Consider the following 72,089-nt stretch of genomic DNA (forward strand, 5'->3'; position numbering starts at 1 on the left):
ACATTCACAAAAATTAATTATTTAACATATTATTCTGATAAGTGCCATTCTGAGGTTTTACTTTTGATATGCTGGGTATATGTTAATCATTTTACTTAACCCTTATGGTGCTCATAGTCATAGGCCCGTTTGCTGAGTCATGTCGACCATAAAGTGTGTGAATATTAGGTCAGTAGATGAGTCTAACATGTTGGTCAAAAGAAGGTGAAGAAACGGTATTTTAATGGAATTGTTAGGTGCATTTATTAGGAAACATATTAAATTGGGCTGTCTCTAAGGATTATTTTGTTAAATGAGCAATCTACTGATCATTTTAGTTTATGTAATAAAGATAGACTTAAACTTTAAATCTTTAAAAACAGACAAACAGCTGTAACAATGAGGAAATAATAATTGGTTTAAATAAAACATCAAAAGCGAGTAATCATATGGTCTCATTGAACATTAGTTAAAATACATAAAGAAATATACATCTATATAATATGTATCACTACAATGCCTACAGGGGGCGCAAGCGGCCCAGTGATTGCGACAGGTTGCATCTTTAGAAATATATTGATGTAATATTTTGTTCCAATATTTGTTATACATGTTTTCAACAGCGCACCTTTCATCCCTAGATGAACTTTATAATTAACCCAAATTTATCATATACCTTAGAATATGCAGAGTTGAGTTTGTTTACTGAGTTGCAGAGAGATAGATGCAATAGTGAAACACAATGCACATTATTGGAAACAAACAGATAACGGTACAATTCATAAGGAAATGATGCAAGCTTTTTCAAATGTTTAGCAACAAACTATGCTGACATTTTCACCTCGACAAGAAATATCCAAACGTTGTATTTACAATATAAAAATGTATGTAGACGCTAAATTTTTCCATGACCTTAAATATGGGACTTAAATAGAATAAACACAATTAATTATTTCAATAAAATGTTGAAAACTTCTGAAACCATTCACATTTAGAATACAGCTCATATTTTTCCACTTTATTGTGTCTCTTTTCCAGTGCAATTGTTTATTTAGTTTTAGTCCTGTTGCCTATTTTTGTAATTGTTGTCATTTCAAGCCACTGTTTGTACTCCTTGCTCATTTTCAGGAATAAAGTACAATAGTAATGATAAATTGACATTGCTTTATGTTGCTGTGAGAAGTCTATATTTTCAATTCATCATCACTAAACGACTTTTTGGGTTTCATAGTTTCATAGTACATTTTGATTGTAATCCAACATTTCATTTGAAGACTTATAAAAAAAGGCAATGTTGTCAAACATTTAATAATATTTCAATGTGAATAAAAAAAATACCAGAACAAGTTAAAAAACAACATCATCATCATGAAGAACCCATCAGGCTAGCCCAAAATGTGGGGACTGCACAATGCCCAAAATCATATATTTGCTGAAGCATGTACTGGGAGCCTCAGAATCCGTGCACATGTGTTTGCCTCTGGATAAACTCTTTTCACTCCGTTTACTGGGTCGTGTAGAAATGCCAGTGTAGGCACTGAATCAAACCCAAGTGGAGGAATTCTATCTGTGCCTGTGGCAAACATCAACAAATCGTCCAATGGCACTCTGACTTCTTCTTCTACTACAGAATCTCCGCCTACAATGTCAAAAAAAAGTGAATTTGTAATAAACTAAAGTCTAAGCAGAACTGAACAAGCATTCATTTCTTGTAATTGTTCTACTTTTTGTAGAACTGTTAACTGAAATTAACAAAAAGCTACATTGTGATTATAGTAGCAATTTTTGACCCGCCCTCCTTTGTAACTGTTGCTATGTCCGACAAACAATGCCGCTCTCACACTACACGTTCTCACAATACATCACAGAACAAAGAGGAAACTAACACGCCAACAGACAATACAGAGCAGGGTCCTGTTTCAGACATGTGAACCAATCTTTACTTAAAGCACAAAAAAAAAGAACGTATTTTATTTCAACCGTGGAAAAACATCAACACACAATGATTCAAGTTTAAGCACTGAAATCAATGTTCTCTCCTGCCTGATTTGTTTGTCGGACAGAAAAGCGGATTCGGGGTTATGATCAGTCAGATCTCGTGTCAATCAAGCTGTCTGCAAAGGGTCAATTATATTTAATAAAACAATGTGAGGAAAAGATGCATTGTGATCCATCAAGAATCATTTTTGTAAATGAATTAGTGCCCTCTGAATTGAAATCAAATCACAGCATGAGGCAATAGAAGATTAACACCTCTGGTGCAAAGTATTTATTTTTTATTCGTTATGGTGGTCATAAAACGAAGACATTAGTAGTTAAAGCATGCATACCCTCTATGTCGATTAGCCAGTCTCTCCACTGGCCAGCAGCACGCTCCTCCTCCAAACGACGTGAACTCCCTCGCTCTGAGAAACAGACCTTAAAGAGGTCTGTGATTTGCTGAGCTGTCAGTGGAGCAGGGGGGCCTCCAATAAACAAGTTCCATAGGGTAGTGTCTTTTTGTAGTGCTTTTAGCACCCCCAATGTTTCCAGTCCCTCCTGCAATCTAATAAAGACATTAGCAAAATCAGATTTGAGTAAATTGTTAATTTACCTAGCCGTGTATAACTACAGATCAACTGTTTGTGGCAATTACATCTTCAAATGTATTTGCCAAACTTATGAAAACAGTAGGGGCTTTTTCACCACATAGTTGTAGGCACTCTGTTCTAGGACCCTGCCAATGGGGTTATTCCTAGAGAACCAATTTCTTCCTCGGGCCATTTTCCTGGTTGCATTCGCATCAGCAGCAGGAACATTTACAGGGCATTTACAAGTCTTTGTGGCATTTACTGTACAAACGGCCACAAACGATGAATGTAGGATGCTGTGATTATGGAGATGGAATTTAAATGCACATTTTATGTAATTGAAAGAGCATGAAAATCTGACTAAATCTCTCAGGGTATCTGCAGGAATTTTTAGCTCAAATTTATATATTAATATTATGGCAGTCAGTTTAACGCGTTAACTTATTTAGTATAGAAATAAAATTAAATAATGCCATTAAAGTACTTAATTAAACGCACTGACCCCACCGGGCCACTGTCCTGCAGAGTTTAGCTCCAACCCTAATCAAACACACCTGAACCAGCTAATCAAGGTCTTCAAGATCACTAGAAAGCTGCAGGCAGGTGTGTTTGATTAGGGTTGGAGCTAAACTCTGCAGGACAGTGGCCTTCCAGGACCAAAGTTGCCCATCCCTGCTCTACATCATCTTAAATTTCATACAGCTGACTGTTGAGTAATATGATGCAGGGGAACAACTCCATACATGCAGTTACGCCTTAAAATTCAAGATGTTGGTGCAAAAATGCCCCAGTATGTGTTTGTGTCTCATATTTACCATTCTATCATACGCAAGCTATATCACACGTGCAGTGAGAGCAGTATCACATGACTGCTGTTTGTCCCGAATATCACGAGTTTAAGGTGATTTTACACTGTACTTATTGTAGTAAATGAGTTGATAGTGTGTTACATTTTAAACGGTTTTTGCTCAGTTTCCAGAGAACATAAATTACCTTTAAAGTCCCAGTAGAATTGCTTTGCGTCTCCGAGCAACAGTGTTTATTTTCTGATTGAATCTGCGTTTTTAACAAATCATGTGAATCAATGATTTAAAGATCCACTCATAAAGAGAGCCTTTTACTTCATTCCTGATGTGATGAATGAATGAATCGGCTGTTTGAATGAACTGAATGAGTCAAACTTACTACCGCCTGCTGGCAGAATTTGTTTATTATTTAGAGTATCATTTAATTAATTAATGCTTATATCATTAAAAAAATCATAATTTCATTTAATTAATTAATAATAAAAACCATTATGACAACTTACAGTGTTATCATTGAGGCTGAGAAAAGAACACAGTGCTGCAGACAATAGCTGACTGCTCAACTCCGGACCAAGAGGCCCACTTTCCTGCATTCTGTGTCATCTGTGTTTCCTTCTCTGTGTGTTTTTGATCAGAAGTTACAATGTTATTATTCATGTATTATAACCAACTAGAAAAACTATAATTTACTTTGTCAGATTTTCATCCCAATGAAACTTTTCTTTGTCGCTTTGTATTCTGAGTAAATTTCATCTTTACAATTTCATTTTCCAGCAATATAAAGTCCCTATTTACTTCAAGAATGTCAAATCTTTTGAACTCAAAGGCTTCAATAGTATATAACATCTGAGACTGCTGTAAGGAACCTTTCAATTTTTATTACAAAATGTTATAGGCTGTATAACACCACAACACCACGAAACTAAATATATTTCCTTAATAATGTGCGCTCCATGTCATTAAATGTTGACTACAGCGTCCTAGTAAAAAAAGAACACCATTAATATTAGTAACGTTGTTTGAGGTACTACACCAAGCCAAAAAAATAAAAGTTATCTAAAATGAAATAAACTTATAATTATTCACTATTAACACTTGTTAGGAAATAAGTAAAAGCAATAGTCTTTAGCAAATACATCTACTATTGCAAACTTTAAAGTTCATTTGAAGCGACGTCTTGTAAGGCAACGTACCTAGTTCAGACGTACTTAGTACAAGTATATTTTTGATAAATTTCTTACATACGCCACCGTCACGCCGCCGCCTATCATTGGTTTCGACAGTGATGTCGCCGCGGGTCTGTCGTCTGCCCTCCCTATCAATCCCCATTCAGAAATCGACACGGACTGACGGCGACAGAAGGGTAGACTGCTCCTTCTCCTTCAAATGCTAAGTCATCGATGTGGCAGCAATCACACTTCATAGTTCTTAACCACATTCCTGGAGGACCCCCAACACTGCACATTGTGCATGTCTCCTTTGTCTGACGCACCCATTTTAAGTCTGTGAGTCTATACTCTAATGAACAGATGACCTGAATCAGGTGTGTCTGATTAAGGAGACATGCTAAATGTGCAGTGATGGGTGTCCGCCAAGAATCTGGTTGAGAACCACTAGATAATGGGTAGGATTTTAGTGAGATGTTGTAACATCCGTTCCTGGGTTTATTTCAGGATAATTCCAGGCCTCATTCTGCATGGGCCTGTCATAAGATGGTTTCAGCGATAGCAGCATCCATAGCAACCATTATATTTAAAGTTTAGAAAATAAATTGTAGTCTTAAGTGCATGCCAAAGTTTCCACAAGTTTCACTATACTGCTCTGATTTAAACCATCTTTCAGTATCCATTTTGCCAAAAACATCCTAGTGACAAACACCTGTGTTCTCTTCCTGCCAAGGCCAGATCATGCTCTCTGCCGCCTTGTTAGAGAGTCTATGTACAACTGTGTTTGTGTCTACGGGGGCCCCATCAGGTTGTTCGTTGTACCTCTGGATCTCTTCGATTAAGCGCTTCTTTTCTTGAGCAATCTTCTGACTTATTTTCTGCCGCCTTTTGTTGCGATCAGTAATGAGCAGAACAATTTTACAATAGAGCTGCCATGGCATTTCATGAACAGAACCAATATAACTTCCTTCTGCATCATTTACTAATACATACCATTCAGTCTATAAAGGTAGTGCATTTTCTGACAAATGCTCACAAAGAGCGCTTCAATGGAGATTTGAGATTTTGAGAGTGTGTTTATAGCAATCCATATTCTTTATTAAAGTCACTGATGGGGGATTATGTCCCCTATCCACACATCAAAACTGGTGACCTCATGACCTTTAATTTAGCTCCACCAATAGGCCAAACTTTCAATCATGCAAAAACAGTTCCCTCTAAAATGACACAACACGAAGTAACACGTGGTGCTCTTGCGGATTAAGAAAAAAAGAAAGTGAAATCCTTAGGTTCATAGCTGCTCATTGGAAATAGAAACTAGACTTAACCAATATACTTCTCCAAGAATGAGAACCAACATATGCCTTTTGAAAATATCAGAATTACAATCCGGGTATGGATGAATGCTGCAAACATAGAGCCCTGGACATTGAGTCCTACTGACACATTTCATACCTCAAATTATATTTTTCCGTTTTGGGCTGATTTGCATGAACATGCACCAATCATTCTGCTTTCATTGCTAAAAGGTTCACTTTAAGTCAAAATACTAATTGAAGACTAATGACCTGCAAAAAGTGCCCATCCCTACACCATGATTTAACATTAAGCTACAACAACATGCATCGCAACCAAATTACTCCCACAGTCTTTGTATAAAACAACATTGTCCTTACCGCTACTGGCCCACTGCTTAACATCAACAAGCCATTGTTTGAGCATGTCATCACTGCAATGCAACTGGTCCTGCATCTTCTTTAGGCTCTCCGTTACATTCAAGGTCTTTTCTACTGTCTGCAAAACAGCAACACAAAATGCTGTTATTTCATAAAACAATCTTTTACAATAACCAAAAAAAGTACATGTTCCTGCCTGATTTAACCCATTTAATCAATAGTGACCATAAAAAAGTTTTTCATTTATAAAGCTCTACAAACCGTACCGACTGATGTTTTAGTGCATTTCCTGCACAAATAAATGGTCTCAATTAGATATGTGCAGTTTCACATGATTAGTGCAAATTGTCACATGACCAGAGCAGTTTATTTCCAGTTTGCACCTTGAGCAGAAGATGGATGCATCAAAGCTCCAAAACGAAAGGCTAATAAAGTATGTTAAAGATTTTTGGTACACAATATCTTTAGGGTGTCTAGTATTAATATATGCATTTGCATATATTTAGTTTTGTCGAGTGTGGTCATAGAGTGAGTAAACCTGTTGACGGTCACAATAGTGACCGCTGGGATAACGGTGAACTTTATTTTACATTATAATTCAATGACAGTTGCTAGTGAAAATGACAAGAAAATGTTGCAATGACAAAATATTGCACTAAATTAAAAATTCAAATGTTAGAAATTTTTTACAATAATGTTGTAATACTCATTGAAATTAATAGCATTGAAATAAAAATGTGATGTTATATTTGAGAAAAAAGTAACAATTTTGAAATGCGGTGATGGTTGAATTTAGTTTTTTATCTCAGTGTTTCTATCAATGTTGCATAAGTTTTTTTTTATGCATAATAGTAACCCTAGAATGTGATCAAACGGTTTGAAATTGCTGAGCTAAGATATATAATTTTTTATAACTGTAGAAATGTGTGATTTCAGTATTCTCCATATCCCACCGGTCACTATTGTGACCGAACATAAAACACACTTTTTCACACACTTTTCCAAAAAAAAAAAAAAATTATTATTTCAAAGGGTTACTAATGACACATCATTTGGATATTTTCAAGTCTGGGAAAAATTTGAGATTAAATGGGTTACTACAGCAACACATTCAACTACATATACATAGCTGAGATCCTGCACTCTTTCACAATGTCTACATAGGGCTAACAGAATGATGCATTTTGGTTGGACTACGTTTAAACTTAACTGCTTAAAATAGTTCATCCTTTCAATACATGCACATACCTTTTTGAACCTGGAAGACAAGGCATTGTGGAGGCCATTCTCTTTACGCTGATTCCACCCAATTGCATGGACAGTAAGCATATCAGTTCTCAAATCACATGACTTGGCCATATACTTTGTGGTCAGGGCACATCTGGAGAGAAAACTATTTACTTGCTCTACTTCTTCACCAAGAGTGGTTCCAGCACCTTCCTGGTTCCTTGCATTCCACAGAATCTACAGGAAGTAGTGGACTTGTTAAATAGTGTGGACAACAGGGTGATCAATATTGATGCATGTCCTGAGGTCAGCTGCTTTAGAGGACAGCAGATAGGGACCTGGGTTGTTGTTTGGGTCACAGTGTCATTCATTGTGGCACTTTACATTAATTGTTGGCTACATTATACTCTGAAATGTAAGTCAAGTAGTTAAAAGCATTACCTTGCATTTTGTATTGTGGACTTTGGCATGCACCACGGACAAGCAATGTCTCATTTTATGAAGAGGTTGAAGATGAGTCAGAGCCTCCGACACCTTCTCCAGGTAATGTGACGGCAGGTCACATCCATGGCCAAAAGTTTAGCACCCTGGAACTCTTTTTGGAGAAACATTGGATACGCAAAGATTTCTCCTCTACATATTCAGACCTTTTGGAAAAGAGAAATATATGAACAATAGGCAATTTATCAAGATCAATACCAACGTTTGAGGAGGAATCCATGCCTGCACTTCATTTTAAATAACAACATGAGACCTATATTATGATGATGATGTTAATAGCAAATACATACATTAACTGCACTGGCTGTTTTTAATGTGCACACACAACTCACTGGTTTGTTTTCTGGAACCTGTAGAGTTTTCTGTTGCCATCCACCATTTCAGGGCTACAGGCTGGACAGACAAACGGCTCCTTTCCCAGAAGTTGGTTCACTTCAGAGTTGCAGTACACGTATTGCAGAAAACTCCTCTGAAAAGCATCTGCATTCACTTTGCCAGTCTGATGTAAACAAATTATAGTACAGCTTTCAGTGACAATAAACTACAAAATCACCATAAACATTAAATCAATTTATGTTTTGTCAATGCACCTTTTCAAATCAAGCATGCAAGTGACAAATACTGTCTAGTTTGGTCTTTAGTTCAGTTCATTTCAGTAACCTGAAATATTACAGCCACTTGTGGACCTTGAGCCTCATATGTGGGTATATTTGAATTTGCGCCCTGCTTAGACTAAGACCACCATTTTTGCCATAATGTCCAGCCTCACAGCTACTTATAATAATAAATAAATGCATTTGTCTTTCAGCTTCACATTTTTACTCACTCTTCCAAACTGATTTGTTCTCTGGTCCAACATTGCAGTGAAGGCTTTCACAGACATTCCTGGAGCGGTTGTCTTCATAGCCTCAAAGGAATGGAACAGATCTTGGTGGAACAGTGTCTGTTCTTGCATGGTAGCGGGCCAGTAACCACTCCTTACAAAGTCCCTGACTTCTGGAGCCCATTGCTTATTGCAATGTTTGCATGTTAGCACCGAAACGTTTAGATTATAACGGCCTGACAGCACATGAAAGACAAATAAATAACAAGGAACTAAAGTAATCAGTTAGATAAACAATATATTTTATGCAGTCTACCATTTATGCAAACCAGTATGATGGATTTACCCACAGAGATTGCAACATCACCAGTATCACAGGAGCAAATCATTTGAGGAAAGGCTGTTGGCAGCAAACAATCTGCAAGAGCAAAGGACAATCAGAATAACATTAAAGAATCTTTGGATTGTGAGCAAGTACTTAGAAATATAATAATAATAATTTTATAATGTCGTTTGTTAGAGCAAAAAAAATCACTAACCTTAATCACAGATAATGTACTTCTCATCATAGAATTTCACAAACTCTGTTGGAGGAATGTATTTGTAAAAGCCATACAGTGTATTGATACACTGTGTTTAATAGGAAAACCAGTTTATGGAAATATTTACACACATATTGCATAAAATAAAATAGCATATCAAATAATTGTGTTTTATATTTTATAACATAGTTGTGAATCATCCTTAAAGTATAAAAAAAAATCCTGAAACCTAAAAATTGATTGGTTATTTTTTTTAAATCCCATTGTTTGTGCCTTTTTGATGTCTATTCATGCCATTTTAATTTTTTTTAGAAAAAAATGAGTCCTAGTGTCCTCTACAGAGGACATAGAATAAAATATAATTGTGGCGTGATTCAGCGAGGTCTGCAGCGGGAGAGAGAGCTGAGAGACGAGCAAGTGGGTCAAGGGAAATGACAAACACCTGTGTCTTGTTACAGTAAAGTGGCGCGGGGAGACCGCATAAAAGGACCTGGAAAAGGACAGAGGAGAGAGAGACTGACGGCGGACTGGTGGCTGGAGACTGTGCTGTGGGAACCCCGTGATTGCTCAGGAGAGCCCGTTTGATACTGCGTGGGCAGTGTGTTCTTTTGAGCGCTGATAGCGTGTCTTTTGTTTTGTACGAACCGGTGAATAAATACATCAGTCTCAGCCAAGCCGACCTCGTCCTCTTCCTTCCTGTTACAATAATTTTTCAAAAATTTTATTTTTCAATTTTTTTCTGATGGTCTAATCAATGTAATGACATAAAAAAAACACTAAATTCACAAAACTTTTTTTGGGGAGGTCTCAGGAGGATATCATTTGTTTATTTGTTTATTTATTTTTCTAATTGACAGGTTTCATTTATTCATTTTCTTATTTTCTTCTTTTAATTGGCTAAGAAATCAAATACACTGCTTCACAAGTACCAATAAATTGTAGTCTGTGATACGATCCCTATATTTTTTTCTAATGGGAAATTTATGATTTGTTCATATAGCCTACTACACATTCCCATTTTTATCACAGAATAAGGCAGAAAACACATTTTACAGTTTCTATAGGCTACTCTAATGAATACAGTTAGCATTATCCGCCTACTTCGTTTATTACCTGCAGATGACTTGAAAAACAAATAAACCATATAGAAATCATGCATGTATTGTCTTTTGGCTTGGCCACGCCTTTGTCTATATTAGCGATTTCCTGGTACGTTATTTGTTAGTTCTGTGAGTCCGTCTTGGACTTTCTGCACGAGAGCGCCCTCCGGCTGTGAGTATGAATGAATAACGCTACCACTTTAGCTAGAAACGTTAGCGATCACTAATTATAGCCTACAGTCATCAGCCATGTCTAAACGCTGAAAACTCATGCCACAACATGATTAAAAACTCCATCCATCCATCCATCTTCTTCCGCTTATCCGGGGCCGGGTCGCAGGGGCAGCAGTCTAAGCAGAGATGCCCAGACTTCCCTCTCCCTAGACACTTCCTCCAGCTCTTCCGGGGGGACACCGAGGCGTTCCCAGGCCAGCCGGGAGACATAGTCTCTCCAGCGTGTCCTAGGTCTTCCCCGGGGTCTCCTCCCAGTGGGACGCGCCCGGAACACCTTCCCGGGAAGGCGTCCAGGAGGCATCCGGAACAGATGCCCGAGCCACCTCAGCTGACCCCTCTCAATGTGAAGGAGCAGCGGCTCTACTCTGAGCTCCTCCCGAGTGACCGAGCTTCTCACCCTATCTCTAAGGGATCGCCCAGCCACCCTGCGGAGAAAGCTCATTTCAGCTGCCTGTATCCGGGATCTTGTCCTTTCGGTCATGACCCAAAGCTCATGACCATAGGTGAGAGTAGGAACGTAGATTGACCGGTAAATCGAGAGCTTCGCCTTGCGGCTCAGCTCTTTCTTCACCACGACAGACCGGTACATCGACCGCATTACTGCAGAAGATGCACCGATCCGTCTGTCAATCTCCCGTTCCATCCTTCCCTCACTCGTGAACAAAACCCCAAGATACTTAAACTCCTCCACTTGAGGCAGGAACTCTCCACCAACCTGAAGTGGGCAAACCACCCTTTTCCGACTGAGGACCATGGCCTCGGATTTGGAGGTGCTGATTCTCATCCCAGCCGCTTCACACTCGGCTGCAAACCGTCCCAGTGCCTGCTGAAGGTCCTGGCTTGATGAAGCCAACACGACAACGTCATCTGCAAAAAGCAGAGACGAAATCGTGTGGTCACCAAACCTGACACCCTCCGGCCCCTGGCTGCACCTAGAAATTCTGTCCATAAAACTTATGAACAGAACCGGCGACAAAGGGCAGCCCTGCCGGAGTCCAACATGCACCGGGAACAAGTCTGACTTACTGCCGGCAATGCGAACCAAGCTCCTGCTTCGGTCATTAAAAACTGTTTTATTTATTTATTTCAAACTGCAACAGGTCTATATATAAAGTTGAACTTAGCTTAGGCTAATGTCAATGGTAGGCTACAGCTGTGCTAACTGAGCAGCCCACTGTTCCACTAATTTGAACGCATACGCCGCCATTTTAACACAGGACCCCATGTAACGTGATGCAGAAACACTTATTTAAATCATACCCTTAACCCCGTGATTACATTAATAATAAAATAAAAGATTGTTGCCCTTACTTACCTGTTCGAAGGTGCACGCGCATCAGGTGAACCGGGCGAACCGAGCCTCTCTGGTGACGTCACTGCCGCTGAAGATGCTGCGTGGTATTTGGACGCATCTGTTCTCCACTGAAGTTAATGGGAAGGATCGGCGTATCATATGCACGCAAAATTGGCATTTGGCATATGCATTATACGCTATTGGAAAGTGTAAAGCCATGTTATTTATACGCAGTTTGATGAGAACGGGTTGATATACTACATGGTTAAGGCATCAATTAAAACATCCTACTTTCTAAATAATTACACCAAGCATATGAAACTAAACCCTAGTGACCTGTTTACAGGGAAAGATTATACATCAAAAGATTACAAAAATACCATAGGTTCAAATACGCCGCAAGCTTATAAATGACATTAAATACAACCTGAATATATATTGTCTCTTGAGTATATTGCTTTAAATAGCAGCAGCAATTATTATTTGTCCTTTTGGAATACTTTATAAAGGTTTGAATCTTTGTTCTGTCCTAAAAAAAGGGGGAAAAGGAAAGCGTTTCTTTTTGGAATGTGAGTCGAAGCAGGAGGTGTCCGGAGGTCATGAGAAGCTCACCCTGGGTGTGTATCTGTAAAACTTCAAAACTTCAATGTAAAATCCTCAGAGTTTCGTCGTAAAGCAGTCTTCCCTTGTTGATAAAATTATTGAATTACGCGTTAAGCGGTCAGGAGATCATGTCCAGATACAGAGGTCTTTGTCCTGTTTCTGGTTGAATTGATAAGAAACCACAGTGAGGTCCTGTTCTTAAATACATCCGGATGTTTCCCTCAAATTTCCCCTGGTTTTTAGAGGTCTCCTGAGATGATGAGATTTAGAGCAGGAAATCGGAAACCCTCAGGAAGTCCTCTGTACTTCTTTTTGTTGACAGCAGCAGATTTATAAATTATTCTCATTACTAATTTGGGAAGATGCACGTATCACATTGTCACATGGCTTGTAAAAAAAAATAAAAGTGTTACTGAGCAGCTGACGAGTAACAGTTTCAGTGCAGATTTCCCTTGCTGGACTTTGAACCCTGGCTAACGAGACAGCGCCGTGAACTCCTGCAGCGCGGTTTGAACACATGCAATTCATGCGTGTATTAGAAAACATAATGTACTGCAGTGTATTTAATTGTTTAAGGCCATTTAGTAATTTTAATCATCTTACAGTAACCAGCAACAACCACATCTTCCTCTTCTCATGGAAGACATGCAATGCAGTGCTAAACAGTCTCTTGCTGTCGGTGCTTGTAATGATTTTTGCATCTTTCTCAGACATTTTTAAAGGTGCCATAGCATGGAAAACTGTCTTTACCTTGGCATAGTTGAATAATAAGAGTTCTGTACATGTACATGGGTTGGTGTCTGTATTCAGAAAGTCACGGAAAGCAAATAACGCGTTCTAATAAAATAATGCGAGCCACTAAAGGGACATGGCTAGCTCCTTGTGAGCGGTAGCCTGTTACATTACAGTACATAAGATTTCAATTACCACATAAACAGAGTAAGGAGAGATGACTGAGAGATAACAACCTTGATGGCGAATTAATTACAGATCCTGAGCACCACTGACAAGCATCTGATCTTGTAAAATGTGTAGTAAGTACTGCAGCTCCAGTATACACAGAGTATGTGCTATCACAAATCTCGAAAGTGAAAGTAAAACGCGATTGTGTATTTGAAAGCAGTTTCAGTGCCCAGCATATTAATAGCGGCTCCCTGATGGCCGCATTTTATATTACAGTATAATTACCCAATGGTATAACTGCGCGGGAAAGTATTAAAATATATATGTTTTCCCTGTGTTTCCTTCCTGTGAGTTACTGAAATGAGCCGCACTGTGAAACAGCCAATCAGAGCAGAGCTCAACATTATTATTCATGACCCTTCCAAATAAGCCAATAACAGACCGTTTCATTCTGGGGAGAAATCTTAGGGTTGTAAATGTACAGGTAAAACTGTTTCTGGGTAATTTTTGCCCTTACCTAAGCCACATACCTTCTATGTAGATATCAGAGAACAATTTAAAATACTGTATCAATGCATTCTATGGCACCTTTAAATGCTTCCACACTGCCAACATGTTTGCTGCATTAGTGCGCGCCTCTATTTGATCACATCATGTCATTGTTTGGTACAATTTATTTGGTCTTTTTGCTTATCTTGGCTGCCGAACAATCGGTGCATTAGTAAATACTTCATCAAGTTGCTAACGTTATATCATTGATACAGCGATATGACACTTTTTTTAATAATGTAAAAATGTATACCCGCATTATCGAGGATAGTATGGCACACCCCTAATATAGTAGCTACATGTTAAAATACACTATATTGCCAAAAGTATTGGGTCACCCCCTTCTAATGAACAGGTTTGACTACTTTAGTAATTTCGAAAACTCATCACCAAACTCCAATGATTTGTAGATACACTATATGGACAAAAGTATTGGGACACCCCCTTCTTTAGAACAGGAGAAGACACTAACAAAACTGTGGCAACAAAGATGAAAGCATAATTCACGTATTTAAAAACTGTATTTCCATCTCTGTTGCAACAGTTTTGAAAGTGTCTTAAATGACTGTACCCATATACAAATCATTGGTGTTTGGCAGGGAATAAATGTTCTCACACTACTCCAGCAGGGTTGTGACAGTGAGGTAGTTCGTAAGAGATTTCTCTCTTTTCCTCACTTTTATTAGCTTGTAAATGCATGTGCGCATTTTATTTTCACTTTTGAATTCGGCATCATTGAATTGACAACAACAAAACAGTAGGCTATGACAAAATCACTTATATTAAACATAGAATGTTTAATTTATTAACAAAATGAATACAAATACACCGTGCTATGGACGTAATATAAGATAACAAATAACTTACTCAAAGTTTAAACATAAAACACTGAAAATCAGGTGGAACCAAATAAATAAGAAACTAATGTTAAAAAAGCTTCCAAATTTTTAAAGAAGGCGCTTTTATATTTAGTTTTGAAACTAAATCTTCCACCAACGTCTTGTCTGCAACTGTTGTTCTGCATTGGGAAGCTAAAGACAGCCTTTAGCCTCCTGGTTAGTGTGCCCGCCTCCCATGCTGGAGACCCAGGTTCGAGACCTGCTTGGAGCAAGCTAGTGGGACCCGTTACGTGTGTGTGTGTATATATATATATATATATATATATATATATATATATCCAAAATGTTTAAAGAAGGCGCTTTTGTATTTTGTTTCGAAACTAAATCTTCCACCAACGTCTTGTCTGCCACTGTTGTTCTGCATCTGTTATATACGTATATATATATAACAGAACATGTGTTAATGCTGTCTGAAGATGAATCTAGTAACACTGTGACTGCAACATTGACACCCAACCCTTGTGTTCTGCAGTGAGGACTCTTTCTCTTTCTGTGACGGATCTTGATTAGTCTTCACTCATCTCTCAAAAATGTTTGAGCAATGCTGGATAGATGCAAGATTATATAAGTTTCAAGTTTCAAAGAAATTTAAGGGAAGTCGTGGCCTAGAGAGTTGGACTTGTAACCTGAAGGTTGTGGGTTCGAGTCTCGGGCCGGCAGGAATTGTAGGTGGGGGGAGGGAATGTCCAGCGCTCTCTCCACCCTCAATACCACGACTGAGGTGCCCTTGAGCAAGACACCGAACCCCCAACTGCTCCCCGGGCACCGCAGCATGGCTGCCCACTGCTCCGGGTGTGTGTTCATGGTGTGTGTGTGTGTGTGTTCACTGCTGTGTGTGTGTGTGTGTGTGTGTGTTCACTGCTGTGTGTGTGTGTTCACTGCTGTGTGTGTGCACTAAGGATGGGTTAAATGTAGAGCACGAATTCCGAGTATGGGTCAATGCTTGGCCATATGTCACTTCACTTCACTTCAAACAAACTCTTGAAAATATTCCTGTTTTTGTTGATTCTTTGGGCCCCTTCAGTCATGATCTAATTACTAATCATTTTATTTCTTTAAGCCTTAACAGCCCTCAGGTAGTTGGTTGTGAATTAATATACATTTAATATTTAAAATTCCTTGAAGAACATTGGACTGGTTGTGAGAACCTTGTGTATCGTGAGAAGTTTTCATCCTCATATAGGATATGCTCATCTTCATCAATGGCCAGTTTGGCAGATTTAGAGGAGCTGCAGCAGAAATAATTCTGTTCATCCACATCTCTAACAAAAAACAGTGTCATTTTAGCATGAATTCCCCTACATCTGGCCCTTTCTGTGCAGTAGCCCCTCGCTGCAGTACACAAGATCCATCCAGCGAGTGGAGATGGTAGGTTTAGGGATATGTAAGGTAGGAGGAGTTGGATCTGGATCCAATCTTGCCCCCTGGATCTTGTGTTCTGCAGTGAGGACTCTTTCTGTGACAGATCTTGATTTGTCTTCACTCATCTCTCCAAAATGTTTGAGCAATGCTGAATAGATGCAAGATCATATAAGTTTCAAAGAAATGCAGAAATGAATGTGCTTTAGCAACATCAGGTTCCTCATTTCTGCTCCTGTATATACATGCTTTATGTGAAAACACTGAAATAAAGATTTGAGATAAACTGCACCAATAAAACTGTGAACTTGTAAATGGATTGCAGAAAACATTTATACAAAAGGAAATGTTGAGAAATTCAGTTGTAGAAACCCAGTTAAAGAAAGAAGAACGTGTGTTAAACCAGTGTGGTCAAGCTAACTGAGTTCTCACAGCCAGCAGTAACACGTTTCTGAAAATACTAGAACACAAACAGACAAAAGATGATCATTAGTGCTGAGAAAAAAAGAAAAAACATTGCTGTAAAAATGCAGGTCTATGCACAATTTCATATACATACTTTGAACTGAAATATTTTGCACTTTCAGATAAACATCTGAATGTCTGTTCAGTAGTCTCTATAACTGTTTAGTAATTCTTGTGCTTCTTATTTAGTGATTTAACAAAATACATACATTTTATATACTTTATACATCTTACATCTACAATACATCTTTGCACCAATCAAATTTCCAACAATGTTTGTTTATTACCAAATAATATATAATCATGTTCTATTTAAATGAACTTCCTGTCACATTCACACGCTCTCAAGTGCTCATGACTGACTATTTACACTGTGAAAATAGCATATTTTCTTAGCATAGATGTTGTTTACACTAAGTGCAAATAGCTATAGATGCTATTTACACTGTTAAAATAGCAGGATTTTCTGCTATTTATACTACTTATTGCAAATAGCAGCAATTATCTGCACCTCAGTATTGTAATACAATATTAAGAAGATCAGGCCTTTCTCTCAGAACATGCAACACAACTCCTTGTTCAGGCTCTTGTTCTGTCCAGACTGGACTATTGCAATGCTCTCTTGGCAGGTCTTCCAGCCAATTCTATTAAACCTCTACAATTAATCCAAAATGCCACTGCAAGATTAATCTTTAATGAGCCGAAAAGAACGCACGTCACGCCTCTGTTCAACAATTTGCACTGGCTACCAATAGCTGCTCGCATTAAATTCACGGCATTAATGTTTGCCTACAGAACCACCACTGACTCTGCACCCCTTCACCTAAATTCATTACTTCAGATTTATGTGCCCTCTAGAAGCTTGCGTCCTTTAAGTGAATGACGCATTATTGTACCATCCCAAAGACACACAAAAACACTTTCACAGACTTTTTCATTAACTGTTCCCATCTGGTGGAATGACCTGCCCAACTCAATCCGTGTAGCCGAATCCTTACCCATCTTCAAGAAACGGCTAAAATCTCATCTGTTCCATCTTTACTTGACCTTCTAACTCTAGCACTCTCTATTCTAATTTTATTTTATCTGTCTTTTTATAAAAAATAAAAAAAAATGTATAATAATAATATTTATCTGTACTGCGAAAAAAAAAAAGTTCACCAAAAGGTAGATTCGAACCCAGGTCGATTATGACAAAAGGAGTATGACACACTTTACCATCTGTGGCACTGGAGCTGATGATTGGCATCCGTCTTTAGTAATGTTGACTAGCCCAATCACACGCTGGTGGGAGGAGTTAGTGTAAATATCTTCTGCCAACAAGGTGAGCTATTTGCACAAAACAGACATTTCCTTTAACATGCAGAAAACTGCTACAAGAAAGAAGTAAAACTAACAGTAATGCAAATAACAGCCTACAGTATAGATTGGGTTCAGAGTGAATGTGGTTTGATCAACAATATCCAGTTCACACACTGAAGAACAAGTTTCACATCTGCTGTCAAGTCAAAGTCTTATGTTTCTCCAGTTTAGTGCTTATGGTTATGGATAGGCAGTTCATCACAACACCAGTAACAGTCCACACTCAACTCTCGAGGGAAGATTGAATCGATTGAGACGTTTACAGAATGACTGCAGGTTAAAACTGCCTGAGCTCTTCTCAGTTCTGCCTCTTCTCCATTATGACTGGCATTGTGTCTCTAAATAGCAGCATTTAAACACTCAGTCAGTCAGATCAGAGGAAGTGAACATGCACAGGAAGGGAGGATAGTGTTTTAAGAGAGTTGTGAAGAGTGTCAGAAAGAGAAAATGTCTGCTAAGTGTCATTTGTGTCTGCTGGGACTGATCTTTCTCTCTTCACTTCTCACAGGTAAAGATATCTCTATTTTCTCTACAAGACATTTGGAATTAATCTGGGAAAGAGTTCAGAGCACATGATCAATTCTTGTGTTACAAACAGAACAATGATTATTCCTGAATGAACTAAAACTAGACAGTTTAACACTCAAACATCTGATGATCAATTATTTTCATATTAAGAGTGTGTTTGTGATTTAAACAGCTCTCTCTCTCTCTAATGATTTTATTAAATGTTCTTGTGTTTCAGGTTCCAGTGGAATGAATGAGACTCATGTGTTCATCAGTTCTGGTGAAACTGTCCGTCTGCCCTGTAATAATGCTCTTCCTGACTGCAAATCAACTACATGGAACTATAACAAGAATTCAGCAGCAGCTGAACTGATTCGATTAGGGGAAAAGAAGACAGACATTGAGAGTCATGAGAGACTGAGTCTGGGGTCTGACTGCTCTCTGAACATCAAGAACGTCACAAAAGAAGGTTATGGACTTTACACCTGCAGACAATATGTGAATGAGAGTGTACAAGGACCTGATGCTCGAGTTTTTCTGCATGTTCTTCATGGTAATTGTATGATCATATGATCAATTTAAAAAGGGCAAATTCTTGGTTTAATCCCCCATGATGATTGAAAAGTGTGTGATGTGTGTTATTTTGTGTTTCAGTCTCTTCATCATCCTCACAGACTGATATCAGTGCAGGCCGCTCTGTGACTCTCTCCTGTCAGTTGTATTCATATTCATTTGCTGGAGTCTCTTGTGATGAGTTGATCCGTTCTGAGAGAATCGAGCTGTTCTGGGTGAATCAGACTGGTGTTAATCTGACGATATCAGACTCTGGATATCAGGCACCAACTTCCAGACTCTGTATCATCACTCTGACTACAACACTCCTGAATGAAGATCACAACAGAGAGCGGAGATGTGAAGTTACTCACAGAAATCAAGTCAAGACCTCAGCCTCATATACTGTCAAGAGTTCAGGTGAGAAACTAACTTTCCTTCCTCACTTTCAGAAGACTCTGGAATTATAATATCATACATTCAGGGGAAAAAAAGAGAAAAAACTGAAGGGTTGCACATAAACAAGTCATAAATGGCTTCATGTAGTCATCTAGGCAGTGCTATTTCTGAGCATAAAAGGATCCTAAGCGAAATCTTAAATGATAATAGATGACAGACTCATGAAGCAGTGGAAATTCCCACAGGCTCCAGTACATATTTATAATTTCTGTGATGTGAAGCTCAAGCGTGATGTGATGTGATGTTGATGATGATGTGTTTTATATGTTCATTATGTTTGAACTGAACTACAGACATGATCAGTTGGACTGCTGGATCATTATTCAGAGGTACACATCTTTACATGCACATTCATTAATGCTGAAATGGTTAATCTGCAGTGCTTTGTCGAGAATTGTTTGTTTTAAACCTTTGATTTCATTCCCAGTTTCACAGATTGATTTTTTTTCTTCTGTTTTTTTGTCTATCATCTGTCCACATCTTTCCTGCAGTGATTGTGATTATTGTTGAGTTTGCAGTATTTGTTGCTCCTACTGTGATTCTTCTTCAGATCGTCTGTGCTGGTGAGTTTTTCAGCCTCACACAATTTGCAACAATATTTAAAACAGCTAAAATTTATAGAGGATTGTTCATCTTTTTTTCTTCTCAGCAAACAAAGAAAAAACTCTGACCACCCTGGAGAAATAGTGATAACATACTTTTAAATAAACAAAAAACAAATACCAGGCCAGATTTATTTTATTTCATATAGAATTTATGGATATTTGCATGCAGTGTTCAAAGTAATTTTCTTGTGTGGTATAATGGACAGATTGTTTGTATAATAATCCTCTCAGTTCTGTCTGATGGAGCTGCTTTGGTGAGTCTTGGACATTCTTGCATTTAGAGTTTATTTTTATTTGTTTATTTTATTTTGGATGATTGCTATTAATATTTTTAATGAAACCTCTGTAGTTCTGTTTATTACTTCACCTTTGCTGAGAATTTTTTGTTTTTTTTTGTTTTTTACAATTCTAGTGATTCCCCTACATGAGCTGATAATGTGAGGATGTGTTAAACTGTGAAGCTAAGCAACAAAGAAAAACAAATAATTAAATGATTGTTCATAATAATTCATATACCTTTAATGTGGTTAGTTAAGAAATCCATTTTGTTAAACTAATGACGCACACTTCATCTTTTCTCACAGCTGGGTTACAAGAGCAAATTTATTGGGTTTGGAACTATTATTGACCAAAAATTATTTAAATGTAAAAATTAAAAATGTAAAGTTTTTTTTTTAGAATAAAGATACTTGCTCAAAGATACTTTTGTGGCCCTACTTCTGGTAGACTTCTGCAAAGAATCAAAGGCTGCATCTGAAAACGTAAGCAGCTGACTTGCTGCCTCGCTGCCTTATGAGGCAATGACTTTGCAGGCAGCATTTTTGCACGAAGGCACCACGAAAATAAAATGAGAATGAGTTTTGGTGATAACTAAACAAATATTTAATTACATAATACTAATTTCTCACTAGAAATAACATCAAAAATGCAAAAAGTTAATCAGAAATATACATTTACGCACAAACTAACCACCAAACGCAACTTTCAGACGCCATCTTTATTTTTTATCTCAACGGTCATGGAATGGAACACACAGGATTGTGGGATATCAAAGGCAACGAAGGACACATCTATGCTGTCTTCCAAAATCGATCAGATGAGGTCAGATTGATCAGATCTCATGAGACAGGAAGTGAAGCTAACTTTGGATTCGGACGTGCCTTGATACCTTCCTACCTTGGAATGCGTCCTCCGAAGGCAGCATTTTTCAGTTTTCGGATGCAGCCAATAACAACAACAAAACAGTAGGCTATGACAAAATCACTTATATTAAACATAGAATGTTTATTAACAAAATAAATACAAAGACACCATGCTACGGACGTAATATAAGATTACAAATATATAAACGTTTAAATATAAAACACTGAAAATCAGGTGGAACCAAAAAAATAAGAAACGAATGTTAAAAAAGGTTCCAAAATTATCTTAGATAAATGACAAAAGTCAAAAGGCGGTCCAAGGTCTAAAATATTTTTAAAGAAGGTGCTTTTGTATTTCTTTTAGAAACTAAATCTTCCTGCAAGCTCGACTCACTCTCCTCACGTGATAAAAGAAATCCGACTCCTGCCATTGATCTGAGATGCGACTGTTGTTCTGCACACTGCATTGTACTTTTTGACACTTTTAGTTTTAGTAAATAATTTATTTTTGCTGTATCCAGAACGTGCTGAATTTTACGACTGACTGTCGTATCGAACCGAACCATGAATTTTGTAAACCGTTACACCCCTAATATATATGTAATGGAGCAGGTCTCGAACCCTGGTCTCCAGTGTGGGAGGCAGGTGCACTAACCAGGAGGCATTCACTAAATTACAGGCGTTTCATTACCACGACGTAAAATGGGCGTTTCTAGAGATGTTGGGAAAATGCCACCTTTCCAAAAAAAAATTAAAATCAAGAGGTCACCGATCATGTGCAGAATATTCTTGCACTATATACATATACACATATATCTGCACAGTTTTGTTCTATTTATCTGGTTTGCACTCTATCTGCCATGTGCTTCTTTATCTATCTCTTTCTTATTTTTTATACAATGTCCTCATTTGTATAGTTGTATGTGCATATGTTTAAACTGTATTTATCTGTAATTGAACGTCTACTGTCAGTGTCTTAAATGTTAACTGTATGCACCAAGGGTCTGAGAGTAAGTCAATTTCAATTCTCTGTATGTATGTTATGTGGAAGAATTGACAATAAAGCAGACTTGACTTGACTTGACTGTCTTGAATGCTGTTTTTTTTGCACGGGCATTTCTGATCAGCTCCGATGGATAATGAATGAGAAAAGCGTCTGCGATGGATAATGAAGGACAAAATAGTCATACAGGTTATTTTTATGTTTTATAATCTTACATTTAAATGACCTCTGAAAACAAATAAACCAGAAAAATGTAAAGGTAACGTCAGTTGTGAATGCAATCTGACAGGAAACACCTGCGATCAGGACCAAGTACACCCGGCTGCAGCCTGCAGATCGAGGCGGGGCTGCACCTGGGGCGGGGCTGCACGTGTCGCCCCACCCACAATGCTTCTCATTGGTTAGTGGCAAAGTAATGACGTAGATCGAGGCGGGGCTGTATCTGGGGCGGGGCTGCACATCTTGTCCCACCTACAACTGTTCTCATTGGTTAGTGGCGTCAAGTCATTACGTCGATTCTAGCGGATAACTTATGTCTGCATAATTTTGAGATACTTTTTGATCTATAAACTGCTGTCATCTTTGTGTGTATATATATATATCACTGTTTCTTGAGATAAGGGACAAAAGTACTTTTGAAAAGTGACAAACAAAAAATCCATACTACATTCATTTGAATTGGATATCTTCATAAACACGGGTCTCATCTATCATACCATGAAAAGGAACAGGTTTTTTATTTAACCACTTTTTAAAAAAAATTACATTTACTCACTTAGTAACTTGACTTTTGTCAACTCCGTCTGACACATGAAAATGTTTTTTTTTGTGTGTTTGATCAATTCAACAACACTGTAAAGTCTTTAAGTGTGTAGAAATGGTGTGCCTTAGCAAGGTTAAGTGATAAATTGCATTGTATACACTTTTAATATTATTTAATATTGTTTTGGAATTAGCCATTTTAAAATACCGTCATTTAGTTTACAAATTTTTACATTTTTTATATATACAATCAATGGTTTTGTGCACACAAGACACTGATAAATGTACACAAGTTGGTGTTTAAATGCATGAACACACTCAATTGAACAAATGAAACATACATTTTTTTATAAAAATGAAAAACCTCCATCTTACGGTGTTGACGCATAACTAACGGTGTTGACACACAATTGACGGTGTTGACAAACTAATCGAGAATTAAACTGAATAAAGATATTTACCTAGTTTTAACATGGAAAAGGGAGAGAGTATCAAGGGAAAGGGTATCAAACTTCAAAGGATCTTTAAGGCACACATGAAAATCACATTGGGCGGTCTATGTCCAGCATTGTAGTATTGGAACGTCATCTGTGGCTCACGCTGACAGAGATGAAGGAGGCGGATAAGGTCCCCTTCCTCGATGCTCCAGTTTCAGCCAACAGCCTGTTCGGGATGGATAGACTCGGTGCAGATGACAGCAACTGTCTCAGCGGAATGAGCCATGACTATTCAGCGCCATGCGGTCTCCTTCAAGGAAGGGACCGTCCACTCGCTCAAGGCTTTCCAGGGAATGCTGGGCCTTATGGCAGCGGCTTCGCCAGTGCTTCGTTTGGGTCTGCTTCACATGCGTCCCATACAATTCTGGCTGAAGCAGAGGGTTCCATTTTCAGCTTGGCGTCACGGTCGCCATCGCATAGCGGTGACTCGGGCCTGTGTATCAGCCCTGAGCTGTTGGAGGGACCCTTTCTGGCTGAAGCGAGGTGTGATCTTAGACACGGTGCACAGAAGGAAAGTTGTCACGACAGACGCTTCCAACAAGGGTTGGCGAGCGCTGTGCGAGGGCAAACCGACCTTCGGTCTTTGGTCTGAGGAGGAAGCGGGTCTGCACATCAACTACCTAGAAATGCTAGCAGTGTGCCGTGCCTGTCAATTCTTCCTGCGGGACATAAGGGGACACCACGTTCTAGTACGATCAGTTATTTGCCTCCGAAGACAACTCTCACTGCCCAATCTATTTTATGAGGAGCACGGATGCCCAGTCTTCCGCTCTACGCGTTCCCTCCAATCGCTCTGCTACCTCAGGTACTCAGACAAGTCAGGGAACAACGGCACAGGCTTCTCCTAATAGCCCCCTTCTGGAGGAACTAGCCGTGGGTGTCAGAACTTTTCCAGCTGCTGGAAGCAGCCCCGTGACCCATTCCCTTGAGACGGGACCTCCTCTTTCAAGCGAACAGCATGCTGTGGCATCCATGGCCCGAGTTATGGGCCCTGCATGTGTGGCCGCTCAACGGGAGCCTTTTGTCCTCCCAGAGAGTGTCTTAAGCACTTTGGCAGAAGCTAGAGCCCCGTCTACTAGACGCCTCTATGCTCTGAAATGGTCTATTTTCTCGGCTTGGTGACAAGACCGTGATTTGGATCCGGTCACCTCTGAGGTTCCAGTGGTTCTCTCGTTTCTGCAGGGGCTGCTGGTGCGGTGGTCCAATTTATACGAGGCGCCAGGAGGTTGAACCCTCCTCGCCCTTGTACAGTTCCACTTTGGGACTTACCAACCGTGCTGAGGGCCTTGAGAGGCCCCCCGTTTGAACCACTGCAATCTGCGAGCCTGTGATCGCTCTCGTTTAAAACCGCCCTGCTGTTGGCACTGGCATCGGTTAAGCGGGTAGGAGACTTACAGGCCCTTTCTGTCAACCCTGCTTGCCTGGAATTCGGGCCTAACAACTCCAAGGTCGTCCTGAAACCAAGGCTGGGTTATGTACCAAAGGTGCTCTCCACTTCGTTCAGAGCCCAGGTCATAGCGCTTTCCGCGCTTCCCCCCCTCGATGGACGACCAGGAATTGTTCCTGCTCTGCCCCGTCAGGGCCCTAAGGGTATACATCGAGCGTTCTGCCTCCTTCAGGAGATCAGAACAGCTTTTTGTCAGCTTCGGTAACCGCGCTAAAGGTCACCCTGTTATGAAGCAAAGTATCTCCAGGTGGATATTGGATGTTATCATCCTAGCATACTCCTCCATGGGCTTGCAGTGCCCCATTGGAGTCAGAGCCCATTCCACCAGAGGCATCGCCTCTTCCTGGGCATGGTCCAGCGGGATGTCCATTTCAGAAATTTGTGAGGCGGCCGGCTGGTCCTCGCCGTCCACATTTATGAGGTTTTACAACCTGGACGTCCCCCGCCTTGCAGGCCAGGGTCCTTTCTGCTTAAAATTCGCCGTTCCGGCTAGATAAGCTATCTCTGGGATTCCTTGACCATTTCTGCTCAAGGCCCTCCTTCTCTTGGAAGATCCATATTATGGGCACTAAGTGTCTACTTCGGGATGACACCCAGGCCATGGTTGACCCGGTGGCTCAGCCTGTGCTTGGTGTAATTTTAACTCCCCTGGGCCCTCCCATGGGAGTCATGTTTGAGTCGTTCCCCATCATAGCACGGCGGGATTGTATTGGTTCCCATACAGCGTCTTACGACGCAGTACGAGTGAAATATCGACAGGGAACATACTCTTTTACTAATGTAACCTCAGTTCCCTGAGATATGGGAACAAGTACTGCATTCCTGGCCGTGCTATGAGCTGCACGCCTCAGTCGCTTCTTTCGAAGAAATCTGAGTTGCGGCGGTGAAGCGGCCGCTTATATAGCCAGAAGCCCCCCCATTTTGGCGGGCTGCATAGCCATAGGCTTGCTCATCGCCGCCACCGTGCCACTGGTTTGTTTTTATCGCACTGCACGAACCAATGGACGTGTAGTTTCACTGCGTGATTGAAAAGGCTTCAGTGAAGAGGAAAAAAGGACTTTTTATGTGACTGGTCCAGAGGACTTTCTGGTGGGGTGTCTATTTAATTTAGCCGTCTACTCTGCATAGCTCTGGACCTTTTCTTTGCTTTCCTCCAATACTTTCTGCGGTGCCTCTTTGCTCTTGGTCCTAATTCTCCTATTTGTTTTACTGTTTTGTTTTGGACCCTGTCCTTCCATCTCTGTCTCTCATTTTCTAACTGGTCTCTTCTGCTTTCTGGGTCACTGTTAATTCTTTCTCTCATTTTTCTCTGGTACTCTCTGTTTCTTTTTCTTTGCTCCTCCACTGACAGTTTTGGTCTAGCCATGTCTGCCTACAGTACAGATAAAATATATAAAGATATTTTAAATATCTTAATATATTTTAAATATATTAAGATATTTTAAGTCAATCAACATGTATACTTAGATCATATTATCATGTTATGTAGTTGTTGTACATTACTATGTGAGATTATATGAGTATTTTGGAGCACTTTTCCACTCCGTCAGCTTACAGGTCAACACCGTCAGACAAAATATCTCATATCATATACAACATGTTTTTTCAACTTAATCATGTCTAATAGATGGTAGCCATTTTGATTTTCCTCAGTTGCCAGCTGCCACTAAACTAAACCAAAATGCCAACTTTTATTTCAAAATTCTTGATTAAAATCATCCCTACTTTGAAGACAGTGTTGACACATAAAAGCTGTGACCACAGGGATTTCAACTTGTTTGCTGAATATTTAAAAAAATTTAAAACATACGAGACCACGTGTTGGACTGCTGCATCCATCAACAGAAAGAAGTCAAAGGGGGTCCTCAGGGTTAAAGCTGACCAAAATATGCCTGATTTATTTCAAATTTGAAAAATATCTGACGGAGTTGACATGAATTGATGACAGATTTTGAAAGGCTGTTGTTAATGTATAAAATAATTCAATGTTCACTTTAAGTATTTTGTGATATTTTATTAAGCTATCCAATTAACCTCATATTCATATTTGTGCATTTTGGGCATTTTAAAACCCTTTTTTTTTGCAGTTTGATACTGTGACCTCTACAGAGAACGAGTTCATTTGCATGGGCTTTCATAGTACAGTGCTGGTATTTTATAAAATTACTATGAAATAATATAAATATATACAAAACTAAGGGTCTAAACATACACAAGTCTTTCATATCCAACTTTTAAAGCCTTTTTAAATTAAACAATTTATTGTTTTTTAAGGCAAATTGTAACATTTTGATGAGGGACATGTTTTGTCCCTTATTTCAAGAATCAGTGATATATATATTGTGACATATCAACAGATTATGAACCCAGGAGAGCATGACATTTTTTTCATTGATCCTCTGCACGGCCAAACATCCAGTCAGGAAGAATACATGCTCATCTACAGGTTTTATAGTGCACTGTTCGGAGTTCAGAGATTGTGGTCGTTCCTAACCACATTTTGATAAAAATGTGGCTGTTATTAACCACATGTAGGTTTATCAGCTAGTGATTTGTTCATCTGACTTTATTTTTAGGAGGCTTATTTAAATGGTTTTGGAGTTAGGATCAAATTATTTTTACAGATCACTTTTTTGTAAACTGTCAATGAAAATGTAATGACAGATCTTGATTTGTCTTCACTCATCTCTCCAAAATGTTTGAGCAATGCTGAATAGATGCAAGATCATATAAGTTTCAAAGAAATGCAGAAATGAATGTGCTTTAGCAACATCAGGTTCCTCATTTCTGCTCCTGTATATACATGCTTTATGTGAAAACACTGAAATAAAGATTTGAGATAAACTGCACCAATAAAACTGTGAACTTGTAAATAGATTGCAGAAAACATTTATACAAAAGGAAATGTTGAGAAATTCAGTTGTAGAAACCCAGTTAAAGAAAGAAGAACGTGTGTTAAACCAGTGTGGTCAAGCTAACTGAGTTCTCACAGCCAGCAGTAACACGTTTCTGAAAATACTAGAACACCAACCACAACACAAACAGACAAAAGATGATCATTAGTGCTGAGAAAAAAAGAAAAACATTGCTGTAAAAATGCAGGTCTATGCACAATTTCATATACATACTTTGAACTGAAATATTTAGCACTTTCAGATAAACATCTGAATGTCTGTTCAGTAGTCTCTATAACTGTTTAGTAATTCTGGTGCTTCTTATTTAGTGATTTAACAAAATACATACATTTTATATACTTTATACATCTTACATCTACAATACATCTTTGCACCAATCAAATTTCCAACAATTTTAGTTTATTAACAAATAATATATAATCATGTTCTATTTAAATGAACTTCCTGTCACATTCACACGCTCTCAAGTGCTCATGAATGCAAGTGTGGATACTGGGACGGCCAAAAGTTTGCTGGTGAGCAAGGTGAGCTATTTGCACAAAACAGACATTTCCTTTAACATGCAGAAAGAAGTAAAACTAACAGTAATGCAAATAACAGCCTACAGTATAGATTGGGTTCAGAGTGAATGTGGTTTGATCAACAATATCCAGTTCACACACTGAAGAACAAGTTTCACATCTGCTGTCAAGTCAAAGTCTTATGTTTCTCCAGTTTAGTGCTTATGGTTATGGATAGGCAGTTCATCACAACACCAGTAACAGTCCACACTCAGCTCTCGAGGGAAGATTTAATCGATTGAGACGTTTACAGAATGACTGCAGGTTAAAACTGCCTGAGCTCTTCTCATTCTGCCACGTCTCCATTATGACTGGCATTGTGTCTCTAAATAGCAGCATTTAAACACTCAGTCGGTCAGATCAGAGGAAGTGAACATGCACAGGAAGGGAGGATAGTGTTTTAAGAAAGAGTTGTGAAGAGTGTCAGAAAGAGAAAATGTCTGCTAAGTGTCATTTGTGTCTGCTGGGACTGATCTTTCTCTCTTCGCTTCTCACAGGTAAAGAAATCTCTATTTTCTCTACAAGACATTTGGAATTAATCTGGGAAAGAGTTCAGAGCACATGATCAATTATTGTGTTACAAACAGAACAATGATTATTCCTGAATGAACTAAAACTAGACAGTTTAACACTCAAACATCTGATGATCAATTATTTTCATATTAAGAGTGTGTTTGTGATTTAAACAGCTCTCTCTCTCTCTAATGATTTTATTAAATGTTCTTGTGTTTCAGGTTCCAGTGGAATGAATGAGACTCATGTGTTCATCAGTTCTGGTGAAACTGTCCGTCTGCCCTGTAATAATGCTCTTCCTGACTGCAAATCAACTACATGGAACTATTACAAGAATTCAGCAGCAGATGAACTGATTCGATTAGGGGAAAAGAAGACAGACATTGAGAGTCATGAGAGACTGAGTCTGGGGTCTAACTGCTCTCTGAACATCAAGAACGTCACAAAAGAAGGTTATGGACTTTACACCTGCAGACGTGAATATGTGAATGGCAGTGTACAAGGACCTGATGCTCATGTTTTTCTGCATGTTCTTCATGGTAATTTTATGATCATTTGGTCAATTTAAAAGGGGCAAGTTCTTGGTTTAATCCCACATAATGATTGAAAAGTGTGTGATGTGTGTTATTTTGTGTTTCAGTCTCTTCATCATCCTCACAGACTGATATCAGTGCAGGCCGCTCTGTGACTCTCTCCTGTCAGTTGTATTCATATTCATTTGCTGGAGTCTCTTGTGATGAGTTGATCCGTTCTGAGAGAATCGAGCTGTTCTGGGTGAATCAGACTGGTGTTAATCTGACGATATCAGACTCTGGATATCAGACATCAACTTCCAGACTCTGTATCAGCACTCTGACTACAACACTCCTGAATGAAGATCACAACAGAGAGCGGAGATGTGAAGTTACTCACAGAAATCAAGTCAAGACCTCAGCCTCATATACTGTCAAGAGTTCAGGTGAGAAAACAATCTCATGAATCAGTTTTAGACCCTTATAATGTCAGTAACTCTAAGAACTATTAATATTATTGAACAAACTGAGGTACAAAAGCATCTTTCAGTCTGACAGAAGAGATAATAAAAGCACTGCTGCAAACTAATGAACTGCAGTCAACAGTCCAAAAGAGCTGCTGTAAATAATGAAGAAATTGAAACTTGACAGCAAACATTGTAAGTTTTTGTGTAATGTTATGATCAAAGTTAAATTATGATGGTCATATTCTACAGCAGGGGTTATAACAGTGTTTCAAGCTAAAGTTAATGTGGCTGTGAGTGTTGAACATAATGTTTTTTTGGTGCAAACGGTATCGTATTTGCAGTGTGCCGTATTTTTCGAAAAATAAGTTAAACCAGGTCAAACTTGCATTGTTGAGAGAAACACATACACACACACACACACACACACAGAGAGAGAAAAGTCGCATCGGTGTATAAGTCACATTTTATTATTACATACAGAAATAATGTAAAATACTGGTAAAGCGAAACATTAACAAACTTTATCAGCACAAAACATGTATTTTAAAAGCGAAACTGAAACATTCGGCATGAATCATTCCCATGAATGAATCATTGTCAAGTGTTTCTAAAATATTTTTATTATGTAAAGAAGGCTTCGTACTTCTCGTGTCCCAATGTCCACTTAAAACAGCAACATACATAAAATGTGTTTAAAAAAAAACTCTCGCTGACTATTACCTACTATTACCTACTATTACAGGCTACACAAATCACTTCTATATGTTTGCTTTAGTTTACTTTTTTTTTTTTTTCAACTTACACACAAAATCTTTACTTGTTACACAATTTCTGAAACCTGACACTCAAACATCAGAACCACACATCAAATCTGCAAAACCATACGCTAATTTTCAGCATTTGACTTCATTTTCAATTTCATAAAACACTTTTTGCAAAACACAACACAATTCTCTGTGTATCACGCAAAATTATAACAGGACGTATGTTGATTTCCTTTTTCGGTAACATTTTAGAATACTGATCCTTTGTTAATGAACACAGGAACAAGCCGCTAATGCACTATTAACCTATTACTATTACCTAACAAGAAACTATGATTATTGATTTAGTAAGTAATAGCGCTCAGTTGAAACTGGTTGTTCACTATTAACTAATCAACAACTACTATTTTGTTTATATATCCTGAAGAACTACTAAAAACTACTGTATATAGGTTCATAATTAATGTGAATTATGCATAATGTATAATTAATTCTAAAATGATTCATAACTCCCTAATACTGACTGACGTTATTTCAAGCTTCTGAGATATATGTAAGGTTTTGGATAGTAATGACTCAAGTGTTACTACATCCTTCTGAAGAAACTACTAATTATTTGGATCAGTATTCTAAAGTGAAGATCTTGGTGTAACCCACTAGTAATGATTTAAGTGTTACCAAATCTAGCAAAATTAATTACTAACCAGAACCTTACAAACACATTAAAAGTTTACAATGACTTCAGTAATTATTAGGGAGTTAAAAAACATAAATAGTAATTGCTTTAGAAGGATGTAGTAACACCTGAATAATTACTATCCAATGCTTTACAACACTCTCAAACGCTTACAACAATTTCAGTCGTTATTACAGAATTATAATGTTATTTACTTTAGAATACTGATCCAAATAATTAGTAATTCCCTCAAGAGTTTGGTAATACTTGAGATGTGTTTGTGATATTTTGAATGCAGTGTGTCCTTTTGAGGCATTTTGCATTTTGTGTGTGCAATACATGGATTTGTGTGTAAAGTTTTGTAAAAAAAAAAAGGCAAAGTTTTGAAAATGTGTGTAAGCAGTTGAAAAAACAAAAACTGTAATGATGCAGAGGCTGCGATGGCAAGCCATTCAAAATGGCAAAGGGTTTATTTTTATAGGTGTGCATTCAAAAATAACAGTAAAATGTCCTACTTTTGTAAAATAAAGAAAACAAACAAAATGTGCTTGGCAAGAACTTTTTCCAGAAGCGTGTCATAAAAATAAACCAAAACTCAGCGAATATTTACTATTTCACACAAACATGAGAACTATCTAGAAACCTTTTAATTGTATAACTTTAAGTGTCTGCGTTTTGCTTGTTTGACGTTAAGTGCATTGTATGAGTTACTTTGGAAAATAAATCAGTATGATGCATCTGAACTAATTCATGTTTTACAGATCAAGATAAAACACCAGGAACTTCTCCACATAAAGGTGCTACTGATTTTAAGCCATCGTTGATGTTATTGGTGATGCTTTCATTTAGTTATCAATCCCTGACTATCTCTTCTTTAGTGACAGTGATTTCTGTTTCCGCCGCTGCTTTCCTTCTGGCTGTTCTCTGGCTGATCTGCAGAAAAAGAGCTGGTGAGTTTTCAGATTTCCTCCTTTCTTACAAAGTTCACATCAAGTTCAGACTGTATGTATCATAGAAACGTGGATTGGGTCATTCTACAGAAACGTCCACTACAGAAACGTCCACAGAAACGTCAAAATGTCTTAATTTATTTATTTTTATTAACATTTAAACTTAGACCACATTAGTAGATTACCTTTTGACTTTATGAATACATGTAAATTACTTGAATTTTTTCTTTCTTTAGCTTTTTCGTGCAACTATTTCAAGACTACATGTATCATTTTTTGTCACTGGTGTTACCTTCTTTAGCAATATTAAAAGTTTTTATTAAATATTATTTCTCGATTTTTTTTTTTCAGCACACGTAGTCAAGAGTTACAGAAAAATAATGAAAATGCAAGAAATAAGTAGATTGTGTTTTATTTAATGTGACAGAAAAACAGCACAGTAACACCAGTGACATGCATAAGACCTGATATAGATCTTCACTGGTGTTATCCATAAGGAAGGTGACACCAGTGACATACATAAGACCTGATATAGATCTTCACTGGTGTTATCTATAAGGAAGGTGACACCAGTGACATGCATAAGACCTGATATACTGATCTTCACTGGTGTTATCTATAAGGAAGGTGACACCAGTGACAATTTTCATGAAAAATGCATTTTACAAAATGTCTGCTGCAAGGTATCAAACCACATGTTGTCAATTATGGTATACTCACTAAATTAATTAGTTTAAACCATTTGTATTATAGTTTTTGTTTTTCAATTCCCTAACAATAAATAGGTGATACCAGTGACGTCAACTAAAAGCTTCATGTGAAATCATGAGAAAATTTCTCATAACTGAAAAGAAACAGTGGACTAAACATGGGCCTTTTTTCATAGATCTTTAGAAAATAGGAAGGAGGAAGTCGAGTGATGTCATCAGTGTGATTTTTTATTCCAAAATAACAGATTTTTGCTAAACGGTAACACCAGTGACACAACTCCAAGGGACCACTGTCAGTGTTGCCAATTTAGCTATTTTATAGCTAGATTTAGCGTCTTCCCGACCCCTTTTGAGACTTTTTTCAAACGTTTAGGGACAAATATAGCAGCTTCTTGGACAAACCTTATCTAAGTTCTTATCTTGCCCTCTGATCTCTATTCATCTTTATATAGATCAGTGAATTTGGCATTATGATGTCATCTAGTGACATTTAGTTACCAGTTTTAGCTACTTTCAATTGAAAGCAGTTGGCAACACTGACCACTGTTTTCATTATATATTTTATATTTATTTGGCTTTTTTTGTATGCCATTTATAATATATTTGATAGTTATGAATAGACTTTTGTATTTTAAATGGTAGAAAATCCTGTTTTTGACCTCAAAATAAAGCACTTTCCTGCTGTACCGAACTGTGGGGACAAGCAGTTTTGTGGTGCTTGGAATTCTGTATAATTAATTTAAAAAAATAATAATGCCACATTGATGGCTCAGGAAGGTGTAATTGTTCAAATAACATCGTTTCATTTTAAAATATAAAAAAAAAAATTTTTTAACCCTAATGTGTATTTCAATTGTAATATTTCTGTAAAGTCTAGGGACAGAAAAGTGGACGTTTCTGTAGAATTTTTACGGGGTTGACGAGACGTGAGACGTGCGGCTCCATTTGCAAAACATGGTCAAGACAGGCAGGGTCAATAAACAGTAGACAGGTATGGCAGAGGCAAGACACAGAGCAATCCGAAGGGCAGCGTGGGTCGATGATCAGCATTCAGTATCCAGAGGGTTAGGCAGAGAGAATAATCCAGAGAATGAGCAATAATCCGAACGAGCAGCAAACAGAGTCCAAACAGGGCAAGACAGAGAGAGTAAACCAGGAGACCGGGCAGGAATCAGAACATAGGAAATCTAACCAGGAAAACTATGAACAGAGAACGCTTCGTAGAGTAGCAGGGCTAAACAATACTCTGCAGTGAACAAGAGAATGTCCCAGACTTATAAAGTGTGTGTGTGATTGGGTGATAGTTCACAGCTGTGAGTGATTAGTGAGTGCAATGGATGGTGGGAAATGGAGTCCAATGTGCTGTGTAGTGTGAAAGTCCATGTGGTGAGCGGGTGACCTCTGGTGGTGAATGAATGGAATTGCACGGACCAGATTCGTAACAAGAATGACCCGATTATGTGACTATGAGATTCTCAAACAGAAGTTTATTCCTCTAATGCCAATCTCAGAGTTATCAATCAAACAACAATCATTTCTATCATTCATTTGAATGGTTCTGAAATTTGAATGTCATTAGCGTTGTTAGAATTCAGTGTTTTGCATGTGTTTCATCATGAATACTCATATCATATGAGGCACGTTATTTTATTTCATTTTTTCCCCCAGATAATAAAAGAGGTACTCATGAATCGGTGGTGAGTTCAGTAATGCCAGTGATTTAGAACTGATTACTGTCTTTAAAGCTCAAGTGTTATTTTTGCAGTTTTAACTGTTTGTTGTCTGAAGGTCAAAGATGAGAATGAAGATAAAGGGACGTATGAAACAATTAACATGTCCATTCCTGCTGCTGCAAAAGACCACGTGAGTCAACTAAACATTCAACATTCAGTTCACTGTCTGTTCTTTAATGTGATTTACTGAAAGCTGTCGTATTACTGTACATACTGTATTAGAGTGAGAGATATGTCTGATCTGTTTATTAAACTTGATTTGCTGCACGTTTGCATTGATGTTTAGGAGCAGGCAGATGATGTGACTTATTCTGAAGTCTCTTCTGCCAGTAAAAAGCCAGTAAAATCGCTCAATGTGAGTAGCAGCACATTCCCTTGTTCATTATCACTGACTGATGCTCAGTCCTATTCAGTGAAAATCACAGCAGCTTCTCTCATCTATATTCTGCTGAAATGTAGTTTGATTCTCAGATAAATGAAGCTCATGCACTAATAATCGCTGCAGTTCAAACACTGATGGACAGAATTTGTGCTGTTCTTTTAGGATCATAATGATACGGTGACTTATGCTGCCATCAGAGGAACAGAAAATGAACCGTGGGATGAACTTTACACCTCTGTGAACCAGAACAAGAGCTCCACAAATAAACATGAATGATACAGATCACTGCTTGAGCTCATCAGAGTTTTATTAATCATCTCGTTTGCTCCTTTGTTCCATGTCTTTATAAGCCTTCAGTTTCTGTCTAGCCTTTGTCTCGGATTAATGTTAAGTTAATGTTTTCTATTGTTAGTGTGTTGGTGCTTATGTAGAAGATTTTTTTTATTAATCTTGAATTAATATAATACATAGAATTATGCCTATTTCAATTCTACTATTATTTACTATTATCTAGTTTGACTGTGTGAAACTTCCCCAGAAACCCAGAAGCTGCCTGCTGTGCTCAGGTTTTTACATACATTTGTTGTTCAGTATTGAATAAAATTACATTAATTTTAAAATGTATAATGTCTTTTTAATCGTATTCAGACTGTTCTGGATAATATCTCATGGCCTGCGGAGGAAGAGGATGATGACGATTGAGTTTATAAATTATTAAGCAGGAATAGTAAAAAAAAAAAAGAATTGGAAATTATCAAAGAAATAAATGGTATTTGTATTAAATCCTTCTTAAGTGAAAATGACAAACAAAAACTACTTCTCCTTCAATCCTCGTTAGACAACATTGATGTGGATAAAGCCAAAGGAGCATACAGGTGCATCTCAGAAAATTAGAATATGGTGAAAAAGTAATTTTTTCAAAAAGTGACATTTTCATATATTTTAGATTAATTACATGTGAAGTAAAACACTTCGTTTTTTTTTTCGTACAGCTCATGAAAGTCAAAGATCAGTATCTTCGAATATTTCCTAAGATCAATAAAAAAAAGGAATTGCAAAACAGAAAAGTCAAGTTCTTTAAAGTATGTTAATTTCTGCACTCAATACTTGGTCGGGGCTCGTTTAGCACAAACTCCAGCATCAGTGAGGAATGGCATGGAAGTGATCAGCCTGTGGTTCTTCTGAGGCACTATTGAGTCTTCAGCTCGTCTAGATTGTTGGATCCACTGTTTCTCATCTTTCTCTTGAAAATATCCCATAGATTCCATATGGGCTTCAGGTCAGGCATGTTGGTTGGCCAATCAAGCACAGTAATATCATGGTCAGCAAAGCACTTGTAAGTGGTTTTGGCAGTGTGTGCAGGTGCTAAAGTCCTGCTGGAAAAGCAAATCAGCATCTCCATAAAGCTTGTCAGCAGATGGAAGCATAAAGTGCTCTAAATTCTCCTGGTAGACGGCTGCATGGACTTGATAAAGCACAATGGACCAACACCAGGTTGCATTGTTTGCTTCATTATTCACTAGATTCTGTTCTTTACACTGACCATCGGTGCCACAGTAAGTGCCTGAAACATTTTAAAACATGGTCTGTCTACAGAAAACTATACTTTAATGTCTTATCTGAGACTGTGGTTAAGAAAAGGACCTGTACATAGAATATTTGCATGATTACAACTTTTTTCCCTTTATATGAATTACTAAAATATATTTTAAAAATAAGTTCAAAAGACATAATCAGATGCACAGCATGCAAATATAACAATGGATTTAAATGGAAACGTTTTATTGTCCTCATCAGTCAAACAGTCAGTTTGGACTCTGGGGGAGAAAATATTTGTCTTATTCTATATCAAAACGAATCTTGGTGTGTGTAAATTATAAAGAATAGAACAGCTATAACAAAAAAATGAAATACAATAAAATAAAAAAGACCAGTAATGATCGTGTAAGAGAATTCTCAGTTTTGGTCACGTACAGCATTAATAAATATTATATTTCCTCCTGCACATCTTTATTTCCGCCGTGTTTGACCGTAATCCAGTCGCTTATTTCCATGAAACGCATAATTTATTTATAGGTGACTTCATAAGCACGAGCGATGCGGTCAACCCGACATGAGCCAATCACAGCCGTTTTACTGTCAGAACGGACCAATCACAGCCGTTTTACTGTCAGAACGGACCAATCACAGCCGTTTTACTGTCAGAACGGACCAATCACAGTCGGGAAGGCACTTGTCCTTTGAGCGTTTACAGGTGATTCACAGGTAAATCGAAACCAGAAGAACCAGCTCATCATCTGATAAGATCATTTGATAGTTCTGTCTTCATAATCGGTGAGTCCACTATGTTCTTCTCATGATGCAGTCATATAAATATCACAATATCAGATGTGTGTTTAAGTCGAGTTTACTGCGGTGTTTACTCGACGAGTCCGTTCACGAATAACTAACGTTTATCATTAAATGTATTTATTATACATTTCTGCGAATTCGAACCCATTATGAATCACATTGAAGTCAACTGTTATGTTTTCGGTTCTCCCCTGCTTAGTAGTGAGATAGATAACGTTTATAAACAATTAGGCCTGTTATTTGTTTAATATTTACATTGAATGTGCACTCTTAACCCGAATTAATACTTGTGTGAGAGCTACTAGACCGCTTAATAACAGCAGTGTTGTGCAAATGGAGGGCTTTTATACAAACGGGAATTTTAGAATATAAAAACAATTAGAACAAAAGTTGCTAGGCAACAGACACGCATTTTAATCCGTGGGAAAAACAGCTAAAATTGAAATTAAACGCTTTCTGTAATGCGGTCTATTTGACCGCTTTGGCCATTCAAGGTAGAAATACTAAAAATTCAAATTACTCTAACTAAAAAACTAAAAATACTCTTTTGTATTTTTTAATAACATATCAATGTTAGAATGAAATATGCACACATTTAAGAAAAGTCAAGGAATAGTTATGTAGGTTTTATTTCTACAAAGTCATTACATTGCAAAATGTGTGCTGCCTTGGTAGTTCTATTGTTAAAAATGTACTTGAAACAAATGCATGTGTATTTACTGAGAAAATGTCCAAACGCTGTGAAGCTCACCAGGATGAAGGTCTTCTGTCTACAGCGGTCTCTCACGATAAGTGATGTTGGGAATATGACATCGTAATTGACTTGATTCCACACGTGTTTTAAGTTGAAGGTGCAAATACTCTAGTTAAGTATTTACTCTAGTTATAAATATTTGACTGTGTTTGTTATTCTGTTTAGTTTTGCTATTTAACATTCTTCACTTTCACAAAGAAATGTGCAGCATTTTGTCCAAGCAATAATAAAAAGACAACTTTTCATTTATAATTTGTATCGTGAATCATATCGCATCGTGAGTGAATCGTTACATTCCTACAAAACATGTAAATACTGTTTGACTTCTGCTGTTCCATAAGCGCCACCTACTGTCAGAAAGTCAATTTACCATTTGTATTCAGCGTCTCCTTCGCTCATTGTGTCTGGCTTTTACTCAGCATACAGGCAGTGTATAAAATTGCCAGCTCTTCTGAATATTATGGAACTTTCTTGATGTAGCTGTTTGAAATATTAAATATATATGTTTAATGAATTATGAAAGAAAGATATTACACTACATCTGACTACCTTCATGAAAAAATCTTTGCATTATGTTTGAGTGTTGTTGTTTTAACTAAAACAATAATGAGTGTATCTATAATGGCCGCCATTTTCTGTCACTTTTGTCGATGTCTTCGGAAAAGAGCATCTGCTAAATACCTTAAATGTCAGTTAGATATATAAATATACCTATATAGAGGTATACAATTCATAATCACATCGTTTGTTTTGATTTCCTATGGTACAGGTCAGTTTGAGATCCAGACACCAGAATGTCCAGCACGGTCATACCCATGAACTCTTCAGCGTTCATCATCCAGTTTCAACCACCAACACCTGTTACGACGGTGACAAATGCTCCTGGGCCTGTTTATATACAGCAGGTGGCGGGACTTTCTCCTCTTCATGGACTTCAGGCGTTTCTGAAAGGCCAACCGAAAGCCCTTGGGGTGAGAAAAGTCTCCTGAACCCAGATAATTGGTTTTTATTTTTGTATGTCTGTGTGAGGTGAGAAAAGTATTTGAATAGATTTTAAATGAGTAGTACACACACTAACAAAGCATAACTTTTATTGAAGAATGTGACTTGGTGCCAGTGCAGGAAAGACACCAGTATAACAACAGGTTTATCATTTACAGAGGAAAATAGTCAATGTATCAGAGAAGAATGTTTTAGGAAATACAATGCGAATACAAGGACATTCATACAAATTAGTTCCACACTTGCAGAATGTATATTTAAATATAGGATATTTTTCTTGTACAATCATATGTCCATAACTACAGCTGCCATGAATTGATATTGTATATTTTAAATTGTTCCCCTTTCTGTCCCTCGCAGACGGTTCAGATAATGATCGGTGTGCTGACTTTCCTGTTTGGCATTGTGTCTTCATTTTATACACCGTCCATCTTTGTTATTACTGGTCTTCCTTACTGGGGATCTATCATCGTAAGAAACTGTACTAAGCGTTCTGTCTTTTATGATATAAGCTACATATTCCAACGCAAGCCTTAATTTTTGCTTTTTTCTCTTCTCAGTACATTACAGCAGGCGCACTCTGCATTTCTGCAGAAAATAAAATAAATTTTCCTTCCAGTACATGTTTGGTATGTATACAGCCGTTATTATTATAAGGGTCTAAGCCAGCGGTTCTCAATTCCAGTCCTGGTTGACCCACCGCTTTGCATGTATTTCTTATTTAACACACCTGATACAGATCATTAGAAGAGAGCTCCCTGTGTTCCCAGTGTCAGGGTCCCTGAGAAGTTTACTTTGGAAACATTCATTCACAGATTTGCACTACGCCACGTCCTGCAGCGTCTACAATTTAAATTCACGCCTCGCACACTTTAATGTACTTTGACTGGAACAGATACGTTCCCTTTGAACTGGAATATCCTGTGATGTCCACTACGCAGGGCACTTACGGTCGAAAATAAACGTCTGAAGTGATGAGATGCATATAAAATGTGCAGAGCGGTGGTGAGCGAGCCGAGGACTGGAGTTGAGAACCACCGTAATGGTTTGGTGACATAATTCAGAAACCCTAAACTTGTAAAGGACTGTAAAGTCATACGAGCTTGGACCCTGATGATTGCTGTTTGAAGCTATATTTTGATGTATTCATTTATATCAATTAGTGTATTTTTATCACTTATATATTTTTCCATCTGAGTGTACGTGTTAACACAACATTTTAAAGTTCTTGTTGATTTCTACAGGTGAAGGCTTCACTTGGAATGAATATTTTCAGTACTTTAACCGCAGGCATCGCCATTATTTTCACGTCAGTGGATTTGGCTTCAGGACCAATGCTCTACTGCAGCGGTTATGACTGTAACTATTACGTGACGTATGCGGTATGTCATCAACTTTTATGTTCACATTTAACATCAAATTGTGTCTAAACGGAAATGAAACTTTTATTTAGTAATTACTATAAGATCACTGTGTGGTCAGAACACAAGCCTTAATCTGCACTCAACTTTGCACTCTTTTTATTTGGCATTTCAGAAGTAGTTTATAGATCATTTCAAGAAGTCATTGGCATTACACATTTATTGTAAACAGCTTGTGACAGTGCAAACCATCTTTTACTGTCAGGGTTTACTAAAGACATGCATCAGTGAAAGGACAGTTATATTTGTGACCTTTTTTATATTAGCATTTGTAGGATTTTCCTTTTTAATTTGGATTGCATTGGTCATTATGGAAATGAGATGCTGTGCCTGTGTTCTTTAATGTGCTAATGTCAGTAGATCACACACAGAACATTTGACTCTCATCGGCACTTTTATGGGATTGTGCTCTCACGCTAATTTGCCCTGTTTAGAAAATCTGGCCCTAAATGTGTTCTAGTACTATATGAACCTCAAGGATAGTAGATTCTTGACTGCTGAGCATTCAGTGTACCAGTGTGAGTAGTAATTATCATTTGTTTAGTTATAATTATTTGTGCTAATGTTGAATTTTCTCTCAGTCTCTCTTCAGGGGAATCAGTGGTGTCTTGTTGGTATTCGCCTTGCTTGAGTTCACCATCTCCATCTCTCTGTCAGCATTTGCCTGTAAAGCCAGTCCCTGCTGTTGTCCTCCTCAGGTGAGTAATGTGTGTGCGCGCGTACGTACATGTGTGTCTCAACCAAACCCCCTGAGATGGAGTTTGTGAGAAACAGCATTTATTGTGCATTTAAGAAACTTTACAAAGCACTTGACAAATTCCCATGTTCCCAATCATTTTGTCTCAGCTTCACTTTGAAATAAAGGTTACGTATATTTCTAAATGAGCACTTTTGAGTGTTAGTATATTCATTTACTTATTCTCTTTATATACTTAAAATACAATTTATGGTATTATATTTTTTATGTATAAAACCACTAAATAATTGATGTCCCTCAAACTTACTGGTGATGTTTGCCCTTTTTAAATCTTAATCATATCGACGGTAGAATCAGCATCCTAGTTCCACCCCTGTTCTCCATATCTCTAAACTCAAATCGCTTGGTTCTGCCACGGCTCGTTCCATTTTATCCATATCCACTGGGATGCCAGCTCTGTCTGTCCCAACCAGGCCAAGGGTCCTTCAAAGTGACTTCCCTGTAAAACATCTGCAGCCAACCTCTACCGTCATCATTCCTGTTGTTATTATTTAATAGTCTAAAATATAACATGTACACCCTGATGTCTCAGTTCACACTGGACATGAAAATGTTTATTTTAGTCTTATATATCTATTCAGATTTTCCAAAATGTTAATCTTCTAGCATGTTGTTCAAGAACAACGAAACAGCCATTTTTTGGTTGTTAAAAAAAGGTTCGCTCATTCAAAACAGTTGCGTTCGATCCTTCGCTGGCTGTGCTGATTTAAATCTAGCGGGTCTGTTGTGTCTCGTGCTGAAAGTTCAATGACGCAAGCAGTGACGATTTTCCTCCGGCCAATCAGTGATCAGCAGAGTTTACACATCATGTTTTGGTAACGGAATGGCTCGCTTGGAACCTCGGCTGAGGTGGTACTAAAAAAATTCCGAGTACCAGGTACTGTTCCCAGTGGAAAAGTGAGCTGTACTGAACCGTGCCGTACTATGCAGTGGAAAAGCGCCAATATTCAGCATATTAGAACCACAAAACGAGTTTAAGGATTTCCTTTCTGGCATCTCACAGTAAGAAGACATGAAACATTACATTTTTTTTCCCCAAAGGTGCAGTTTGTCCCTCAGGTTCTACCTCCACAGCCCTCTGATTTCAGGCCCATTCATTTCCATCTTAACAGCTCAGAGGTAAGAGAAACTTGTAAACCCAGTTTAGTTGGACTTTGAGTAAAATGAGAAAAAATATTTTTAAGTATTATTTGAATTTAGTATTGAGTGTCCATGTACTGGAAATATGTAAGGCGCTCGGTAATGGGTGCAATACTTGTTACATAATAAATAAAAAAGTAATCATTAAACTGATCATATAGTGTTTTTTTTTCTTGTAGATACCTGTGGCCAACAGCTCCTCCATTCATCCCCAGCCTGCAGACGCTCCTCCACAATACAGTGAATTCAAATAAATGTTCCCTTATGAAACAAAAATATATGGGAATGTTTTAGAAAATATAATGCAATATATTAAATATGGGGAAACTAGTGCTTATATTTTTCAATATACTGCAATGTATTCATGGAACATGTATGGCTACATATATAATATGCATATTATATACTGATGCATATGAAAAAAAAACACACAACAAAAGTGCATTTTTTAATAATTTGGGTTATTTTGGCTACCCAGCACTGGGTTCGTCCCCTTTTGACCCAGTGCTGAGTTGCCAAAATAACCCAGATTGGGTTGTTTTTAAACCCAGCTGTTTTTAGAGTGTGGTGCACTTTTGTTGGCTTATATGTTTGACCCAGCACTGGGTTGCCTTCTTTATTTTAATTACTACAATGCTAGGCTAAAATTAACCCAAATCGAGCTAGGCATTAGACCTACAAATCAAATAACTTGCACACAAAGAATGACTATCAAAAGGTAAATATTTATTAAAAGCAACAACAAGGTAACATGCATGTAAGACGAAATGCAGAAAAGTATGGAATTAACAGCTGACTTTATAAATAAAGCACTGAACATTTGTTGAATATAACTTTTAAGATTAAATTTGAATTTTTTGGTATATATTGTATAAAAATATATAAAAACACTATTATACAATAATTGTACAATTAGTCCTTTACAAACTATTCTGGCATGAGAGTACACAAATAAAGCACAACATTAACACTGATGTGTGTGAAAGAATGTGTGCATGAATGTTTTTACAAATTATACACTTACAGTTTGTTTCATAGTCCATGAATACTGATCATACATCACTGCCAATTTTCCTGATCTCTTTAGCATAATTGATGTAGTCATGAAGAAGCCCCATCAGCACAGCATGTGACATCTTTTACATTATCCAGGGCAGCGTCCTGCTTTAAAACCACTGTTGCATCAGTTTGGGGTGAAGGTCATTCTCCTCTTTGACCAGCATTCATCCCAGTCACCGCCTGTTCTCCATCAGTGGCCTAAAACGAGAAGAACATTAATTAAAGTCTGTCCATTTTCAGATAGAGGTGCATCCACATCAGTAAGGATAGGTAAATAGTCTGTTTTATCATTTCAGCCACTTTGTGCAGATGTTTAATGTCTCTGTCTACCACAGTGGCAGCACTAGAGAGGGCATGAAATATTGTTTAAATAAATATACTGCTTTCAGAAAGCTACTTCTTTAAAACAGACATGACATTCACAAACCTCACACATTTCCAGGTACATGGAGGGCTGCTCTTTAAAGGGTTAGTTCACCAAAAAATGAAAATGGTCATAATTTACTCTCCCCCATGTTGTTCCAAACCCATACAAACGCTGCTAATTTTTGCAACACAAATAAATATATTTAATATTCTCTTAATTTTTTGTTCTCCATTGCAAGTCTGGGAGACCAGTATTTTCTTCTGAACAGACATGTTTGCTATGATATAATTTAAGATTTATTCATATATATATATATATATATATATTTGCATGGATTACTTCTACAATAACTTTGAAGCTTGAAAATACTGATTATCTAGACTCTCAATGGATTAACAAAACATTATTAGAGAAGATCAAATATATCTTAATTTGTGTTGTAAAGACAGACAAAAGTCTTATAGGTTTGGAATGACATGAGGACAAGTAAATGATTTGTTTGTTTGAACTATTCCTTTAAGAAAGGAAAACCAAGAATGATGACTCTCCAAATTTGCTTTGAATTCTGCAATGAAAAAACACACATCAATGGTTTACATAAAATATGAGCACGTAAACACACTGTTGTTGCATCACAATGTGAAGTAAACAGGCAGGAGACAACAGAAACATTTATTTTCTAAAAAATAACTTAAATCAATATCAAAAGAATGATGCTCTCCTATGTCTCTGGCTTTCAACATCTACAAAAAAACAGTACGCTTAGTAAAGAAAAACTTATAACATGGAATTATGAAGTTTACTTGCCTTTAACTGTCTTTCCCGCTCCTCCGAAGAAGCTGAGAAAATCACCTCCTCCTCACACAAGCTGTATCGTTTACTCCCGGTGTGTTTTCACATTCGAGTCCTCTTTAAAAGAACCGAACCCAGACCCTTAAAGTGGATCAAGAGGTGGACCAAGTGAAAAGGACCCAGTTTTCTTTGTGTTCACACTATCGCAGTTCCTGGAAGAGGACTCCGATCCTTTTTTTGGTCCACTTAAGCAGTAATGGTGTCTCAGACCTCTTTGTGTTCCCGGCCCGTGCAGAAGGGGGTGCGCTGGGTGCTTGAGCACCTGCCCCTTGATGCCCCTTTTGTCAAGGCATTTTTTTTTTGTAATTAAACGCCCTTTTGTGAAGGCCTGCCCAATCAAACTATTTTTAAAATGAATGAATAATAGTTTAGCCGTAAATTAAATTATCCGCATGATACCTTTCACCTGACGATCTCATCCGGGACGATCCCTCACGTTCAGACACCTTTAGGATGCGGCTGTCGGTAAGTGGAGTTGTGTGTGTGCTTGTAAACTTATATTACTGAATTATTATTTTACGAGAACGGCGTGAAGAGGTCATGCACAGCTGTTGTTTATATTGCTGTGTGTAGCCTGTGGAAACAAGGTTAGCTACAATATTTTTGGTCAGTGTTTTCCTAATGACAATTTTATGATTGGTTTATAAAGGCTACTACGAACACCCTTTTTCCATTTTTATCACAGAATAATTCAGGAAATATATTTTACAGTTTTAATACTAAATGATGTATCAATCAGTACTGCATTTTTCATAGTTTATTTATATATTACCTGAAGATAACTTGAAAAACACACATAAACCATATATTTTCGCAATCGTTTGTCTTCACGTTTCATCAGTAAAAACGTTTCTGCTTTTTATTCAGCTCAGCTACAGCTATAGCCGTGTGAGTTTGTCCATATTAGGGATTTCCTGCACGTCATAAGTTTCTGCGCGAGAGCGCCCTCTGGCTTCGAGTATGAATGAAACATGCACTGCACCAGTGTTCAGCTCTCCTGATATTCATATCTCCTCATTTTGGATACGAATAAATTCAATCTAGAAACCTCTATGTGAAAACACCTGCTCGAGCTCGAATAAAGTACGGGGGACGAATTTACATTTGATTAAAAGTAATTTAAAAATGCAGCTAACGTAGTTCCACACACAGCAATAAAAACAAAGGTGCTTGTTCTCTTTCGTTCTTGCTGTTTAATTGGGAAAAGTTTAAAGCGCGTCGAGGTGTCTTGTCTTTTTTATGTTATCTGACTAAAAACTATTCTTGAACTATCATTATTATTACAGTATTTATTTAAAAGTGCCTTAAAAATTATCATCACACTGGTAAAACAGGCTTATACTGATGTTCTCGTCCTCCGAATTATACTTATCAATCCTGTTTTTATAATCATTATCATTCAAAAAAAGAATAAATTCAGAACATGATTAGAATCGAATTCTATTTTAATTAAGACAGGAATATTTTTTTCTACAACAACAGTAGTGTTTACAACAAGAAAACCACCATACCCTGTAAACTCGATAACAATAATATCATTCCAGAGTAATTAAGCTAAGTGTCTTTAACATTTAAACTTAAAATGGTCTTTTCTGTTCTGTGTTTCTGTTTCAAACCTGCATCATGGCATTAGCTGCTGTATCAATACAGATGAGCACAATTCAGCAAGGAGCACAGTCCTATTGAAAGCCATGTTCCATGTGCCCCTTTTATACTTCCAGCACCTCTCTGCACGGCCCTGCTTTTAAGCACCTTTATTTTTAAGAGTGTAAAGCAAATCAGAATTCAGATCCATCATAAAAGAGTTTTTCCAAGGGTCAGTCCAACACAAGTAGTCCACTTATTGTAAAATTGATCGCATGCTCTAAAGATCAGTTTTTGTTTCAAGGAGCTACAACCATCATGAGCCGAGATGCTGAAGTTTGAGTAAATGTCCATATATATATATATAATAAATTGCTGTGGTGCAGCATGATTAGGACAGAGATGAAATGTTCTTTCTCCCAAGGTTTTTTTTTTTTTTTTTTTTCATTTCTGTCACCTGACAGTTTGTGTTCATTGTCACCTTTGGCTTGATGATTTGGGGTTTAAAAGACACTTAATATTCAGCAATATCATTGATTTGACTGCAGCGACACTGTTAGATGAGAACAAAACTTGAATTGAACTGAATAATGACTCGAGTCATTGAATCACACACATCTTCTCTCTGAATGCATGTATAACTGCCCTAAAAAAACCGGTTGCTTTGTGCTCAGCTTCTTTTGTGGCACTCGCTCCTTCCTCACTGGTCAATGTTGGGCTGCTTCCCAGGAGGTGTAGATTTAGATCAGAAAATGATAGCTCTGCTTCCTGTCGTGACTCCTCAACTAAACGCCAGTATAGGTTCTTCCATTCTGTTTTAGTAAACCGTTTATTCAGCTGTTTGAACCGTTTCACTTTCTCGTCCAGTTTCTGCTTCTGAATCTCCTGAATGCATTTCTCTGTTTCATCAAACATGTCACTTGTAAAGTGAGTCCCTCCATTTTCTTCCATCATCCTGTCTATTTTACTGATCATATCTTTGAACTGTGGGAAACCGGCAGACTCGTTGTCCAGAAAGAAGAATCGACTTCCACAGCTCTGTATAAGCTCTTTAAGAGCTGGATCAGCATCCTGCAGATACTGCTCAATGGTTTTATTTTGCTTCTCTAACTGATCTTTGTAAGTGAAGAGGATCATGGTGTATTTTAGTATCTGTTCTCCAAACACTTCTTTCAGATGCTGCACTGTATTTTTCTCCTCCTCAGTGAATCGACCCACTCTAATGATGATAATAAAAGCATGTGGTCCAGGAGAGGCGAATGTGACACATTTCACGATTTCTCTTTGAACCTGCTGTTTACTGAGTTCAGTATCATAAAGTCCAGGAGTGTCAATCACTGATATTTCTTTACCCATCCTCACTGTAGTTTCTGACCGACACTGTTTGGTCTGAGAGGTTGAAGCGGCTGAAGAATCAAACACATTTTTGCCGATGATAGTGTTTCCTGTGGCACTTTTCCCACATCCAGTTTTTCCCAGAAGAACCAGCCTGATCTGGTCTTTCCTCTCAGTCTCAGTAATCTGTTGAAGCTCATCTGGACGTTTTGCTGGAGACTCTCCTGAAACTATAGATCAAATCAAATCAGTAATAAAACACACTCCAGGGATTCTTCACATATGAGTAGAGTAACAAACTAGTGATGGAACAACATACAAAACTACAAGTTTAATCGCAACATAATCATAGCAGTTTATAGTGTTCGCCGTCTAATGTAGAAACTGACATTTTCTGTAAAGCTGCTTTGCAACGTGAGAAGCGCTATACAAATAAAATTGAATAGATGTACACTTAGTGAACCAATGTCTGTATTACTGAAGTCATTAATAATGTCTATATACACAACTTACAATTGAAACGTGGACCTCTTTTGCTGCCTCTCCTTCTCATTTGTTCCATGGTAAACCTCCCTCTGTTCTTCATCATCATTTCTTCAATTTTCTGTAGTAATTTTTGGACTTGACCTTCTACATGCTTCTTGTTATTGAAACAGTGAAACTTTCCTCCACATTCAGTGACCAGTTGCTGGAGATCCGCATGATCTTTGCTTTGTAGATATTCCTCAATGGTCTGTGGTTCATCCAGATCCTCCAGTTCATCTCCACGAGTGAAAAGGACCATCATGTATTTCTGAACTTCAGGACCAAGTAAATCTTTAAAATAATCCAGGATCTCTTCCTCATTTTGCACAGGTTGCTCTAGAGGAACGGTGAGCAGAACTGCACTGAGACCTGCTGAACATCGAGAGACCAGCTGCCCTTTCAGCTCCTCCAGCTTCTCTTCAGACAGATCTGGATCCAGTAGATCTGGAGAATTAATCACATGCACCTGCTTTTCTCCAATCTGTGTTTTACCCTCACAAACGTCAGACTCGTGCTTCTTAAGTTTAAATCTCTTTTCTCCCAGTATGGTGTTTCCAGATGAGCTTTGCCCAGAACCAAATCTGCCCATCAGAAGAATCCTGATCTCTGGATCATCTGAACTGCAGCAGATCTCCGACATCTCTGAATTAAAAGTATGGAATAAGATCAGAATCAGGTCAAGCTATCATTCTTTTAACCACAGGCCAAGAGTAAGAAAATAACAAAATACTCACTCGAAAATATGCTGGGTTATTCTTTTTTTAACTCATATGCTGGGGTTAGCCTGCTGTATCATTTTATTAGGTTATATTTTATTAATGTTGGGTAGTTTTTGTGTAATTGCTGGGACAGTTTTTCTTACAGTACTACTGTATGCTTGTAACAAATTTATTTACTTAGCATACACATAAAATACAAATAAACAGCCTATGAGGTAAGGCTATTAAATAGCAGTCCCAAACTACTTTTTTAAATACAATTTGGTATGAGCCACCAGTCATTTAAACATGTACAAGACAACACAAAGTAAAAATAACAGTTTTGGGTTATGGAAACAACAGTTACCTTGGTGAATACATAACATGAACTGTTGATGAAACATGGAAACTGCTCCTGAATAGAATGAATATCATACCTTAATGCAAATCATTCCCAGCTAACACACAAAGTACCAGTGATTTACTGCTACTTTACTATTGTTTTTCATGCGTTGCATACTCATAATTTCTTTAGTGAAGTGATTGCGAGTGCATTTGAAGAGTGCACACTACGAGCACAGTATAACAGCAGACAGGAGAGACTATATTTAATAACTTATCAAAAATAATAATAGAATAATGACACTGACAATGAGCCTGGCAACATCTGATCTGACCGCAGATACTGAATCAGGACAGCATGTTTTCTCCGGCACACTTTACTTAAACTGCATCTGACAGAAGTACCAAGAGCTTTCACGCTCATCTTTCAAAATAAAAGTCTTGCATTGAAAAACATTTAGAATTACATTCCTTGTCGTTGATGTTGTTTCTTTATCTGCGGCCCACTTAGAACTGGGTATTGTGACCCACAGTTGAGAAACACTGATGTAAAGTATTCCTAGCTAAAATTCATATTATGTGACCAATTACCACAAGTATGAAAGCCCCAGGAGGCTCAATATTTAGATTTCTTGTTTGTTTTTTTCATGCTCACGACATACATGTTTTAATTTAATTGTGAGAAGCTACTGTGGCCTAATGGATAGAGAGTTGGACTTGTAACCTGAAGGTTGTGGGTTCGAGTCTCGGGCCGGCAGGGATTGTAGGTGGGGGGAGTGAATGTCCAGCGCTCTCTCCACCCTCAATACCACGACTGAGGTGCCCTTGAGCAAGGCACTGAACCCCCAACTGCTCCCCGGGCGCCGCAGCATAAATGCTGCTCACTGCTCCGGGTGTATGTTCACTACTGAGTGTGTGCACTTCAATGGGTTAAATGCACAGCACAAATTCAGAGTATGGGTCACCATACTTGGCCACACACCCCTTCCCTTTCCCTTTCCCCTTTTACTTAACCAGGAAAGAAAACTCACTGAGATTACAATCTCTTTCTCAGGAGTTTCCTGGCCAAGATAGGCGGCCCAAATGGGTAACAAACAATCACATACAATACACAAAATACAGCCATTAGAAACATTTGCAAATTTGAATAATATTTTCAGTTATGTATAATAATAAACACTATACAAATGAATAAAGTGAAAAAATAATTTCTTCAAGCAGTAAAGCTGTTTAACACTGTAAATACCAATTAAACTAAATAGTTTATTCTCATTTAAAATCCTCATTCTCTATGTGATATGATTTTGGTCAAACTGACTGAAACGGGTTTAAAATAAAAGCATGGTTTTTAATCAGACTGCTATTAAAATTAATAAGTTTTTAACTCCTTTTTCAGAATGCATGATTCAATTATTAACCCTACCACAGGAATGAATGTATTAATTAAACTGTATTTAGGTTCAAAAATCAGTTTGGCAATAACAAATGCAGTCTTTGAGTCCATATGGAGAGATTTCTTACTTGTAGGTGTGGAAGGTACTTTAGTCGAAGGTCGAAGATCAATCTTTAGTGAAAATGACTCCAGAAAGATCGCAAGAATATCCCGTCTTAGAAAACAAAAAGAGCACAAAGCATTAATACAGCACACTCTTTAAATGAAACATGTTGAGGATTTAATCCACTGTAAACAGCAGCAATAGCGTTTCGGTTTACTTTCACTTACAATGCTCCTTCTGCAGTCAGTTAGCTGCTCTTTCTGTAACTCTTAGAGGAGGCGCCTGATTAGTGCACAGCACTCAATAAACATGTTCAAACACTGACCGATGACACACATGAGCTAATGATTACCTGATACTGTAGAGGAGAACCTCTGGATGATCTTGATAGACCTTGAAACCTGGTGAAACCTGGTAAGAGTGTAAGGGCTCAGAGAGTTAGATCCAAGACAGTTTAATGAGTTGGGTCTCGTGGATGAGCAATGGCGTTGTATACATGTATACAAGTACAAAATATTGGCGTTTAGGTGTTTGTCTATGTGTGGTCTGAAATAGAGGAGAATTGTGGAAATTAAAGTATATTTCAGTCTTTCTATTAACAGATGTTAAACATTCACATTCTGAGAATAAACAGATAAACAATCATCAATGGTCTGAAATTCACAATTCTGATCTCAAGTTATCTTTAAACGACTAACAGATCAAGATTTATATGTTAAATTAACAACTACGCACTATTGCCCGTGTCTCTGAAACTGGCATGTTTCCCAACGTAGATTAACGAATATCATAATATTGTGCAGATATACGGTTACAAGATTAATATAACATCATCACAATAACATTAACATGCATGTTTCTGCTAGAGAAGGCAAATAAACGTGTTTTTCTGCATGAACGCACGCTGATTTAAAGTTTGGTTGCACAACATGACCAGCGTGTGTGGTGTATAAAGCACAGTGTCTAAAAGGAAAAGGAAATGGGTATCAGTAAGATGAAAGATTTACGCCCTCTAGTGGTTAAATATAAAGGGAAAGACTTTCCTACGGATACTGTACAGATTTATTACAGTAACAGTCACATGAACAGACTGACAAGCCTGTATGAAAGCGTCTTGAAGGTTTTTAAGAAAGTCAGTTCACTTCAGAAGCGCTTTCATTCTAAAACAAAACTTTCTGGTTTGCACTAGGTGCACAAAATTGTTCCTCTCAGGACCTTTTGGACAAAAAAAGTCCCCATTGAAACTATATTTTTAAATCACAGTGCCGTTTAACTGTAAAATGATGCAACTTTAACAGGCTTACATTCTGTTGGCAAGGCTTTAAAATATATATTTTTTTACCAAATGGTGCCATTTTTTTTCAGGTTTGGCCTATAAAGCAAATACTCTACTTCTGTTTCTGCATGTTATAGAGCCAATTGGATAAATAATGCTGCTATAATTGTGTTGGTATGGATGGTATTGGTTTGTATGTGTGTCATATAAAAATTGTGTGTGTGCTTGTAATATTTGAGAGAGAAAAACTGTAAATCACAAATCCATCCACTGTGTGCACCAGCAGAGCTTTTCTGGCATCTAATGGGGAAATTTGGTACTGCACTCAAACAAAATCTTACTGAAAGCTCATTTTTTGAGATATCAACCTCAAATTAGGAACACAGCTTGTTTTGATTTATGGCTTTAATTTTCTAGCAGGTTTATAGTTCAACATGTTTGATAAAATATATATTATATATAAAATATTGTTCATAAAATATTTTCATAAACTTAAACCTCTATAACTTTTTTTTTTGTTTCACTTTTTTTACTTAAACAATAATCAGCCATGGGTCTTCTTTAAATGAGACGAAACTTATCTCTGTGCTCCCAAACTTCACATTTTTATGACAGTTTTTTGGCACGGACAGTTTTCTCCACTATGGACCTATGTGTAACTTTTTTTTTAATTGACGCACAACGGTTAAGCGGAATAAAAAGCAGAAACGTTTGGACACGAAGACATTAAACACACGATTGCAACAATGGTCTGTGTGTGTTTTTCAAGTCATCTCCAGGTAATAAATAAAGTATATGAATAATGCAGTGCTAATTGACTGAATTTATTACAGTATACACATTATTATGTGAAAAAATGGAAGTGTTTGTAGTATATAAACAAATTAGGAAAATATAAGAAAAAAATATATAATTCAAATTATTGGTTATTGTCCAGCAGTGTAGTGCCAAATAAAATTAATAAATAAGAGACAAATAATTTCAGAGTGATTTCAGAGTGAAAGTCTGAGCCGCTTCTTCCCAGTGTGAACTCTCATGTGAATCTTCAGCCTTCATTTACGTCTTTTTTTTTTTTTTTACACTGAGGGTAGTTGACAGATTTCTTTGCTTATGTTTTCCTTTCTTGTTCACGTCTATCAGGTCTAAAAGAAACACGTGAGAATTCAAATAAGAGACAAACTTTAAATGAAAACTGATGAAAAATCCCAAAGTTAAGATCACTGATGAGTTCAATAGCCATTTTAATCCATCAAATCTGCTCGACAACTGCTGTGCACGATTATGATCCTTTTTTTGTTTTTTTAAATGGAGATGTAGTGTTTGTATTAGTTATACAGTTTGATCATGAAACTCTAGATGGCACAGGCTTGACATGTAATCTGTAAGAAGCACAAGCTGTCTGACATCTAAGCTATGCAAAAGTGTGAGAAAACTTGCTGACAGTCGGTCCTTTCACACCCAACATCACACTAATACATGCTGGACTGAAGGAAACACAAATGAATTCTTGTACAACAGATTCAATAGCTTTGACCAGCAGATGTCTCTAACATGCCTTCATGCCCTCGTCTACAGTCTGCATGTGTGCATTTAGTTCAATCAGTTTCTCATTAATAAATGTATCTCATTATGAGATGTTAAATCGTTATTATGGGAATGTATCTGCTTATTGTGAGATATTACATCATTATTATGAGATGTTAAGTCAATATTATGATAAAGTATTTCGTTGTTAAAAAATGTCATTACAGTAAATCTCATTATGAGATTTATTTTCTGAATATTATGACATAACTTATTATTATGAGAAAGTCTCTCATTATTAAGACTTCTGACTGAATATTCATGGCATGAAATGGCCTGCTGCTCAGTGCTGCTGTTGGGAAAACTTACTCACACAGAAGAGAGTGTGTTACCTTGATTTCAGACTGCAGTGATCTGCTTTCTCCACGGCATGGAAACTGCATTTGATGCAAGGAAAAGGAACTATTACTCAAGTGATGACTAATTTGCTCTGCAACTAGTTTCCATAACCTTAGAAACGGTGGGTAAGATACTGATTGGCCTATACTTGTTCATAGAAAAGGGATCTCCATCTTTAAATATTGGAACAACAACACTTGGAAATGTACCCTGAGAAACTGAAAGGTTAATAATTCCAGTAATATGTTTGATTAGTGTCGAGCTAGACTCTTTGAGTATAATAACATCCATACCATATTTGTCTTTTGCTCTAGATGGTTTAAGAGATATAATTGTTCTCATAACATCCAAATCACTAACAGGTCTTATACTAAAAACGGGCTCCACTGTTGTAACTGGACAGACATTAGTATACGCAGGCAAAAAGCATCGTGTAATGGTATATACAGAGTCAATAAAATGTCTGCTACTTCAGCTGGACTGTTTAATGACTTTCCCTTTAGAATTGTCCTGTATTTATTATGTTGACCTGTTTGTTTTTTAACTGGTTCCAAATAATTAGGACTGCCTCTTGCTTTATCTATCATGGTAAGGAAGAAGTCTGCTTTACTTTTTCTTCTTTGTCCCAACTCTGCGTAAATAACCTAAATCCAAGTCAGTAGAGTTACTCCGTGGATATTGTTGCCATGATTGTTGTCAGTTTCTGCACAACTGTAACATATTAATGATCCAATTACTTAATTACAATGCAAGTAGTTATTATAAAATCAGATTCACATGGACATGCTGCTGTAGTTATTTAGTAGTGGATGAAGATGAGTGTCATTAGTGTTTGTTTAATATCGCTGATGTTTTATGCATGCATATTATGAGAAAATATAACAATATAAATGTATTGTCTTTCAACAGAGATGTTTTATAGGTTTTCATCATATATCCTGACTCAAATCATCTGTTTCTAGCAGCAAACACTGACAGTAAAGTGAGATGAACTGCTGATGGTCCTGAACAGCTTGTTGAATGTCTGAGGCTCATCAATATTAACTGAGCTGCTGAAAAGACTCTTTGTTTCATGTCAATAGTTCCTGTTTTCTCCTCATTTATTATGCTGATGTCTTCAGATCTCCTGAAAATGGCCACTTAAAGCTCATTTCATTGGTGTAAACAGGCTGAGGAGATTCGTTGGCTATTTGTTGTAGATTTGTTTCTGTTTATGCTTTAAACTTTTTTCTAGCCATTGTTTATGTTTGAATGATATTACATTATGTTTATATATATATATATATAATTATTATTACTAGATGTCTACCTATATTTTAATGATGAAGCAGGACAGTGTTCTGGTTAGCCATAAAATAAATGATAGATTAGCATCAGTTGCTTTACATCAGACAGAGAGACATAAATGCATATACTTCTAGAGTTTAAAAACTAATTGAGTAACTGATATAATGTTTGGTTTTAAAGCAAAACACAATAAAGCGCTATATTAATGGCCCCATTCATTCATTCAAAAGATATTTTTGGCAGATTAGTCCCTCCCACACATCAACCACATCATCAGTGAAGCTCCTCCCACTGCAGTTCAGCAATAAATGCTGGAAGACTCCCATACATTCCCAAGTGAAGACGAGCTTCAGAGCATCAGTTTATTAAAGAAGACAGAGAGAAGATGAGAGATCCAGAGCCCTGCAGAACCAAACACTCAGAAGATACTGAAGAACAAACAGGTTGGTGTTTATTCTTGATTTCTCATTCATTCATGATGCTGAAGAATATTCATGTTAGAAAGACTCAAGCACTTTATCACATTTAGGTAAGCAAACTATGAAATGGTACAATTTTTTTGTTTTTCATCAAATGGTCAGTAAAGCGAGGTTTGAGAAGTGTTCAGATTGATTGTCCACATGAGGTCAAAATATTATTTTAACAGTTTTATTTTACATTTACTTTATATTTGGCTCACAATTTGCAACAGTGTTACCAGAATACTAGACCTTTTTTTTCTTTTGCAATAAACAGTAAATTAACTTTCCATAATAACTCAAGCAAAATCTGATGTACAGTTACTGATAAAGTAGTATTTCTCATGACATATATATATATATATAGAAGTTATTTATAGTTATTGAGATTATTCTTCTTATAATAACTTTGGTAACAGGGTTGATGAATGTGATCAACACTGTGTAAAACTGAGACAAAGGGTTTTCATTTACATTTACAGATGTTTTTATCCAAAGTGACTTACAAATGATAACAATAGAAGCAATCAAAACCAACAAAAAGAGCATTATTATTAGAGATTATAATAGATAAAATGGAAAAAGAATAGAGAACGTTAGTGTTAGTGTTTTATTATTTATTAAAAAAAGGGTCGAGATGATTTTCTTGTCCATCATGCTGCAGAAATAGCCCAGGTAATGTCACTTAGAGCTGTGCAATTAATCGAAATACAGTTTCTATTTCGGCCTCCAACGATTATGAAAATACAATAATCCAGATGAAATGATTATATCGCCCCACTCCACCCTCTTTCAAGCGGTACGCTTTCACTCATCCATTAAAGCCCAATTTCACGTGCAAATCAGTAAAATCATGTAACGCGACTTTTGCAAAATTGGACGTGCTTGATTTATTACAGTTGATTAGATTTATTCATGTTTTTAAAAGTGCGAAAGAGAACTTGTGCTGTTTCTCTGTGGGATTTTTGTGCATGCACTCAGAGACGGACATTTAAAGTGAATGTTTAGCTTAAGGTGTGCATCTAAATGGTTAAATACATGCGAAAATGTGTTAAAATGCAGTGCTTGGTGATTAATCACGTAAACGCTCATCAGTTATGTCTTAAGTGAACGTAAACTTTCCTATTGTTCATACTATCCATCCTACATAGTATGTGAGAAGTTATTGTGTCTTAAAGCATATTATGTTGACAGGAGTACGCCAAAAGTCCCCGGATGGTATTCTATTTCAGGTCCATTTTTGAAGTGTGGATCCGTACACACTCTAATAGCTAATATTACCCACAATGCATTGCTCGTTGGCGAAGGATTCAGTTCAGAATCACAAACACAAATAAAAAGTGCATGGCAGAAGTGTGCGACCGACAGTTAGGTATTTCGGAAAAGCTAGAGATAGATAGCAAACTAGCTTTGAAAGCAAGATCTCCACCCTCGTTGCATAATCGCTCTGCAAAGCCATGTCTCCGCCGAAACACACAAACACGCTCAAGCAGACCAGAGACTAACCAGCGACACGATGAGAGACGGCGTTAGTGGAGGATTGAATGCACAGCTCTCAGATTTCCTCATGTCTCATTCACCTGTAAAACATTACAGTACAAAGCGCATAATATTACAATAATAACGCTTTTCATTCTCACTGGAACTTGCTGATGACGTCATGTCTGCCCAAACAGGATGCATGGAGGTCATGCAAATACATATTTTGACAGGCCGGCAGGACAGCCTATTGTAATGTTCAGACCGAACATTTTGATTGGACAAACATTTTAAGGTCCTACGCCTTCCACAGACAATATAAATAAATGTAGACCATTTAACTTAGTGATTGCTATCGGGGTTAACAGACTTTCAACCAGCATAACAAAAAAATGTATTTGAACCAAATCACCTCTCCCGCCTTTAAATAGAGAGGTTTAGATAAAAGTGATAAACGTAAACTACAATTAACCTGTAAATTTTGATGTACTGGAAGTGTAATTAAACTGTTTTTCTTTAATTTCAGATCTGATGGAAGAGAACGAGGAGAGTGAAGAACTGAGTGAAGTGGAGGAGAAACATCATGACAAACCTGGAGAAAAACCCTTGAGTCGTTCAAAGACTAACAATACATTTTTAAAGAAAAGAAGAGTCAAGAAATCTTTCACCTGCACTGAATGCGGAAAGAGTTTTCCATCCAATACACGTCTTGAGACTCACATGAGAGTTCATACTGGAGAGAAGCCATTCACATGCAATCAATGCGGGAAGAGCTTCTCACAAAAATCAAATCTTAATCAACACATAAAAATCCATACGGGAGAAAAGCCGTTTGAGTGTGATCAATGTGGGACAGCTTTCACACAGTCTGCACCACTGCAAGGACACATGAGAACTCACACCGGAGAGAAGCCGTTCAAGTGTGATCAGTGTGAAAAGAGATTCTCAAGCAGACGTGGTCTTGAGCTTCACATTAGAGTTCATACTGGAGAGAAGCCGCATGCATGCCGTGAATGTGGGAAGAGTTTCAGTCAATCATCATACATTAAGAGACACATGAGAATCCACACGAGAGAAAAGCCATTCACATGTGATCAGTGTGGGAAGAGTTTCCCATTCAAACAAAGTCTTGAGTTTCACATGATGATTCACACTGGAGAGAAACTGCACACATGTGATCAGTGTGGAAAAACATTTTTCTTGGCATCAAACCTGAAGAAGCACCTGAGAGTTCATACGAAGGAGAAGCCGCATTCATGTTCTGAATGTGGAAAGAGTTTTTCACACCTGTGTAATTTATATGCACATGAGAAAATACATACTGGTGTGAGAGAGTACATGTGCTTTGAGTGTGAAAAGACTTTTATTCATGAGAAACATTTAAAGCAGCACCAGGTGATTCACACTGGAGAGAAACCTTATAAGTGCTCACACTGTGACAAGAGATTCAATCAGTCAGCAAATCTGAAAACACATGAGAGGATCCACACTGGAGAGAAACCGCACGCGTGTGATCAGTGCGGGAAGAGTTTCCTTTTTAAAAGTAAACTGAAGAAACACATGAAGATCCATGTAGTGTAGAAACCAGATCACCACAGTCTGAGATCACTGCGAGTAGTTCATCTTTATGTGCTGAGCAACAAAATCTCTTCTTTGAAGTCTCCGAACAGCCACAATGATTCTGAATCGTTTTTAGCCCCAAATGATGGCATTGCATTGCCATATTCTGCTTGCTTCCAATTTCTCTCTCTCTCACACACACACACACACACACACACACACACATACACACACACACACAACCTTCCATAAAATGACCCTCTAAAGTTTGAAACTGATTAAACAAATTGGGAGAAACATGAGCTTTGCTGGATGTTACTCTTACAATGCCTCCACACGATCAACAATCACCCTCGCACACCTGTAGGTAATTGACCGCGTATAGGAAAAATGATGAAAACTGATGAATGTCATGGACTGAAACATTCCGAGTGAATAAATTTATACATTTGCAAGTGTGGATAGTCTGGATTTATTTCTTATTTATTTAAGCATTTTAACTGTCAAAATGCTCTATGAAGGCATCTGTGCCATTTGGTATGCATATAACTGCTAATAAATTATTGGCCGTCTAAGCCTTTTATCGTAGACTAACATTTAGTCAACTACTAGAGGGCAGCATGTAAGAAATGGCAGGCAATGCAAATTCACTCTCTGGCAGCACTGAGCAACCTGGTTTTCTAACAGCTCTTTAGATGGTGCTTTTTAAGAATACAGAAACAAGAGGCATGCTTCCAGTCGATATTTATGCATACGCAAAGGTACAGGTACAGTGTGTGTGATGACGCTCTTTTGCACTAATCAGTTGTTCCACTGGCCCGGCCGCTGTTTCACTGTTTTGGTTGTAGTGGAACGTAATTTTGTAGTGAATCAAACATATTTAATAGTTCTTCCTATAGAAACATGTGATTTTTTTTTTTTGCTATGTTTTAAAAAAAAATAACAATTTGAAGATCAATGTATGTCATTCTTGGGAAAATTTCAGGGATGTATAATTTATTAAAAAAAATGCATCAAAATGACCAAAATTTTGTATAACAATTGCAGTGGGGAAAAAACGTATTTGATCCCAGATTTTGTACGTTTGCCCACTGACAAAGAAATGATCAGTCTATAGTTTTAATGGTAGGTTTATTTGAACAGTGAGAGACAGAATAGCAACAAAAAATAAAAATCCAGAAAAAATGCATTTCAAAAAAGTATGGCATTTATAAATATTTGACCCCTTCGCAAAACATGACTTAGTACTTGGTGGCAAAACCCTTGTTAGCAATCACAGAGGTCAGACCAGTGCTTAATTTGTAAATGAAACCTTGCCGATCCAAATCAGCAGTTAAAAGCACTGAATCACTAGTTTTATACAGATTTCAGGAGGCTATCATCAGAATATAAAGGATGTGAGCAGTTACAGGGATTTATCCAGATTTTCAGCAACACTAATCCAATCAGCATAACTATAACACTCATTATCACAGAGATCAGGGAAGGTCACACCTACAGACATCACATTCAGACTCAACACAGAGACTGATTAGCAGGAACAATGACCATCAGTTAAAGTAGAGTCCTGGGGCCTCATTTATAAAATGTTGCTATGACACTAAGCACTTTTCCACGTCAAAGATCGTTTTTATAAATATGAACGTTGGCGTGGATTTAAGCGTACGCACACTCTAGGATCAAATCTGAGCGTGCGCACACTTTATAAATGAGGCCCCTGCTCCTGCAGAAATATATCTTATCTGGTCCTGCTCCCACCCATGACATTCATGTTCAAGCCCACATAAAAGTAATCGATATAGTTTTTTTTCAGTAGATCGAAGAAATTGACATGAAATGGTTCTGTAACAACTCCACAACATCCCAGCATAAAAATAATCTTTATAAATGAATATTTACCTTCAGTTCAACTTTTTTTTTTAAATGTCGGGTCTTGATAAATTTAGATTTATGTAGAAAGAACTGATGCATAGTTTACCATATAATCACTATTTATATTCTCCAAAATACCAAATCATGTTTATTTTCTAACACAGGCACATCAATGAATTTGTTAATTCACCCAAAATTTTTAATGACTGGACACTTATTATTCTGTCATTTCAATATAATTACTGCAAAAGACCATTTTATCGGTCAAAATGAAATCATAGCCTAAAAAGTCAGATAAATGATGTTTCAATTCTAAATGAATCTTTTGCTGTTGGAGTGTGAATACAAATGTAAAGTCAGTCTTTTGTCTGTGATGCTCTTGTGCTTCTGCCTCATTTCTTTAATTGGTGTTATTGTTAATTCTAATCAGTATGTGAATTAAGTGTGAATGCATCTGGAGTTTCCCTGATCTCTGATAATGAGTGCTATAGTTCTGCTGATTGTTTTAGATCTAGAACTGCTCTCATCATTTGCACGCTGTGTTTAAGCTGGAGATCTGAGTGCTTTGTCTTCAGCTGTAAGAACAGCCTCCTGAAATCTGTTTAAACTTCAGTGATTCAGTGCTTTAGTCAGTCTTGATGACTGCAGCGCCACACAGTACCATCTCAATCAAGAACCTGCTGAAGATTCACTCAGTCTCTGATCTTCTCTTCTGAGATCCTACATGCTTAATTAGATATTGGTCATATTGACTAATTGAAGAAACTGAACAGGTACAGCTTTAATCAGTGAACTATATTCCCTTCTACAGCAAAATTATATTAAAAACTAAATTCCTTATATAAGCACAGACCATAATTATGTTCCAGTTGTTTTTTCCGCTGTTAATTATTCACATCTTAAACAGACAAAGTGTTCAAACACAGAGAAAACCTCCTGCTGAAGCGACTGAGATCCATGTGACACATTGTTATATAAAGATGGAGTTTATTAAAGAGGAGAGTGAAGACATGAAGATTGAAGAAACATTCAGAGTCAAACATGAAGATACTGAGGAACAAACAGGTTGGTTTTCATTCTCAAAACTGAACTCACTCATTTGATCCTTATTAAAATGTCCAGCTCTACAGAATTACACATATGAATATATTACAGAAGTAGCCAAAACAATTATTTTGTGTATCATTAAACATATCTACTTCAGAGTAGAAAAAAATACAATAGTATTTAAGAATAACGAGTTTTTATCTTGACATTTGTTGCCTGTAAGTGATTTTTTCTCAACTTTTCCCCAAAAGTGCCATACTAACATATACACACTGAATGTAAATAGCACTAAATGTTCATTACAGCAAGCAATAAAATCATATGTCAGCTTACTTATAAAATAGATCATTTCTCCAGCTGACACAGTTTGGTCGAGTCGCTGCATGCTGTTTATCTTTGTTCTTCGTTTAAAAATCTTTGGTAAGTGAATAATACAGTGAGTGGCCAGCTGTCTTGAGTTATGCATTACAAGTAACGTTAGTTACGTAATCAGATAAGTTAACTAGTAAAGAAATGCATTACTTTTTAATTTACATGAAAATATCAGTTACTTTTTCGAATAAGCAACACCAGTTACTTTGTTTTCCCATTTACTGACTGACAGCTCTCCTGTCCCCATGTTGAGAGAAATCAGGAGTAATTACTGAACACTCATTGTGTGTCCCGTGTTTGTTAGTTCTCGGCTAAATGTGATGCATTTACTCATATCACTTTCACAAAAACAGATTCAGTTTTCCTCCAAATGAATAAAGAAAAGTGAAATGCAAACTCAAAATATGACGCAAATCTGCAATAATTAAATGGTAAATAACTCAAATATTCTTTATGTATTTAATCCCATTTTATTAACCAATGTCTTTGCTTCTGAGCTTCAATTATCCAATTCAATCATACTAATAAGCAAAAATTCCTTTAGATAAATTAACATTTGTGCTTTTTTTATTGCTGAATAGTTTTGAACTTTCTTCTCCTGCATTCTTCTGTAGAGACGTGAATTTACTTTTCCTTCAGCCTGAGGCTTATTCAGTTTTTGGTGTGAAAGGGCTTTGTTATTGACCAAAAATAAACTTTTTATATTAAAACAGCACGCCTAGCCCAGATTTGAAAAGTAATGCAAAAGTAACGTAACAAATTACTTTCCATGAAAAGTAACTATATAATGTAATTAGTTACTTTTTTTAGGGAGTAACGCAATATTGTAATGCATTACATTTAAAAGTAACTTTCTCCCCCAAAACTGGTGGCCAGAAACTTTATAATGAACCCGATCCCCTCGTTCTCCCACTCGTTTACTTCAATATCTCCACTTGTCCTATCAAGGAAAAATGCGAAACTGCCCACCCCCCAAGAAAACTCACCAAGACAAACATGTTGTATTTTTGCAAATCCAAAGCAGTAGCCTATACTTGTCTGTGTTTCATACCGTATCAGAGTGTGTGCATGGAAAGCCACCTGGGGTGTATTCCAGAAAGCATGTTTAACTTACCGTCAGCTAAACCCTGAACTTTGGGTTGATTAACCCCAAACCTTGCTTACTCGAGGTTCATTCAACAGAGTATGTTCCTGGTTAAGACATTCTCAACAGAGCGACGAATCGACGAGTCACTATGGAAAAGAGCACTAAGAAAAAGCGTGCCATACCGTTTCTTCTTTTGTTCAATTGTCGTTTACATGCTTATTGCCACCCCTGGGGAAGCATCTCTTTCGCAGTTCAATACAAACTCTATTTTTAGTTTTAAGCACATTCTGCATATTACAACAGTCACGTTACATGATTTAACTGATTTGGATGTTTCATAGGAAGCTTGGCAGTGCACTGCTTTAAATGACAGGAACAGAATCAAGCAAGGTGTTTTTATAATCATTGGGAAAAAATAAACTAACATTCTTTTAATTTCACAGCTGCACTGGGACCCCTTGGTGGTTCGAGGGCCATATGCAACTTTCGTACTTTGCTTATAGGGAGCACTGGCACTGATGAATCCTCTTTTGTTTCAGACTGAATTTAGCAGATGCTGTGGCCTGTAAATGTTTATTTCCTGTGCAGTAAGTCCTCCAGACTAAGATGATGCAGAAACTAGCTGCGTTTCCATGATGTGCCACAGATATGTGCAGTTAAATAAGGGGTTATCCAAACATTACTTATACTTGAGTGGCCACATATGAGGTGCTTCTTGTAGGTTATAGTACATTAATAAAACGATCATGTGACTTTAACATACACCAATTGACCTGTAAATGCAAAAAAAAAAAAAACTGTTTCCATTGCAATTTTATGATTATTTTTTTCAAATTGTCTAAAAAACCACCTCGTGAGCGTAATTTTTTTTTTTGCAATATGTGGTAGTTTTTTTTGCAAAATTTGAATGGTAATGGAAACAGCTAGTGGACTAGTAATCGCTCTAGCTGCAGAATATTCAAACAGCTAGAGCTTATTTCTTGATCCTGCAACAGATATAAGATGAAAGAAGGCCACGATTATAGACAAAACTATTTGTGAATGCAACAACCAGGTATGTAATTGTGGAAAACAATGTAATGGTAAATCCCTCCATCAAGATCTAGATGAGCGAAGGTCCTAAAGAATGGGGATGGGGTCCTAAAGAAAGCAAAGGATTAACAATAACGACAAGCGGTTCTGAGATTACAGGTTACACCTCATTCAGTAGTTTAGCAGGTATAGCATCCAGGATATGTGTTTGGATTTTATGCTTTTCATGTCTAAATGTTTTGAAGTTTGTTGCTTCATGCCTTTAAACTGGTGTTAACTTGTATTTGTCTCTTTTCACCTCAGACCTGATGGCACTGAAAGAGGAGCGACAAGAACAGAATGAAACGGAAGAGAAAGATCAAAACGAGAAACATGATTTGAAAAAATCAAATGGTTGCTTGCAGAATGAAAGACTTCCTCACCAAAAAAGCTGAAAAAACAGAAAACCTTAATTCCCAAATGAGAATTCACACTGGAGAGAAGCCTGCCCTCAGTGTGGAAAGAGTCACACTGGAGAGAATCCATTCACATGATCAGTGTGGAAAGAGTTTCAAGATTAAATTAATCTTAAAGACTCACATGAGGATTCACACCGGAGTAAACCTTACAACTGTCTTCAGTGTGAAATGAGTTTAACATATAACAAAGTTCTGAAACGTCATTTGAAAACTCATTCTGGGAAGAAATTGTCGTTTTCCTCAGTGACAAAGAAAAAGGAGTAATTTCTACAATCATCTGCATATTAATTTTGGAAGACATCAGAATCTGCTGCAGCTACAAGAGGTGGAGGGAGAGGGAGAAGGAGTCAGTCAGTCCCTGCTAGCACCTCAGGAAATATGGCACAATGTGGATGCGGATGACAATGGGCCTCCCAAGCCTGTGTTTAGGCCTGCTCGCGAACCTGGACCGCCGTTAGTGACAACTGCATCATACACAGCACTACAGTTGTTTTAGCTTTTCTTTTCGTCATCTGTGCTGCAGACCATCGTTCAGCACACAAATGCCTATGGATCCAAAAATCAGCAGGGAAGAGACAAGCCATGGCATAACATCGCTGTTGAAGACTTGAAGTCTTACCTGGCACTAGTTGTGTACATGGGTCTTGTGAAGGTCTCTGCTGTGACTGACTACTGGAGGAGGTCTCAAATCTACAGTGTTCCCCTTCCTGCAAAGATCCTGTCCTGTAGGAAGTTTCTGAACATCACAAACGCTCTTCATCTTAGCAATCCTCAGGATGATGAAGAGAATGAAAAGAAGAAGGGAACAGCAGCCTACGACCGCTTGGGGAAGATCAAGCCTTTGTATGACAACATTAGGGATGCCTGCAAAACATTTTTTCATCCAAATCAGAACATCTCCATAGAAGAGAGGCATCCAAGGCGAGTTCTGGACTCAAGCAGTACATGAAGAACAAACCTACTAAATGGGGCTACAAGCTTTTTGTCTTGGCAGACTCCCCGAGTGGTTACACCTGTGAGTTCTTCGTGTACGAGGGAAAGTCCATGCCATCTCAGAATGGACTGAGCTATGAGTCTGTCATGTCACTCATAGACGAAAAGATGTTGGGCACTGGCTACAAGCTGTATTTTGTGTTTTTTATATTTAGGAATGGAATGATGAGTGAGGAAGTATTTACAGCAGTATCTATCCAAGAAATAGTTGTAGTTCTGCATTTCTGTGGAAAAAGTAGGTGCCATTTTTTTTTTTTTAAGAAATAGATTCAGGAATAGTTAAGTAATAGATGAGTAGTGACCAACTACAGCAGTATTAATATAAGAAATAGTTGTTGTTCTGCATTTGTGTTAAAAAATAAGTTCCAATATTATTGTGATGTTAAAAAATAATTATATTAAGGAATATTTTAGGAATTTAATGAGGACTGATGAAGTAGAAGCCTCAATGGAAGTAGTTGTGTATTTTTTGCAAAAAAGTGCAATATTATTAATGTTTAAAATAATTAAAGAAATAGTTCTCCTCAAAAATGAAAATCATAATTATTTAATAATTGTGTTATAGTTTTAAATCTGAGAGTTTTTTTCTTATGTTGATTACAAAAGAAGATAATTTGTAATATGCTTTTAACTAAATATTTGTGGAAGTCAATGGGACTTAAGAAATTTTTAGTTACCAATTTTTCAAAATATAATTTTTGTTGAAGAAACAAATTCATATAGTTTTTTTTTTTAAATAATATGAGTATGAATAAAACTGACATAAATTTCATTTTTGTGGCTAACCATTTCTTTAGGTTTCGTAGGTTTACTATGTTTTTGTATTTTGTACAATGTTTTGTAAGTTTAAAGCTGTTATATTATAGAAAATATAAGTACTTGTATTTTGATAAAATAAAATATTTAAAAGTGAAAAAAAAAGAAAAACTATTTTAAGAAAGTCTAATTTTAGTTTACAAAGAGTTTTGATGTTGTTTGAAATGTATGATTTATTCATAATAAAATAGTTTTGAACTTGTTTATAATTGTAAATGTTACAAGCATTCAAAGATTGAGCAAAAAGACTGAGCAAAAAAAAGTTTGAGCAAAAAGAGTCTGAACAAATGCTTGGAAAAAATCCTGAACAAGATCATGAGACAATTACTAATGTTGTTTCTAATTCGTTTCCACAGACATCCTATATCAGAGGCTCTTTCCATCAAGGAGATTACCGTTTTGGCTGGAAAAGGGGAAGCCGATGTGGTACAAACAGTTTAATTGCAGTTTTGATGTGTAAGTTGAAAAATGTGTTGCAGTGGACGAGAAGTGATCCGAATGCTGTTCTGATGCATGGTGATGACCTCTACAGTGCCATGAGAGCTGCAGGGAAAATCAACGATCCTACAAATGGCTTTATAGCTGTTCATGAGCTACCAGACACACACACTTTCAAAGATTGTCAGTTTTCAATAAACTATGGTGAAACATTGACTGGCTTGTTTGGTGTCAATAAGTATGATGAAGGATTTGAAGGGTATGCCGTGTCATTTGATGAAGCAGTAAATCGAGCATTCCAGAGGTTTGATGCCATTTTATTGAATATTAAGCTAAGCATATGTGCAGCTGTGAGAGAAGGTTCCTGGTATGCAGTAATTGATCCATATTCCAGATGCAGTGATGGCAGATGTGTAGCTGATGGTAAGAGTGATATGGGCTCTCTTCTTACTTCATGAAACTTGCTGTGTCCATTAATGCACGTTACCATGAGTTTGCGGTCACTGGGGTCAACGCAGCTAAGATTGACAGAAACAATCAACAGGGTAAGCCATTCTGTCCAGTGATGCACCAGACTGCTCAAGCAGTTAATGAGAGTGAAGGTGAGAAGTCACAAATGGAAGCTGATGTTGGGTGCAGCCAATCTCAGAGTGATTTCATAAAGTCTGTGAACAAAACGTGTGCAGAACAGAAAACGGAAACAACTCATGGAAGTGCAGGTGATGTTGAATTTATTTCAGAAACTGACAGTGTTTCTTTATAGTTTAGTCCATTAACACTTGAGCAACAAAAGAGTGTTTGCTTAAATGTTGTAAAAGAACAAAATCCAAATGCGATCCCAATTGAAATGGCTGAGCCTTGTCAAACCAAAGATATTGTTGGTGACGGTAACTGCTTTTTCAGAGCTCTAGTGAGTGGATCTGAACAAGAACACCGAAAATTGAGGAGGGCCATTGTTTCACATATTCTCCAAAATGAAGGAATGCATGTACAATTTCTTAGACAAAGATACAGCTCTGTACCGGAGTATATTGCTATGTCAAGAATGAAATTTGTTGGAACTTGGGCGACAGATATTGAAATACAAGCAGCCAGTGATTTAATTGGTGTGGACATTTTTACATTCAGTCAAGAGAAATGGCTTAAATATACATCTTCAAACATCTACTCTAATAGACACAACTGTCAACACAAGGGAGTTTATTTGAAGCATGTCAATAGCTGCCATTATGAAGTTGTTGTATGTGTAAAAACCAACAACAATACCTGTGCTTGCTTTTGTAAAGCATCTTCTGAAGGTTTAACCTATAATTTAAAAGCTAATTCAAACTCACGTAAGCTTTATAAGGAGAGACTGAAATATAGTTATTATTGTGATTTTAAACAAAAGAAACTAATGGAAACTAACAAAAGATACCATGAGGATGATGCTTATAAACAGACATTAATTAAATGCAGTACTAAAAAGTACAAGTTAAACAAGTGGCATCAAGAAAAAGTACGGAAACACAGCATAGATAAATACAAATCCAATGATTTGCATTGTAACGCTGTAAAACAATATAGCACCCAAAAGTACCATACAGACACAGAACAGAGAGACTCGGTCAAAAAGATGAGCAGCCGTCCAATCAACAAACAGAGGGCAGGCTGAGAGCCGTGACGTAGACGCTAAGCGCCGAATTTAAGATTGTAGTTTAGGTTAGGTTAGGTACATCTAAAACGACAGTGGACATGGAGACACGGGATGCTATTCGCTCTGTTGTATATTCCCGCTATTTGCCAACTGAAGCCCGAACTAGAAGAGTGTTTGGTTCACATTTTGAATGGAGGTGATGTCGTGGCCCTACTCCCGACAGGTTTTGGGAAAAGTTTAATTTATCAACTGTTAACCATCGTCAGCAAGAAACTGGGGAGGCCAATGTCCGGCAAGGCGATAATTGTAATTGTGATTTACTTCACATAATCTGCAAAAGTCACTCACAGCCATCTTCACTCCGGTATTTTGCTTGATGGCTTTGTTTTCGCCGCATATCTGTGTTTACAGCAGAAGTTCGAGGCGGCTGAGCCGGCGCATAACATACGTCATAACCATAATATGTGATTGGCTTACGAGTACACCAATGATTTTAAACTTCAGACAAGCAGGGGCACTTCTGAAATATTCTGGAGCCCCCTCTAGCACTAGCGAGGGTGGAAAAACCAATTCCTCAGCCACACAACATTTATCTGAGCCTGAGGATGAGGAAGACACCTTTTCTTCCACTTCTCTCACTCCTCTCTTTAGCAGGATTCATCAGGTGTGTTTGTGCACATAATATATGTTCAGTTATAATAATGAGTACTTTAGGAAGATCTTGGTGAGTGATCTTGGTTGGTGTATTCAGAAACAAACACCAGCCTCTTCTGCTTCCACTGCAAACTCTTTTCAAATAATTTTATTGCTGACTTCACATGACAGCAGCCCAGAACATCAAACCCGCTTGAAAACATGGAAAGACCTGGGTATGAGGTTTAAAAAGGAGGGATACAGTTTATAAGCATGGCACTTATTGAGGCTGAGAGCATAAGATGGAGAACGGTGGGCGCGTTTTGGATGTTACTGTGAGCGCACAGAAAAGCGCCTCTGGAGCACGCGAGTACCGAAAGGCTTAAAAAGACGTGCAAATAATACATTTTTGTGATGATGCAACAACAACCAATTCTGTCAACTGTACTGAAACCCGAGCTAAAGTCTTGTATCGCAGCGTGCAGTCTAGATGTGCAGATGTGAAGAGAAGGTCAAAGAGAGAAGAAGCGGTACAGCTGAATCATTCACGCTGTTTTCAAATGACTGATTTGATCTGATGGTTTGTGTGGATTTATTTACTCCTCTAACCTACACGCTATATTGAATAAACGTTTTGCAGGAATTTCCCTCATTTTAAAGTCGAAAGCTGCGGGAGTGAGTAATGCGATAGAAATTCAGGACCTGATTAAACATAATTCTATTGTACAGAGAATTGTGAAACATGACTTTTCCAAAACCTTCTGGGTTTATTTATTTTTTGCAAAATTTTCCAGGCCTAGAAATAGCTGTTTTTAAATTTCATGGCTTTTCCAGGTTTTTCATGACCATACAAACCCTGAATGTGAAGATCAGGTGCGGTTATCTAAATCAGACAAAAATATAAGTGCGGGCGGCTGGCGGGTGAATAATTTATTTGAAGCTGCGGATTCGGGTGACGTTTTAGCTCATCCGCGCATCACTACAAGCTATGCAATATCACTTTCATAATCGCCGATAATCAATGCGATATTGCATAGCTTGTCAGTGAACTACGGCTCTGTGTAGTAAATGCTGCTCCTTCTGAAAGCACGTGATGCAGATTTACCACTAATCACAGAACCAGCTTTACTGACGAGATGCGCATGATAATCGCATTTGATTATTTGCACAGCCCTTGAAATCAATGAATACTGTCAAATATTTGGCTACCAACATTGTTCAAAAATTGTTCAACATTGTGTTAAAATGCTTGAGAGTATCTAAAACTGATTAATGAGTAGCCCACTGGGCCTGATGCTTTCAGTTTTGTATTTTACATGTTAATATTCAACTTATTTTGAGGTTTTATACAGAATATCCAGTACATGAGTTAAACGGAGTTGCTAATGTTCTGTATTTTATACTTTTACTACTAGAATTGCTTTTTTTTTTTTGGAAAACTCTTGTTAAACATATACTGCCTATATGTTGTTAATAGGCATGTGTTGTTTTTTTATAAACATTTATGTGTTTATTATAAATGCATTTGTTTTTAGCACTTAAAACTGATTAATAAAATGTTTACTGGGCCTGATGTTTTCAGTTTTGTCTTTAACAAAATTCAATTAAAATCAGAAGGAATTGAAACTAAATGTTAATGTTGGGTATAGAATATCCAGTGTTGAAGTTGTAAAAACTGAATTAAGAATGTTCTGTACTTTCGTACTCAGACTTTTTTGACATTTATGATTACATTTGATAAAAAAAAATGTAAACTTGGAAACCACATGAATTTCACGTTTTCCTCATGTGATCACATGAAGACAACATAAGAGCACATATGGATCACATGTGGAAAATGTCCCCATGTGTTAATAGGTTTTAACATGTGGATCACATGTTAGCTACACGTAACAGAAAAACCACATGAATTTCACATGTGCAAAAACACGTGGTCACATATACATGTGATTCTGCACATGTGAAAATTACATGTGCTTTGCACGTAGGAAATGTGTGCTTTACACATGGGAAATGTGTGTTTTTGGAACATTTTCATGTGAATTCCATGTGAAAGTCATGATCAGTAAAGTATCAAAAAAGTCAAACAGGCATGCACATCCCAACCACCCAGATCGGGCTCAGGTGCAGGACAACTGAGGAAATTGAACAAAGAAAAAGGAGAGAAGTCCGCACACTGAAAATAGCTGCTCCAAATGAATTTAATAACAGCAACGTTTCGACCCTCAGGTCTTCATCAGGCTCAATACCCACATGGAATAAAATCAGCTTACAGGTAATCACTTTAATTGGGTCCACAGACAAAAAAACATGTGACAAAGTAATACAAGTCATGTGGAAAAAAAAGCTTGGACCAGCACTATACCATCATAAACCAGCATGGACCAGCACTATACCATCATAAACCAGCATGGACCAGCACTATACCATCATAAACCAGCATGGACCAGCACTATACCATCATAAACCAGCTTGGACCAGCACTATACCATCATAAACCAGCATGGAGCAGATTGGAATCCATGCTGGTTTATGCTGGATTTTTCAGCTGGGTGATCTGTAAGTGTGATGGCAAAAAAATGTTTAATACATTGATTACAACTGAATGTCTTCCAAAATGAATGTGCAGATGATTGTAGAAATTACTCCTTTATCTAAACTTCGTCACTCTGAGGAAAATGGCAATTTCTTCCCAGAATGATTTTTCAAATGACGCGCCATGTTGCTTTGACTTTTGAAAGTCTTCTCACACTGAAGACACTTGTAAGGTTTCTCTCCAGTGTGAACTACCTTGTGACTCTGAAGGTTTCCTTTAGTCCTGAAA

At 37.4% G+C, this 72,089-nt stretch overlaps 5 protein-coding genes across 6 annotated transcripts in view; 3 read left to right on the plus strand and 2 right to left on the minus strand.

The window, feature by feature from the left end:
* Nucleotides 1-18,450: 18,450 nt before the first annotated feature.
* On the plus strand, nt 18,451-22,402 carry LOC306861667 (uncharacterized protein). The gene is made up of 6 exons (XM_079404071.1): nt 18,451-18,566; nt 18,804-19,118; nt 19,220-19,537; nt 19,870-19,905; nt 20,068-20,139; nt 20,226-22,402. Exons 1-6 carry the CDS (start codon nt 18,506-18,508, stop codon nt 20,261-20,263), a joined length of 840 nt encoding a protein of 279 aa, XP_079260197.1. The 5' UTR covers nt 18,451-18,505; the 3' UTR covers nt 20,264-22,402.
* Nucleotides 22,403-28,863: 6,461 nt separating this feature from the next.
* LOC306861651 (uncharacterized protein) lies at nt 28,864-35,830 on the plus strand. 2 transcript variants are annotated; one of them, XM_079404050.1, is made up of 9 exons: nt 28,864-29,004; nt 29,242-29,559; nt 29,661-29,978; nt 32,201-32,236; nt 32,318-32,389; nt 34,768-34,796; nt 34,888-34,962; nt 35,119-35,187; nt 35,377-35,830. In XM_079404050.1, exons 1-9 carry the CDS (start codon nt 28,944-28,946, stop codon nt 35,488-35,490), a joined length of 1,092 nt encoding a protein of 363 aa, XP_079260176.1. In that variant the 5' UTR covers nt 28,864-28,943; the 3' UTR covers nt 35,491-35,830. The 2 variants fall into 2 exon arrangements, with proteins under 2 accessions (XP_079260176.1, XP_079260177.1); XM_079404051.1 differs by having other exon boundaries at nt 28,865-29,004; nt 35,125-35,187.
* Nucleotides 35,831-37,470: 1,640 nt separating this feature from the next.
* Nucleotides 37,471-43,622, plus strand: LOC306861673 (membrane-spanning 4-domains subfamily A member 4A-like). The gene is made up of 8 exons (XM_079404079.1): nt 37,471-37,548; nt 39,090-39,291; nt 39,683-39,793; nt 39,883-39,951; nt 40,567-40,704; nt 41,325-41,441; nt 42,542-42,619; nt 42,820-43,622. The coding sequence occupies exons 2-8, from the start codon at nt 39,115-39,117 to the stop codon at nt 42,892-42,894; spliced, it is 765 nt and encodes a 254-aa protein (XP_079260205.1). The 5' UTR covers nt 37,471-37,548; nt 39,090-39,114; the 3' UTR covers nt 42,895-43,622.
* Nucleotides 43,623-46,947: 3,325 nt separating this feature from the next.
* On the minus strand, nt 46,948-51,167 carry LOC306861624 (GTPase IMAP family member 8-like). The gene is made up of 4 exons (XM_079404004.1): nt 51,126-51,167; nt 50,924-51,009; nt 48,351-49,004; nt 46,948-48,067 (listed from the first exon to the last, which is right to left on the minus strand). The coding sequence occupies exons 3-4, from the start codon at nt 49,000-49,002 to the stop codon at nt 47,103-47,105; spliced, it is 1,617 nt and encodes a 538-aa protein (XP_079260130.1). The 5' UTR covers nt 49,003-49,004; nt 50,924-51,009; nt 51,126-51,167; the 3' UTR covers nt 46,948-47,102.
* Nucleotides 51,168-71,446: 20,279 nt separating this feature from the next.
* The window catches only part of LOC306861633 (uncharacterized protein), a 4,798-nt gene continuing 4,155 nt past the window's right edge, over nt 71,447-72,089 (minus strand). The window contains exon 3 of the mRNA XM_079404017.1: nt 71,447-72,089. This exon is cut by the window's right edge and continues 979 nt beyond it. Coding sequence (XP_079260143.1) covers nt 71,930-72,089 — 160 coding nt within the window. The 3' untranslated portion in view covers nt 71,447-71,929.

The sequence above is a fragment of the Barbus barbus genome (assembly GCF_936440315.1).
Source record: "Barbus barbus genome assembly, chromosome: 42".
NCBI classification, from domain to species: domain Eukaryota; kingdom Metazoa; phylum Chordata; class Actinopteri; order Cypriniformes; family Cyprinidae; genus Barbus; species Barbus barbus.

Bases quoted from the DNA above. Each gene is read 5' to 3' on its own strand.
- LOC306861667 (XM_079404071.1), top strand. From the start codon at position 18,506: ATGTCTGCTAAGTGTCATTTGTGTCTGCTGGGACTGATCTTTCTCTCT. The intron at 18,567-18,803 runs GTAAAGATATCT...CTTGTGTTTCAG, and splicing joins TCTCTCTTCACTTCTCACAG to GTTCCAGTGGAATGAATGAG. The intron at 19,538-19,869 runs GTGAGAAACTAA...ACTGAACTACAG, and splicing joins ATATACTGTCAAGAGTTCAG to ACATGATCAGTTGGACTGCT.
- LOC306861651 (XM_079404050.1), top strand. From the start codon at position 28,944: ATGTCTGCTAAGTGTCATTTGTGTCTGCTGGGACTGATCTTTCTCTCT. The intron at 29,560-29,660 runs GTAATTTTATGA...TTTGTGTTTCAG, and splicing joins TTTTCTGCATGTTCTTCATG to TCTCTTCATCATCCTCACAG. The intron at 32,390-34,767 runs GTGAGTTTTCAG...TTTTTCCCCCAG, and splicing joins GATCTGCAGAAAAAGAGCTG to ATAATAAAAGAGGTACTCAT.
- LOC306861673 (XM_079404079.1), top strand. From the start codon at position 39,115: ATGTCCAGCACGGTCATACCCATGAACTCTTCAGCGTTCATCATCCAG. The intron at 39,292-39,682 runs GTGAGAAAAGTC...TGTCCCTCGCAG, and splicing joins GCCAACCGAAAGCCCTTGGG to ACGGTTCAGATAATGATCGG. The intron at 40,705-41,324 runs GTATGTCATCAA...ATTTTCTCTCAG, and splicing joins ACTATTACGTGACGTATGCG to TCTCTCTTCAGGGGAATCAG.
- LOC306861624 (XM_079404004.1), bottom strand. From the start codon at position 49,002: ATGTCGGAGATCTGCTGCAGTTCAGATGATCCAGAGATCAGGATTCTT. The intron at 48,068-48,350 runs GTAAGTTGTGTA...TTTGATCTATAG, and splicing joins AAGAGGTCCACGTTTCAATT to TTTCAGGAGAGTCTCCAGCA.